General features: G+C 38.0%; 6 protein-coding genes across 7 annotated transcripts in view; 5 read left to right on the top strand and 1 right to left on the bottom strand.

Annotated features, from left to right (window-relative positions):
- Positions 1–6,831, top strand: part of LOC108205757 (1-aminocyclopropane-1-carboxylate oxidase homolog 1) — a 16,714-nt gene extending 9,883 nt beyond the window's left edge. The window contains exons 2-3 of the mRNA XM_017375853.2: positions 5,751–6,072; positions 6,147–6,831. Coding sequence (XP_017231342.1) covers positions 5,751–6,072; positions 6,147–6,443 — 619 coding nt within the window. The 3' untranslated portion in view covers positions 6,444–6,831. The remainder of the gene's footprint in view (positions 1–5,750; positions 6,073–6,146) is intronic.
- Positions 6,832–32,796: 25,965 nt separating this feature from the next.
- LOC108205238 (autophagy-related protein 9) lies at positions 32,797–38,996 on the top strand. Its single transcript, XM_017375114.2, has 10 exons — positions 32,797–33,151; positions 34,117–34,759; positions 34,969–35,289; positions 35,515–35,737; positions 36,114–36,293; positions 36,385–36,591; positions 37,340–37,417; positions 37,500–37,570; positions 37,702–37,812; positions 37,942–38,996. Exons 2-10 carry the CDS (start codon positions 34,185–34,187, stop codon positions 38,900–38,902), a joined length of 2,727 nt encoding a protein of 908 aa, XP_017230603.1. The 5' UTR covers positions 32,797–33,151; positions 34,117–34,184; the 3' UTR covers positions 38,903–38,996.
- A 1,270-nt stretch (positions 38,997–40,266) lies between these two features.
- Positions 40,267–42,217, top strand: LOC108199188 (hyoscyamine 6-dioxygenase). The gene is made up of 4 exons (XM_017366927.2): positions 40,267–40,618; positions 40,693–40,931; positions 41,204–41,519; positions 41,598–42,217. Exons 1-4 carry the CDS (start codon positions 40,406–40,408, stop codon positions 41,829–41,831), a joined length of 1,002 nt encoding a protein of 333 aa, XP_017222416.1. The 5' UTR covers positions 40,267–40,405; the 3' UTR covers positions 41,832–42,217.
- Positions 42,218–43,433: 1,216 nt separating this feature from the next.
- LOC108198177 (hyoscyamine 6-dioxygenase-like) lies at positions 43,434–45,014 on the top strand. Its single transcript, XM_017365948.2, has 4 exons — positions 43,434–43,723; positions 43,812–44,062; positions 44,162–44,477; positions 44,556–45,014. The coding sequence occupies exons 1-4, from the start codon at positions 43,514–43,516 to the stop codon at positions 44,808–44,810; spliced, it is 1,032 nt and encodes a 343-aa protein (XP_017221437.1). The 5' UTR covers positions 43,434–43,513; the 3' UTR covers positions 44,811–45,014.
- A 645-nt stretch (positions 45,015–45,659) lies between these two features.
- LOC108195054 (hyoscyamine 6-dioxygenase-like) lies at positions 45,660–47,671 on the top strand. 2 transcript variants are annotated; one of them, XM_017361991.2, is made up of 4 exons: positions 45,660–46,012; positions 46,251–46,507; positions 46,594–46,909; positions 47,213–47,671. In XM_017361991.2, exons 1-4 carry the CDS (start codon positions 45,803–45,805, stop codon positions 47,465–47,467), a joined length of 1,038 nt encoding a protein of 345 aa, XP_017217480.1. In that variant the 5' UTR covers positions 45,660–45,802; the 3' UTR covers positions 47,468–47,671. The 2 variants fall into 2 exon arrangements, with proteins under 2 accessions (XP_017217480.1, XP_063947656.1); XM_064091586.1 differs by having other exon boundaries at positions 45,766–46,012; positions 46,594–46,931; positions 47,213–47,356.
- A 662-nt stretch (positions 47,672–48,333) lies between these two features.
- On the bottom strand, positions 48,334–49,694 carry LOC108193677 (uncharacterized). Its single transcript, XM_017360441.2, has 2 exons — positions 49,427–49,694; positions 48,334–48,767 (listed from the first exon to the last, which is right to left on the bottom strand). The coding sequence occupies exons 1-2, from the start codon at positions 49,567–49,569 to the stop codon at positions 48,443–48,445; spliced, it is 468 nt and encodes a 155-aa protein (XP_017215930.1). The 5' UTR covers positions 49,570–49,694; the 3' UTR covers positions 48,334–48,442.
- Positions 49,695–71,577: the final 21,883 nt, after the last annotated feature.

Genomic DNA, 71,577 nt, shown 5'->3' with positions numbered 1-71,577 from the left:
CGCTTTGTGGGGGATAGATCTCATTGGAGAGCTTCCAAAAGCCAAAGGAGGAGTCAGGTATGCAGTAGTGGCAGTTGATTACTTTACAAAATGGGCCGAGGCCGCGCCTCTAGCAACCATTACTGCTAAGAAGATAACAAGTTTTGTATTCAATTCAATCGTGTGCAGATTTGGTATCCCATACAAACTAATATCTGACAATGGGAAACAATTCGACAGCAAAGAGTTGAAGAAATTGTGTGATGACCTGAATATAAGGAGAAACTTTGCAGCTGTGTACCATCCACAAAGCAATGGACAGACTGAAGCAATCAACAAGATCATTAAACACACGCTGAAGGCCAAGTTGGAAGAAAAGAAAGGTGATTGGCCGGAGGAGCTTCCAATGGTACTATGGTCATACAACACTACGCCAAGGACAACCACTGGGGAGTCGCCGTTCATGTTAACCTATGGCTGTGAAGCAATGATTCCGGTTGAGGTCGGAGCAGGTTCCTTCAGGAGAGACCACTTCCAAGAAGAGGACAATGTTGTTAACCAGAGGCTACATCTAGATATGCTGGAGGAAGTCAGAAGGGAGTCGCAAGTTAGGTTGGCAGCATACCAACAAAGGACAGCCCGATTCTACAACAGTCGAGTTAAGCCTAGACCATTCAAGGTGGGAGACTTAGTGTTGCGCAGGATGATGCCAGGAATGAAAGTGCCAGGTCATGGAGTGTTCGGGGCAAATTGGGAAGGACCCTACCGCATTCGGGCTGAGATCTTTGGAGGAGCATACTACTTGGAAGACATGCAAGGAGAGCCCATCTCTAAGGCATGGAATGCTGAGCACTTAAAGAAATATTATCAATAGAAGCAACCTGTAATTGTTGAGAACAATAGAAGATGGAATGTGTTTGCTGATCTACTGATGAAATGATGATACTAGTATAGTTTGCTTTATTCTGCCATTTACACACATACGGCGCGCCTCATTTTAAGGCGCGCCCCCTGTTATCAACTTGGTTCCTTATTATTTTCAAATAAAAAGAGTTAAAAAGACAAGTCCACAGGAAAATTGAAGCACCAGACAAAACATATGGCGCGCCATATCCTAATAAAGTAAAAGGAAGTTAAGTATTAAAGAAAAGCTTGCAGGAAGAAGGGGCCAGTAGAACAATCATCGCCAATCGAATAAACTGCCATTTCAAGGTCACAGGCGTATCAAGATTTGGCGCGCCAGATCATACGGCGCGCCATATTCAATAACACAGTATGACAGGGATGATTTCTATGTAATTAAAAGCAGAGAACAAGTAAGCGAGCAGTTACTTAAAAGAAAATGCTCAACAGAGGAAGATAAATAACTAAAGACTCAGTAAAGGAAGGGGCGTGCCCCAATATCAAACAAAATAAGTTGCATAAGTTATACCAAATTAAAACAACTTGCAGGGTTACAGGGTCCCGCGCCCGAATGATTATCCGCAAACAAAGCAAGTGCATATAGAAAATACTTTAAACTTGATCAGCATCCTGAGAAGAATCTAAATTCCCAGGCTGGGAGGAGGGAATGGTTGGGATCTCTTGAGGGGTCTCACCTTCAGTAAGTTGAGGAACAGGAATTGTTTCAGTAACATTGGGCGAGCCTTCAGCCACTTGGCGCGCCACATCCTGAGGAGATGATTGTTCCAGGAAGGCATTAGCAGAAATAGCGGCAACTTCCAGTTCAATTTCCAACCTCTTTTCCTCAATTGCCTTGGCTTCCTCGACTCTAAATTCTGCCACCCAATTCCTGGTGGCTGGAATGAACTTACCCCAGTCATAATCAGGGTCCACAGCAAGAAAGCCAGCTACAAAACTTCGGAATCCAGCTGCAAAGGATGATCTTTCTGTCTCGCCTAGTCGCTCCTGGAGATCTTCCACTTGCTTCTCCAATTTAACAACTTTCTCACTAGCTGCTGTAAGTTCTTGAGATGTGTGGTTTAGGTCAGTTCGTAGGTTGGTAGCATCTGTTCTCAACCTGGAAATGTCTTTCTCGGCCCTCAACTTGAACTTTTCTAGCTCAGACTTTTCCCCTTCAGCATTGGTGAGTTGGGTTTTTAACTTATCATTCTCCTCTTTAGAAGCATTTAGGCTCGCCTGAAGCTTCTCTGTGTCAGAAGGGTTGCACGTTAGATGAAAAAATAATTCACCTGCGGCGCGCCTACAAGCTTCTGCCGCCTGATCACCAGTTCGCTGTTGCCAATTGTTAAAGCGGCCAGGACCAAGATAAACATCTGCCATCTTGGCGAACCAGTCACCCGCCGCCGTAACTGGAGCTTCATAGGGAAAAACAGAGGAAGACTCCGTCATTTTCAGCCTCTTAGTTGAATCCTGGTCAGTAGTCTTAGGCTTGCGTTTTTCCAACTCCTGCTTTTTTGGGGGCGACCGTTTTGAGATAGGTTGGCTTATTGATGCTTTCTGAGAAATTTTAGAACTAGACGCGCCAGCAGTTTGGGCGCGCCCCTTGTTTACGCCAAAGCCACTTGGAAGAGACATGTCTGAAATAAAAAAGACAGAAGAAAGATCATCAGTAAAACCGGCATAAGCACATTTGTTGCAGTATAGTAGTAGTCATAAAATTAACGTGAATAGCAGATATACAAGTCATCAATACATAGTACATTGCCAAACATAAAGGAAAAATGAAGTTGGAAAAAGGAGTAGGATTACCATAATCAGGCGCGCCCTGATCATCTGAGGCTTCATCATAAGGAGCTTCCTCGTCCTCAAAAGCAGGTTCTTCAACCTCTGTTGCCTTCCTCTTAATAGGGCGACCCCCATAGAAATCCTGAAACGAACATATAGACCCCACAGCCTCACTAAGAAAACCGTATTCCTTCAGGCGATCGGTAGTGACAAGATGATTAATAATCTTTGACTCATAAGGAAGGTTGGAGATATTATCAGCTCGCCTTTGGGCGCGCCCAGATAAGACAAGTTGTTTTCTCTCAACTAGAGTAAAATACACATCATAAATAAATAAGGCGCGCCAAGATTAAAGTAAAGGAGAAGAAGGCAAAGGATAGTAGTAAAGGCAACTTACTGGGAGACAAATTGAACTGCGTTCTAACCCTATCATACTCAGGCCAAGTATAGAAGAAAGGTTCCTTCCACTTCTTTTCATTGCTGGTTTTGCCCTCAGACCAGCCAGTAGAATTATGAGATCTCCTCACTACCAGGTAAAAATAACCAATACTGGACGCGCCTAATCTAAAGAAATAACTTAGGTCCAGCATGGTGGGAGAGCGTTGGTTGACATCCCGATATAGCATATATAAGGCAATGGCAAGTTTCCAGCCGTTTGGGGAAAGCTGGATGGGAGCAATATCAAACCATTCCAAAATAGATCTGAAGTAGGGGTGTAAAGGAAAGCCTATTCCTAATCTCACCAGTTTTGGTGTAAGCACCATTCTTGGAATCCGCAAACGAGGATTATAGTCAAAAATATGAGGGCGCATCTCAGGATGAGGGCGCGCCCACAAGCAGCCTAAGTCATAGTACTTTAAGCACCACCTAATTTCAGCATTGGAGGCTGTTGAAGATAAGCCGACACAGGCCAATTTCCCAGCTCTTTTCCGTCGTTTAGCCTTAGCCGCTTCTGGAATCTCATGCTCTTCATCCCAGTCAAAGTCCAACTCTCGATCAGATATTTGGGGATGGATATAAGGGTTGGGAGAAGGTTGAGGAGAAACTGGGCGCGCCTCAATATCTTCATCCTCGTCATTCAGAGAATGATAGAAATTTTCAGCCTGAGCCTCTGCGTCGGCTTCCGCAGAGTCCTCATCAGAACTTTCCTCCTCCACATCAGATTCGTTTTCAGGTTCGTCAACAGTTCGCTTTCGAGAAGGAACACCTCGAAGATCCCCTTCGTCCTGGTTTAAAAGTTCTTCTATATCAATAGGATCGTTCTCAGGGAGTTCAGGAGACGAGGCTTCACTCTCCGCCATAAGTATTACAGGTGTGGGAAGCGATCTCAAAGGAATAGGAGAAAGAATACCCGGCGCGCCCAGATCCGCCAGCTGCAAAAGAAAAAGAAAGGAGCAAGTTGTAACAACTGGGCGCGCCAAGATGAAAATAAAATAGATGAAGAAGAATGTATAGAGTAAATAGAATAACATAAGAAACCTGTGTAGAAAAGAAAAAGGGAAGGGAAGATTCAAAGGAACAGAAAAGCTACAGTCATAACAATATGAACGAGTACTCTGCCTTCATGAAAGGGGGAGCGGCGACAAAAGCAAATATAAGGCGCGCCTCAAAACAGGACGCGCCATATGAAAATAAGGAAGGGGGGATTTAACAGAACTACAAGGCGCAATTACAACCCTATGGGATGCATCCACAAAGGAACGAGGAATTACATATCGCAACTACACAACGCGCCTAATCTACGACGGGCAATCTAAGCATTACAAACATAATTTCAAAAATCAAAAGATATCAAAACAAGGTCAAAATCGAATACATATATATATATACACGGTAAAGTTCTTGAAGAACAACGGAGCAAATGAAAAGTCACATGCTTAGATCTGACAAAATACTCGGTAAAATGACAAAAAGAAGGAAGGAATGTGTACCTTAAGCTGAGGAGAGTAATGGGCTGGCTTCAGAATTGAAAACGGAGCAGTAACGTGTCCTGGCGAGCTTAAATGAAGAAACGGCGGCGAGAAGTTTTTCTGGAGTAAAATAGAGAGAGATGAAAATGAAGAAGTGAAAAAGAAACCCGTATTTATACTCGGGTGAAAAGGGGAATAAAAAATAATAATAAATCAAAAATAGCAGAAAATAGTGGAAAACAGCTGTTTACATTAGGGCTTCAACGGTCGGCAACACAAGGCGCGCCCAATCTAGTTGCGCCCAGATTTGTTAGGAGACGTACAGAAGTAAAGTGAAGAAGAGTTAAATAGGAAGAGGAAAGATGTTCACAGAAGACAGAAAGATCTCGCCAACATTTTCAATGCTACCAAGATCTGGGGGGTAGTTGTTATATACGAAATTATCAAGATCAATTAAATGGGCCGAGCCCACAGAAGAAAGATTATTTGGACCAGGAAAGTCAAGATTAATCCAGCCTCACGGTGACCCTGTCAAAAGATAGGGCGCGCCCTATCTTTAGGCGCGCCCACTTGCTGAGGAAAGTTCATTTTTATCATAATTCCGAAGGGCAGTGAGGGGTACTTTGTGTTTAGGGGGACGCTCTTGAACATGAGTAGATCTCATTGTTACATCGAGAAGACCCTACCTTGTAGTCTGGGGAGTTGTCCTCCTTGGGAGGTAGAGGATAGAGAAGAAGACACCCTGGGAGGTCCTATCTCTGTAGTCTGGCGGGTTGTCCCTGTCGGGGAGTAGGAGAGTGCCCTTGCATTTGGGGTAAGCCTAAAGGGCTAGGCCTCATCGTATTGGGCCCCTTCCGGGAGGAAGATTCTAGAAGGGGAGGCCCAGCCCACGTGGGTCTCTTAGGAGAAAGAACTACGTAACGGCTTGATCCCCTATAAATAGGGGTACGTAGGCAGATTGTAGGCATCGATCATTCTTGAGAGCTATTCCAGTTAGCAATCTTGAACCCTTTGCTTACAATTGCAGCCACCCCATAACAAACAACCAACCATCTCCTACATTCTCGCCAACAGAAATCTTGATCCACGCCGCGAACCTCATCTTTGTTAACCTACCAGTTTTCTCCGTTAACAGAGTGCTTTGTTCCAAGTTTAAGTTGTACACTTGTGCAGGGAAGCAATAGGCAACTATATGAAGAGCTTGATTAAACTAAAGGATACACTATCTCAGCTGCTTTCAGAAGCACTGGGGATCAGAAGTGACTTCCTTGCAAGTATTGATTGCATGGAAACTGCATCTCTTGTGTGCCACTATTATCCATTCTGCCCAGAACCCGACTTGACTCTAGGCGCAACCAAGCACTCAGACCCATCTTTCCTTACCATCCTTCTTCAAGATAGTATCGGAGGCCTCCAAGTCCTTCATGATACTCAGTGGATCGACGTGCATCCTATAAACGGAGCACTAATAGCTAACATTGGAGATTTGATGCAGGTACGACGAGTTTTGTGTCAACTTATCAGTTCAGATTTAAGTACTGAGGACTAATCTTCTTCCTGCATGTGTAGCTAATTAGCAATGGCAAGTTTAAAAGTGTCGAACACAGAGTGCTAGCTGGAAGAGCTGGTCCCAGAATATCAGCAGCGTGTTTCTTCTACCCAGGTACTGCCAGTTATTGTAGACCATACCGGCCAATTCAGGAGTTACTATCCGAAAAGAATCCACCTATATACAGAGAAACGAGCCACAAGGAGTATCATGCTTACTACAAATCCAAAGGACTTGATGGTTCGTCAGCTCTTCCTCACTTCGAGCTGCAGCAAAGTGATGACTTGTCATTATCTGAAAATCAAACTACGTTATAACTTTAATTACTAAGTCATTATATCGATATCATATGAATACCTCAGCTGTTCCTCTCCACATAGCTACTAGGTCTATCGTACCAGTTTCAGATAGATCCATCTGTCCTTCCTCGCTTTAAGCTGCAAAAATGTCTCAACTCACCGAGTACTAGAGTATTACTATCAGACAGACCTAAAAATGATCTTGTTGGATGTATTGTTCCTATTTGGTCAAATACCTAGGATAAAACTCTTATGTTCCTATCATCGCGCTATTTCTGAACAAGTTCCTGGATAAACATTATAATCCCGGTCTCTGTGTTCGATGTACCAGGACCATTATGTAAAGTATCTTGTTCAAATTGTTATGTATCAGAAGTATTCAATGAATCTAATCCTGTAAAATGAATTCTTGCGAGTCTCGGAAGCAGTACTGATACAATTAAGTTGCAGAAAGTGGAAAGGATAGAGCAAATGATTGGTCCACCATAGCATCAAAGAAACGTAATTTTGGTTCAGATCAAGATCAATTTACAGTGAAATCGAATACAATATTTATAACCTAATGCAATAAACAGTTTTCAAGCCAAGCAAAACATACCATTCATGAGCTTGAAAAAAATATTGGACTGATCCGATTGAGTTTGGAGCTTCACAATTTTTGGTCGAACCTAAAAGTGTTTGGCTTGAACTTTATAGTTAAATGTGCCGGTGCCAGAATTTTAATCGGCTAGCCTTGAGTAGATTACCTCCTACCTATTAGTCATTAGTCATGCATAAATCACCAAATCATTATAAAGTATTTCTCAGGCTAAGTTAAGTCCTATAACAGACTAGAAAGAACAAAAACAAAAACAAATCAGCAACTTCATGTCATATCCACTTGTAGCAGCGGCATAGTGGTGGCAAACCACTTCATATCTATACACATCTCTTAGAGATGAGCTGGCTAACACATGGAAAGCTAATCAACACAAATTCTCAACCGAACTCCACAATTAATCACAAATCAAACGTATTTTAAAATCTGAATCCAGTACGGACCTTTACCAACAAAATTGTGATCTTTACCAAGCTACTGAAACAACTTTTCTTCTACATAGTAATGGCAGAGTATCCATTGCAGCACCTAAACGTCAATCTTCGGTTGCAATATCTGCATAAGTGACCATAATATATCCATCCGGTGAACATTCCTATTGTTTACTCCCTGCAAATAGTACATCATGTATACTTATCAGTCAATAAAAGAAAAGAGCACAAACTTTTTTTAGACACATAATTATGTATATCAAGTATCATAATATTTCAACAATAGTAGAAGAATACCTCAGCAACGAAACATACCATATTTTTCCACCACAGGCTTCTGCAGAACCTTTTATAATTGTCATACCCAAGCCCCTGATTGCCTTCGCAATCTCGAAAAACTACCTCTTCCAGCATTTGCCCACTCAAGTTGATATTCTCTATCATTATAGGAAAAACTCTCAAGTGACTTTCTACTTCCATTGCCCAGCTTGAGCCCTGCTCATTTTAGAGGATGCATGTACACCAGTTTCCTTGTCAATCAACTGCAAAAGAATAAGCAAGTAAATACTCTGTTCTCTCTTTTACAAAGGACGAGGTAATCATGAAAGAAAATGGTTTTACAAACTGTGTGCTTGCATATTAATTGAATGATTGTGAGCATTGCCGAGAAATGGTGGTCAATAAGTGTATACACATGAATAAAGACAAGATGAGTCTAGAAATTACTTACTTACATTGATTCAGCACATTTCTGTAGCTTACAGCATGCTTGGTGGTACACTGCAAAAAGAGCGTGTGCTTAATAGTTCGCTCCAGAAGAGAATCAATACTGCGCTGTATTCATCATACATATTAGCACATCGTATAAACAATAAACAAAAACTATATGACAGGTAAATGGCTTAATACAAGTTCACGGTGCTTCTTAATGCGATCTTGGATTAATTGCCTGTCCCTTGGCCTAGGCCTGCAATTTTCTCCAGGTCTAGCCCTCTTTTTGTTCATCTTTGTAAGCTCTTGAGGCCTCTCTAACTGTTCGCTACATGCACTAGGACTAGCCGATGAGATTCCTTTTGATGACTTGTCACCATATACCTCAGAGAAGGCCAAGCAATCTTCAACAAGTGAAGATCGATCATATGAATAATTTGTCAATAGTCAATAGTGACTCTGCTGTACCCAACTTGAAATTTTCAAATTTAACTTCTGAAACACTTTGGCAAACATTGGCCCATGAAAATACTTGTAAAGCCCATCCTAGTTTAGGTTTTTGCTTCTGTCCCTGAGCAGAAGCAAGTTTAAGCTAAACCAGGATCATCTTCTATTAGTTGCTGTACACTTTCCCAGAGCTCAATTGTTATACTGTACTTGGAAATTCATAACCTGTTTACTTGGCCAAAAATTTATGTCAATTCTAATCTACACAGTTATAATCCAATAGAATACATCTTTAGGATATAAAAGCTACATCGCTAGGTCTTAATCATCTATTTTCTTAATCTGATTTCAGGCAGGATAATAGGATAGCTTGGATCCGTACCAGCTAGCATAAAAAAACATCGAAAATGGAAGTGTACCACAATTCTATTTTTACTTCCACGATTGAAATACTGCATAATTAAAGGTGGGTGGTGTTTGGCTTAGCTTATAAGTAACTTATAAGTTGAAAAATGTATGTTATAACTAGAAAATGTATGAAATTTTCAACTTATAAGGAGCTTCTTTACAAGCTCCACCAATTCAAAAATTCAGCCCGAAAAGTTGACCTCAACTACAAAACGCCTATGTCCTATTTTTACTTTAAACCGCCTTCCATATTTTTTGAAAGTTACTCGAATCGCAGGCTTCATACAACAAGTATGCTCGTCGCGTCAAGAAATTTCTCAATCTTTAACAGTTTTAGGAAACATAAACTTCAACCGAGCTAAATGCGAATAAACTTAGCAAAAATAAATAAATCTTCTAGCATAAAATATTAGCAGAAAATATGAATAATTAAATAACACCGAAAGACATGCATGCATATATCTAGCAAACTGAAACTACTTGCTGTTCAAGGAGCTTGATGGAGCTTTTGAGTTTGAGCCAGGAGATTCAATAGGCTTCGAAAAATAATTCATCATCTGCAGAGGAAATGGGTCGGGTCGAGGGATTTCGGGTATGGAGTTTTTGGCAAAACTCACGGACTTGTTTGAATGAGAGAGCAACACCTCGATTTTGGAGGCGGGTATTTCTCGGAGCTCCATGGACTCTTAGCGGAGCTTTAATGGGTTGATCCAGCGGTGAGAATTTAAAGTTTGAGGGTCATTTGGGCAAGAAGTTATTTTCGGAGAAAAAGGAATAGATTTCTGAAATAAAATCTCAAATTTTTGTTGAATAACAAATAAACAACATCTTATTAATATTTATATTTAAAATCAATATATAGGGTATATATATATATATTTTTAAAAAATAAATTCTCAAATTTCGAAAAAATACTTACCCACGCATGCTCTTAATTTGAACTGATTTTTAGATGAATCCGCACGGACTACACGAGGTATGTGTGTTTTTTTGGCGCTAATACTGGACGGAAGCCGGTTGGATTCAACCTTAAATTCAAATATTACCTTTTAGTTTTTAATAAATACTCTAATAACTAGCTTCGCATTTGTACGTGTGGGTCACTTGGGTGTGCTCTAGATTATAGATATTTATATTTTATTATATTTATATTCATTGTTGTATTAAATCATATGAATGACTTGTGCTTTCTATAAATTTAAATTTATAACGATATAAAACTATTACACTATGATCAAATATTACACTATGATTCAAAATTTGAATTTCAACCTGGAAGATCTACGACGAGGAGGGGTGATCGGAGGGGTTGGGAAGAGAAAAAACTAACAGACTTCATCTGGGCACATAAAGTTTGGGTTAACAGGGAAATACTGGAAAAGTTAAACTGGGGTGATCAAGGTGCAATAAATGAAGCTTTGGAACAAATACATTGGAGAAGTATTGAAGAAATGTCGGCAAAGAATCAAGAGAAGGGCGTGAACAAGGAATCCAAAGGAAAGGTCGAGGAAAATTTGACTTATAGTGAAGCCCTCAGGGGTCAGCAATGGAGAAAGGATATGGGTCAGCAGAGCAGGATGAATAATGACAAGGAAAATGAATGGACAGAAGTTACATATAAGAAGAAGTTTAAGAGTAAGCAGGATACAAAAGTCACGGAGTATGCAACTATATTTGTTCATAACATCCCAGATGAAACAAGTGGGAAAGATATGTGGAATCTATTTCAAACTTGTGGGGAAATAGTTGATATTGTTTTGCCAAGAAAGAGGGATGCCAAAGGTAAAAGATATGGATTTATCAAGACAATAAGTGAGTTAGAAGCGGGAGCAATAATTAACAATGCCAAGATGTGTAAGGGCTTGGGGAGAAGGTTAAGTATGACAATCAACAAAGGAGATCATATTAAGAATAGTCGAGAATGGAGCGGCATAAAAGTAACTAAGGAGGTGAAGAAGGACAGGATGGACTCGGAAAAAGAGCAGTCGGATTTCGGGAAAAGATTATTTGAGTTTACAGAAATGGAAGTTGATGTGGAGGTGGAGCAAGCCTTAAGGAAATGTAAGATAGGTTTCACCTGGTTTGATGAATCTGTTGAAGCTTTACAGGGAAAGCTAGATGATATAGGGCTCAACAATTTCAAAGTCAACTCGCTCTCGAAAAGAAAGTTTCTCATCAGAAAAAATAAAGAAGATAACTGGAAGGCTTTGGAGGAAACTGATCTATCAGTTTGGTTCTGCAAGATCAGAAATTATGAAGAATGTGATGATGTTATAACTAGAACAGCTTGGTTGGAATGTAAGGGGTTGCCCATGCCGGGCTGGAGAGAAGAAAATCTTAAAGCTTTTACTGCTCATATGGGACAGTGGATAAGTTGGACGTATCAGAGTGATAATTTGCTTGATTTCTTCAATCCAATTATATGTATTGATACTCAGATCGCAGAACCTATTCAAGAAAAACTAATGGTTCTGTACAAGGGAAAACAAATTAAGATTATGTTCACAGAAGTTGCTGATCAAGCTTATCTAAAGGATAAAGTGTGTCCAATGGAGTTTTCTAATGAAAACCTCTCCCAGGGAAGCTATGAAGAAGGTTGCAGTAAATATAAAGGTGGTAATCAGAAGGATGCTAGCAATGTTTGTAATGATAAGGAGAGTGAGAGAGTGCAATCGATTAGTGATGTTATAAAGGGCAAGGAGATGGTAGTTTGTAAAAGCAGAGGAAGTAAGAAGTTGGGTGGGAGGTATGGAGGAGTAGGGCAGGTCAATAATAGGGTTACCAAGGGTAAGGAATTAGTACTCAGAAAATCTAGTGTGAGCATGAAGCAAAGAAGGAAGCCTGCAAGGTGTGCAGGGAGTGAAAGTAGTGTTAAACTGCCTTCTTCTGGTTTGGAAGAACATGGGGTAGATATTAAAGAACCTTCAGAATCTGCAAGGTCTGAGGTTTACTCACCAGCACAAAACTCCAGCTCAAAGTCTTCGTTATGCCTAGACATTAACAAAAAACTTAGAGTTAAGAGTCGCAGAGGCAGACCAAGGATTGTAAGACAAAACACAAAGAATCCTTTCGACATAGGAGTGAAATTCAAGCATAAGAATGGTAGAAAGAAAGGTAGAAAGGGTATGGCAAAATGGAAGAATGTTAATGACAAGGAGCAGTGCCTACAAGTAGTACATGCAAACCTTGAAGGTAGCTCGGTTAAGGAAGCTCTGGAGATTCTTAATAGTGCTGAAGCTATGGGATTAGTTGCTAGTAATAATAGGGAGGAAGTCCTTCAAGCTATAGTCATGAGGTTGGATAAAGGGGAGTTATAGAAAGGGTAATAAGTATAGTTTGGGTTGTTAGTTAAATGTTTCAGAATGAATGTTTTAAAAGTGTTGTCTTGGAATATCAGAGGTATAAATAACGACATAGCTATTAAGAATTTGAAGGATTTAGTGAAAGAACAAGGAGCGGATATTGTGTGCATTCAGGAAACAAAAAGTAGTCATGCGAATCGTACTTATTCGCAAAAATTTCTGGATTGTGGGATGTTCCATTCTGTTCTACAACCCTCAGTGGGATTGTCTGGGGGTTTGGTAACTTTCTGGAAGATAGGTTTTTTGAAATGTGTGGCATTGGCGCAGTCAAGATATTGGATTTGGACTACCCTGTGGCTGCAAGATGGAGGGATCAGAGTACATATTATCAATGTCTATAGTCCGCAGTTGATAGACCAAAAAAGGCAGCTTTGGTTGGATCTCAGTAACATCATTAGCTGCATTGGAGATGAGGCAGTATGCATTCTTGGGGATTTTAATTGTATAAGAGATCCAGCCGACAAATTGAACTGTGATTATAGTGCTAAGGAAATCCTGGAATTTAATGAGTTTGTTACAGGATGTAACTTGATGGAAATCAGTCTGAATAACACAAGATTTACATGGATAGGGGGTGGAGGGAAGAAAAGTAAACTGGATAGATTTTTTCTCAATGATAGATGGCTGCAGAGTAATGATTGGAATGCAAAATCGATGTGTAGGAAACATTCAGACCACAAACCTATCTTGTTATTTGCAGAAGGAAATGTTTGGAAACATAGGCCTTTTAAAATCTTCAATTGCTACCTGGAAGATGCTTTGAGAGAAGAGGTTAAGGATGCGGTAGGAAGCAACAGGACTTGGGAGGATCTTAACATTCAGAAGTCCTTGAAAGAGATTAAGTTGATAATAAAGGACAGGATAGCAATCAGGTCAAACAACATTGAAGGAGACATAAAGAGTTTGGAAGAGAAATTGGCTCAGTTGGATAATATGACAAGGGGAGAGGAAGATGTGAAGATAGTCAGGCAAGCCTTGATAATGTTGTATGCTAGGAGGGAATCTATGATCAGGCAGAAGTCAAGAATGGACTGGCTACAATTGGGAGATGGCAACACTCGCTTCTTTCACCAAGTAGTCCAGAAAAGAAAGTGCAGAAATCAAATTAGGAAAATTTACTGGAATAGTGGCTGGTTGCACAAGCCAGAAGAGATCAAAGAAGCTTTTTTTAAATACTATTCAGATTTTTTCAAGGAAACCAACAAACCTCTGTTCAATCTGGGTACACTTCCTTTACCATCTCTCTCAGAACAGGATAAGAAAACTTTGATTAGTCCTTTCTCAAAAGTGGAAATTTTGGCGGCTATAAAGTCAATGGCTGATGATAAAGCTCCAGGTCCTGACGGTTTTAATATAAGGAGTATAAAATTCTTATGGCCTTACATTGGTGAGAAGATTATTTTATTCATGAATAGCTTTCATTCGAACATGGTGATCCCTCCAGGGCTTAATTCATCCTTTATTTCATTAATTCCCAAAGTTCTGGAGCCTAGCCAGATAAGAGATTATAGGCCAATTAGTCTAATAAACACTACCATAAAGATCTTGACAAAAACCTTAGCATCAAGGCTAGCAGGTTATATGGGAAATTTAATAGGTGATGCTCAGTCAGGGTTTGTAAAGGGGAGGCAGGCCTCTGAGAGTATTTTGGTGATCAAGGAGGTGGTACATTCAATGCAGAAGAACAAGTGTAAAGGTATGATACTAAAATTGGATTTTGAGAAGGCATTTGATACAGTAAATTGGCATTTCCTCATTCAGACCTTGGAAGCTATGAATTTTGATCAGAGGTGGTGCTTATGGATTAAATCAATTTTGACAACTTCAAAGATTTCTGTATTAGTTAATGGTTCTCCAACTTCAGAGTTTCACCCCCAGAGAGGACTTAGACAGGGTGATCCTCTTTCACCCTTGTTATTTAATATTGTGGGGGAAGTATTAAACAACATGTTGACCACTGCCTCTTGCAAGGGTCTATTCAAAGGGGTAGTGTTGGGGTCTAGGGCTAAGCAGCTAACACATTTGCAATTTGCAGATGATACAGTGATCTTCACAGATTCTAGCATAGAGTCCATTAAAGGTGTTAAAACAGTCTTACAAAATTTCCAGCTACTCTCAGGCTTGAAGATAAATTTTGAGAAAAGTATTATATATTCTTCAAGGAATGCAGTGGAGGTTTTAGAGGAGGCTGCTGGATTGTTAAAATGTAGAAGAGGTAGCTGGCCAATGCAATACTTAGGACTGCCTATTGGTATTTCTTCAAAGAAGCAGGTGTTTTGGTTACCACTCATCAACAAAATGAAACAAAAGTTGGCAGGATGGAAGGTGGATTGTTTAAATATGGCTGGAAGATTAGTTTTGGTTCAAGCAGTGATGGATAGTCTGCCAGTGTATTGGCAAAATTTGCATAAAATGCCTGCCATAGTTATAAATCAGCTTGAGAAGATAAGAAGAGATTTTATGTGGGCTCATGGTGATAACTTTCAAGGCAGCAAGAAGACACTGCATCTAATTTCCTGGTGGAGAATTTGTAGTCCAAAAGTTCAAGGGGGGCTAGGTCTGGTTCCTGTCAAAATAAGAAACTTGTCATTGCTTGGTAAATGGGCCTACAAGTGGTCTAAGGACAGACATAGGTCATGGAACAAGTGGGTTCGGAGTAAGTATGATTGCTCAGTTCATGGGAGTTTGCTAGATGATCTAGACAATAAACAACTTTCAGACACAATGCAGGGTATAAAAAGTGCTGCAGAGGATCCAATGTTCAAGCAAATGTTAGCAGGAAATAAATTCATTTGGAAAGTTGGTTGTGGACTTCAGGTTATGTTTTGGGAGGATGCTTGGAGTGAAGGAGTACCATTGAAAAACAAATTCAAGAAATTATACTCCTTATCCACACTCAAACTGGTTTCTATACCAGAATTCCTACAGCACTGGTGTACTAACTCTCAAGAGAGTCTGTGGACAAGAGCTTTGAGGTCATGGGAATTGGATGAGGTAAAGTCCCTTGAAATAATAATTAATGGAGTGATTCTTACAAAGGAGTCGGATACATTGATTTGGTTTCCTTCTCAAGATCAATTCTCAGTTAAAAAAGCTACAGAAATTTTAAGGCCAGAAGGACAGGATGTTAGATGGAAGTTTATCTGGAAATTAAAAATTCCACAGAAGATAAAAAATTTTTTATGGAAGACTCATTTAAGCATCCTGCCAACAAAGGATATCCTTGTTGCTAGAGGGGTAAAATTAGTTGGAGCTACTTATTGTCCAATCTGTGAGCTTAAGGAAGAAACTTCTCAGCATTTGTTAGTAGAATGTAGGACTGCAATGAAATTGTGGGGGGAAGTTCTGAAGTGGTGGGGTCTGCCGGCTGACAGATTTCAATACACAGAGCTTATTTTGAGATGGAAGTTCATGCAAAATGGATATTCTAAGAAATTGGAGTATGCATGGAAAACAGTAGTTAGTGCTACTTTATGGTCCTTATGGCTCTGCAGAAATCAAGCCATTTTTAGAAAACAAAAATTTGATTTTGACACATTGTTTTCAATGGTCCAGCAATTTTCAAAGGATTGGTGTATAGCTTTTGGCTCCATCACTCAAGATTCAGTTATATGGTGGCTGTCAAATCCAGTTGGCTCCGTAACTAATTCAGAAAAACAGCAGTTGGAGCGTTTGAGGTCGACTAATGCAGAATTTATTGGATTCATAGATGGTTCCCAGAAAATGACTAACTCAATAAGTCTAGCAGGGATTGGAGGCATAGTCATGGACAAGAAGGAAAATGTATTCTTCACCTTCTCAGGCCCAGTTAGTGCATCAAGCCCAAGTGATTCGGAGTGGAAGGCCCTCAGATTTCTAATTTTTTCTTTTGCCGGTTCTAAATGGGGTTCAAAATCTATTCGAATTTATTCGGATAGTATAAACTTGGTTAACAATTTTCTGCAGCTTCAGGTGGCAACTAATAATTACTCAGACCCTAGTCTACACAAATTGGTCTCTTCCATGCAGGTTTCTATAAAGTTTATACCAAGAGAGCTCAATACTCGTGCAGATCTTTTAGCCAAAAGAGGCGCCAGGAGGCCTGACATGGCACTTTTTTGGAGATAAGAGTGGAATGATAGTCTGGGAAATGAAAATGCGGCTCTGGAATCTAACTCTTTCTCCTGGACTGTTGCTTGTGCAGCAGATAAAGTTCACTTTTCACAGGCACTCACTCGGGTTTGTAAAAACTGTAATCATCATGGGGCACAAATCCAGTATATATAGAGGCATCAGGGTTTGTGAACTCAGCAGTCACATTTTCACTCCTTCTCAGTGCTACTTCTATTACTTTTCTTTTCAAAATTTAAGCATGAATGAGGCGGAGGCAGTGGATGCTAATGTTCGTTGGATCATGCCTCGACATGGTAAAGTGAAGATTAACGTGCATGGGTGTTTCTTTGAGAATCCACTACCTAATGGAAACAGGTCTGGAATAGGGTTGGTAGTGAGAAATGGAAGGGGTAAGATCCTAATGATGATTGCTGGTTCTCTGGAGTTCGTTCATAGACGACTCAACGAGTACCAGGCTCTGCTCGAAGGCTGCAAGTGTGCGTTCCTGGAAGACTGGAAATACTTTGATCTGGAATGTGATCATTTGGACTCCTTTTGGGAGTGGAAGAACTCAACACTGGAAGGAGTTCACCCAGAGCATGCCCCCATTGTGCAACAGCTGAACCAGAGGCAGGCTGACAGGAACTTTGTAATGGAGGTAAAACTCTGTGATCCTACAGCAAACGCTCTAGCCATTTATCTTGCTCAGTATGGTGCTGAAAACTTCAAAAACTTGGTCATTATGGAACAACCCTTCGGCCGTGTTCGTGAGCTGTGGAGTTTGGACATGGGGCTCGGCCCGGTGGAGCCACGTTTTGTGGCTATTCATGAAAGGGATCTTCACCCTGTTGTGGATAATGAAGTGGATGTTCCAGTTGTGAAGGATGGACCTCATGCAGAAGCTGCCCAGAATGGTGATGATGAAGAGATGGTGGAGATTATCGAGATAGCTGATGACTAGGTTGAAGGCATGCATGCTACATGGGCCATTTTCCCCTTACTGTGGGTTTCCCTAGGTCTGGCATATGTATTGGTCTGGTTTTAGTTTTATGGAGCTTCAGGTTTGAAGTCTGGGTGCAAGGCCTTTGTGTGGGCTTTGTGGACTCGTTTGGTTTGTAATTTACCCCTATAATATATTTTGCTGCTTTTCAAAAAAAACTATTTATTATATATTCTATACTTTATTCTCCTAATTTGAATATATTATTTATTGTTTATCTTTATAAGTCATTGATGAATATATATTTGATTGGATGGTATCGGAAAGAAATCATGTATTATTGTTAGGTTATGAGTTTTTGAAAGTGAAGGGAAGAAGGGTATAAGATGGTGGTATGGATATCATTATCAATATTGTTTCTCAGAAAGAATATTAATAATAAAAATATTTATATGTAGAAATAAATACTACTAATAATAATATATTTAACAATAATATTTTATATAATAAATAATTTAATTTAATCAATAACATAGTAATATTTAAAATTAAACATTTTCATTCTAACACTCAACCAACTACGTGATAAAAAAATAATACCTTAATCCTGTAACCTTCATTCCACAATACCAAACGACCCCTTATATTATATTATATTTGTTGTGAGAGGAATTGATACAACACCCCCAGAACCGTATAGCACAATTATAGGGATATCTATTGCAACTACGAAAATCACGGCTAGCTCTTAGGGGCTACCGTTGACATAAACTAACAAAACAAATGAGAAACAAGTGTGTTTAAGGGCTGAGCTTGCAAAGAACCAAACAACGAGGCCGGAATTATGGAATTCCGTCCTGCAATTGCCCGGGAATATCTGTCACAAAGGTTACACGTGCCTCTCTTTAGAGTGTAGAACTCGTGAAAATGATTCTCGTCCCTTTGCAAGGTGCCTACATACCCTATATTTATAGGGATCAAGCCCATGTAGTTCTTGATTTAGGACTCTGAAGAGATAAGCTCTTATCCCCTCTAGTTTGAGATAAAACAGCCTTCTTTCAGTAGTTATCCAGAGGTATCCCACTCCAAGTAGGTCACTTGAAGCCTTCATCTTCAATAGATATCCGAATATATGTGAATTATCTCCTCCGATTATAATTATCTTCATAATAGATGTATTTATCCCTTAATTCGTAGATAAATAATAGCTGATACACTCCCAATATGTCTCCAATTCGTCCTCCTAGAAACAAGGAAGAAGAGTCCTGCTTGGAGTCTGCCTGCCATTCTGCCCAGGCGGCGGAAGTCCTGCCAGCGGCATCCCCTAGCTGCAGCTCCATAACTGCAAGCCAGGATGCACTTAGCGGTAACCCCTAGCAGCGGTAACCCCTAAAGCGCCTTCAGGTGCAACCCCATTATGATGGCAGCCTTCAATGTGCCTCCAATGCAAGTCCATACACCTTCTTGTACATCTTCAACGATCCACCCAGCCATGGCGAAGCCCATTATTCTTAACCAAATGATTCCAATAAGCCCAAGCGAAGCCCAAATAATATGATGGGCTATAAAATAAGTCCAGGGAGATTTTATGGCACAACAACTACCCCCCGGTTCCTTGAAGTATTAAATACGAGAGGAACCTAAGAACGGTAACCCTCAATCATCCAGCTGCAAGCCCTTAAATTATGTCAGAAATTAGTCGTACATTATTTCTAAGCTTACGTGGGCGTAGCCCAGTGTAAGAAACAAGAAATAACTCAGACGTAATTCCCACACATAATTATAAAACCAATTATATTAATTCGGTACAACCATCACAGGCCTTGAATATTTATCCCGAAATTATAAAAATTATTTTCCAAAAATACGTCCAAGCTTCCACAATTTTCAGCTCCATCTTTCCAGTTTCCCGCGTGTGTCATGTCAGCTTATGATAAGGCTGATCCCAATTATCTAGGGGTTTAATTTGAATTCAAATTAATTTAAAACCCAACTGAACTCCTAATAATGTGGCTAGTTATAGAGTTCCAGCTAAACTCTCCCTCTTCACCTGCCTAGCTTCTCCTCGGGAAGCCGTGCATCATCAAGGCTATCTTCACGCCTTTCCAATCCAATCGTGCCACCTGGCGCGTGTGTCTCCCACTTACCACTACTATAAATTCATGCCTCTGAAGCCTTGTTTTACTTTTTACTTTTAACTCTCACATCTTTCCTCTTACACTTCTCTCACACTCGAAGCACTCCAGACGCTAGTTTACTCCTTCCGGCGACCCTTCGGCTTTTCTCCAACTTCCAACCAAAGGTATGTTTCTTGACCTCCGGCTTTCCTTTTCGTTATATTCATCCATGTTTGTGGCTAAATGCTTGTATGACCCATGCCTGTCTGCCTCTTTTTCTCTTGATTGTTCACCTCGGTATGCGTGCACACATCCACATTTGCCTTGCTTGATGTTATTATGCCCGATTGAACTGCTAATTTGCTCTGCATGCCAGTTATAGTTGAACATGTACACTCATCCTTTAAATATACACACACCACTGGTTTTAATTGACCTCAATTAGGCCCTGATTGTTTCCCAACTGGGTTATCGCCCTTGGTGTTGTCGCATTGCTTTGAGGCCATGATCGTAACCCTAGATTATAAACCCTAGGTTCCCAATCGCCTCCAGGGGGGAACCCCTCTTTCACAATCGAACCCCTCTTTTTGTGCCCTTGATCTGCTGTGAATGTATTGTTTGTGTGATTTGCTTGCTATACTTGTTTAGCTGGTATCTTAGGATTGTGATTGGGCGTTGATTGTTGTGGTTGAAATTAGGGTTAGGATTAGGCTTCCCGCTCCGGGTCCCTTGTTGGGCTTCCCGAAGAAGATGAACCGTCCTCCGTGGCCTGTGCTACTTCCTGTGAGGGATGTAGTCCTCTTACACTTCAGGGCTCTTACTGAAGCCTTTTCATTCCTCCTTCACACCCGTAGGGCTCCACCCTTGCAGCCCAGTCTTCCGCAAACCCCTTCTCCTTCTCCCCTTTTTGTCTTTCTTTCTCTCGACCTCTCCTCGTCTTGCTGTGTCCTTTCGTTAACCCATCCTTTCCTATTGTAGATGTCTCAAGGATCCATGTCCTCACACTCTTCTCAGTCTGCCACCAGCAAGGCTCCCGTTGTTGCGGTCGACACGGGATCCTCCTTTAGCCAGGACCTCCAACCTGCCAGACCCAGCTTAGGGGTTAGCTCCAGAACCCGCTCCAGGCGCAATTTGGTGGTGAAGGAGCTCAACTGGACCACCTCTGAGTCCAGTAAGGAGGATGGGACCTCGGGCCTCCCGCTGGACCCCGCTGCTGAAGCCCTCGAGGGGAGCCCCGAGGAGGCTGAGCAGGAGGCTGAGGCTTCCGTGGAGGTGATCGAGCCTCCAGCTGTAGTCCTGGCCTGCGAGCATATGGACTCCATCATGACTCCTGTCCGGCTACAGTCCCTATTGGAGTCCTGCAACCCTGGCTGCACCTTGGGGATCCCGAAGCCAGGAGAGAGGTGTCACCGCTTTGACACCCTCAAGCCAGGCACTGGCTACCCCAAAGCCGTGCTTTCCGCCCAGTTCTTCAGGTTGGGTTTGTCTCTCCCCCTCCATCCTTTCATCCTGGAGGTCTTGGACTTCTATGAGGTCTCCCCCATGCAGCTCACCCCCAACTCCTACCGCATGGCGGTCTGCCTCTACATCCTCTATGACATCCACCATGGGGTGAGGATGTCTGCCTTGGAGTTGGGCTGGTTCTTCCAGCTGAAACTTACCGGCAGGACCCCAGGGTTCTTCTACCTCACTGCCTGGAACACCCACCACAAGAAGGGCATCAAGGGTAACCGCCAGTCGATGTCGGACTGGCAGAAGCTCTTCCTTTACTGCTATGACTGCCCAGTCTACAGGAAGGACTTCAATCTCTCCCCCAGTAAGCCAGCTTTTCCTTAATCCATTGTCTAGTTTAGCCCTTTAGGGTTCCCGTTTAGTTTCCTTATGCTTGTATTTGTTGTAGACATGCCAGTGCAGACTCCTCTGGCGGGAGAGTCCCTTGAGAGGGCCAAGCATGTGTTGGGGCTATCCACCGGGCTAGGTGATGGCTCCAGCCTGCTTACTCCAGAGAATCTGGAGAGGCTCGGTTTTTCCACTATGGTGGTAGATGCATCCCCCGTTGACGAGGGGGGTGCAGATGTGGAGGCGACGGGAAGCCCAGGTTTCCTCTTAGCTTGCACCTTTGAACTTATTTTCCTTATATGGTATTCGCTTTATAAATTTCCTTCCTGCATGATTTATGATTTTCATGCCATCTGCTAGGCTTGCATCTCCCCATATTTCCGTATATGTTTGCATATTATCTAATTGTTTCTCTTTGTTTCTTTCCGCAGATATGGCGGCCAACATTCCCAAATTCATCAAGCGCTCCACTAAATATGAGGATCTGTTCGGGGAAGCCTCCGATTCTCAGGCTCCCCTCTCTGCCAAGCCTCTCCCCCAGCTTCCTTCTCCCTCTTTAGAGCAGAAGAAGGCCTCCTCCGGGGGTCGCAAGCGGGACCCCTCCAAGACTGCTGAGGCGGGGTCTTCTGCTGAAGGCCGTACAAGTAAGAAGCCCAGGTTAACCCTGGCCCGCAGCTCTCCCGCTTCCTCCTCTTCTCAAAAGACTCAGCTCTTTCAGCGAATGCTCTCCGACCAGGTCCCCGAGGCTACCGTTCGGGAGTGGGACAGGCTTTCAATAGCCGAGGCCACCCGTGACAAGGTGGTGGCCAACGCTAAGAGCCTGTTCCTCGATCTGAAGATGGGGGAGCACGTCGCTGACACAGCCCGGGTCAATGAGAAGATGAGGGCGGATTTGAAGCAGGCTAAGGCGGACCTGGCTTCCGCTGTCAAAGACAGAGATCTTGTGCGGAAGGCCAACCAGGAGCTGAAGGAGGCTGAAGCCAAAGTCCGCGAGGAGAGGAGGAAGGAGGACGCCGTGAGGCGTTCCTTGGAGGAGGAGACAGACGGCCTGGGGAAGATGGTGAAGAGGTTGGAGGGCCAGGTGAAGGAGCTGCAGGAGGCCGCCGTTGCTGCAAAGGCGACGAGGAAGGAGCGGGAGGCCGCCGTTTTTGAGGCCGGAGTTGCCGCAGGGGTCAAGGACTGCGTGAAATCGGCCTACCGCTTCTTCCCCGACAACGACTGGGCCAAGTTGGGGCCTGATGCTGCGGTAGCCCTGGAGGAGGCGAAGGCCGAAGATGCTTCTGGCCAGGAGAAGGTTCCAACGACTTCCCAAGGTTTCTCCGGGGATGGTATTGAAAAGAGGGGTGTGGCTGAAGACGAGCCGAAGCCCGTGGAGCTGATCTCTGCGGGAACTGAGGTGACGCCCCCGGAAGGGGTTCCAGCTACAACCCTAGCGACCACTCAGGCTCCGCAAGACATCCTCCCTGCCGACGAGAAGGGCTCCTCCTCTCCTGCTTCCTGATCTTCCCTCCTCTTTGTTAATCAAACTTTTATTTTTTTTTTGTTAATCCTGAACTTGTGCGTGGCGCTTGTCGTCACGAATTTGGTATTTTTGGATGAGGGTGCGGGCACCTCGGAATGCCCCGCAAGACATTTTGTTGTTTCAAGGGACCTCCCCCTGTTGGTGCGGGGAGGAATTTTCCTTTGAATTTTATTATTCTCTTTATAATAGCTGCTTTTGCTCCTTCATTTGCTTTGTATAAATCTTTTGTATTCCCTTGGATATTATTGTGTTGGTCGCCTAACTCTTCCATGCAGGTAGAAAGAACGAATATAGGGGATAGCCCTTGTAAGCATTGTTTGCTTTCTGGGGGGTTATGACCCTTGGGACCTTGTTCGTCAAGGTCGTTTCCTTCTTTGTGAATGTATGTTGATGTATACGTTTGTGTTAACTCCCCAATAGCGTATGTAAAAGCACTTAGTCTTTCCTTGTAATAATCCATTTAAGCACAGTTGAATCTGATCTCACATGTGTGAGAATCTAGGGACACCATTGGACGTAAGCCCTAAAATGACCCCTAGGTGTAAGCCTTTAGAGTAGTCTCCAAGTATGAGTTCTGAGATAATTCCACGAAGTGAGCTTTCTAGTAATCCCACCGAGTTAGTCTTGTGAGCCTGGATAGGCTTTAAACTCGAAAGCCTCGATAAGCCTTCGGCCTTGAAAGCCTCGACGGGCTTTATACCTTGAAGGGCTACCGTAAGCCCAAGACCATGAAAGCTTGAAAAGCTTTAGCCTTGAAAGCCTTGATAGGCTTGAAACCTTGAAAGCTTGAAAAGCTTTAGCCTTGAAAGCCTTGATAGGCTTGAAACCTTGAAAGCTTGAAAAGCTTTAGCCTTGAAAGCCTTGATAGGCTTGAAACCTTGAAAGCTTGAAAAGCTTTAGCCTTGAAAGCCTTGATAGGCTTGAAACCTTGAAAGCTTTAAAAGCTTTAGCCTTGAAAGCCTTGATAGGCTTGAAACCTTGAAAGCTTGAAAAGCTTTAGCCTTGAAAGCCTTGATAGGCTTGAAACCTTGAAAGCTTGAAAAGCTTTGGCCTTGAAAGCCTTGATAGGCTTGAAACCTTGAAAGCTTGAAAAGCTTTGGCCTTGAAAGCCTTGATAGGCTTGAAACCTTGAAAGCTTGAAAAGCTTTGGCCTTGAAAGCCTTGATAGGCTTGAAACCTTGAAAGCTTGAAAAGCATAGGCTTGAAACCTTGAAAGCTTGAAAAGCTTTGGCCTTGAAAGCCTTGATAGGCTTGAAACCTTGAAAGCTTGAAAAGCTTTAGCCTTGAAAGCCTTGATAGGCTTGAAACCTTGAAAGCTTGAAAAGCTTTAGCCTTGAAAGCCTTGATAGGCTTGAAACCTTGAAAGCTTGAAAAGCTTTGGCCTTGAAAGCCTTGATAGGCTTGAAACCTTGAAAGCTTGAAAAGCTTTGGCCTTGAAAGCCTTGATAGGCCTGAAACCTTGAAAGCTTGAAAAGCTTTAGCCTTGAAAGCCTTGATAGGCTTGAAACCTTGAAAGCTTGAAAAGCTTTAGCCTTGAAAGCCTTGATAGGCTTGAAACCCTGAAAGCTTGAAAAGCCTTCTTTCCCACCGGTGCAGCCAAGTTATCAAATTGTGTTCACAAGTTTTAGTGTTCTTAGATTCCCAAATTTATTATAATTTTGAGCCAAATGAATAATGTTAATGATACGCCTACTACCCCCCGAGTTCTTTAGCATAATTTTAATTATGGTGGAGAACTAGATGCAATCGAAGCCTTAAATAATTTTTAAAGCATACATGAAGTATTCAATCAACAATCATGGTAAGCAAGCATACACAACATTTTCATAACGGAAAGCTGCGAAATTTTATTGAATCGCATGGTAAAAATTGACATAGCATAATATTGGGGGGTGCGACGACACTACCCCCCGAGCGTCCTAGCAAGTAAAGCAAATAGTAGCCTGATAATTCTCCTAAAAGCATAGCAATTACAACTAATAAATTGCCTTTATTTCCTGACCCTTAAGCCGAAGCCTACAGAAATACTACCCGGGTGAAGCTACTGGTAATACCTCTTTAAGTGTTGGGCATTCCATGCCCGTGGTATGAGTCTTCCATCCATGTCTGTGAGGTGATAGGTACCTTCCCAAAGCACTGTTTTGATGATATATGGGCCTTCCCACTTCGCACCGAAGGCTCCATGAGCGGGAATCCTCATGTTAGGCATCATTTTTCTGAGAACTAGGTCTCCCGTTTTGAGGGGTCGAGCCCTTACTTTCTTATCAAAATATTTACGGGTCCTCTGTTGATATGCAGCAAGTTTCAACTGAGCCGTATCTCGTACTTCTTCAATCAGATCTAAATAGAGCCTGTGGTTGACTTCATTATTCTCAGGGTCGTAGTTATCCCTTCGAAAAGATCCTGCTCCAACTTCTACGGGAACCATGGCTTCACACCCGTATGTTAGGGTGAACGGGGTTTCACCGGTGGTAGACCTTGGAGTGGTATTGTAAGACCACAACACCATGGGAAGTTCTTCTGGCCAGCATCCCTTTTTCTCTTCGAGTTTGGCTTTCAGGGTGTGCTTAATAATTTTGTTTACGGCCTCCGTTTGACCGTTGCTCTGAGGGTGGCACACCGCGGAGAAGCCTTTCTTTATGCCTAGGTTTTCACAGAATTCCATCATTTCATTGCTGTCAAACTGTTTCCCATTGTCTGATATGAGCTTGTAGGGAACCCCGTATCGACAGACGATCGCGCGACAAACGAAGTCTACCAACTTCCTTGCAGTGATGGAAGCTAGGGGTTCAGCTTCAGCCCATTTAGTAAAGTAATCTACAGCCACGACTGCATATTTCACCCCTCCTTTCCCTTTTGGTAATTCACCAATCAGATCTATACCCCAAACAGCAAACGGCCAGGGGCTTGTCAGGGTCTTCAGGGGTACCGCGGGGCTCTTGTTTGTATTAGAGAACCTTTGGCAACTGTCACAGGCCCTGGCGAAGGCATGAGCATCCTTGTGGAGGGTAGGCCAGTAGTAGCCTTGACGGAGGATTTTGTGAGCGAGGGAGGCACCCCCCGAGTGATTCCCACAGATTCCTTCATGCACCTCGCGCATAATGTATTCACATCTTACCCCTGCAACACACCTGAGGAGGGGCCGGTTGAATCCCCTTTTGTAAAGGATTCCATCATAAATTACATACTGGGCTGCCTTGTACCTCAATTTCCTGGCCTCATCCTTGTCTGTAGGCAGGGTTCCGTTGGCTATGTATTCATGGATTGGGGTTGTCCAGAGGTTAGTCTCATCAGCTTCAACATCCATGACTTCAATTTTGGGGATGCTAGGCTGATACTGGATCTCGAGGGGGATCACCCCGAGCATGTGTGCATCCCTCTGAGAGCCTAATTTGGCTAAGGCATCGGCATCCGCATTCTCAGACCTTGGTATTTGCTCTAGCTTGATTTTCCTGAACTTTCCAATTAGTTCCTGGGCATACCGCATATAGAGATCGGTGCGGGGACCCCTAGCTTGAAAGCCTCCTCGGATGTGCCAGACTACCAGCATAGAATCACTGTAAACATTCATGTTTTCCACTCTCATTTCCAAGGCCAGCTTCAGGCCAGCTATTAGGGCTTCATACTCCGCGTCGTTGTTAGTGGCATTGAAGTCGAAATGAATGGAGCTTTGCAGCTTATGGCCTTCCGGACTGGCTAAGACAATGTCAGCCCCGGCCCCATTTCCATTTACAGCCCCATCGACGTACAGGTTCCACCAAGGGGAACAATTCTCAGGTATGGCTACTGGAGACTGGGATTCAGCTATGCATTCTGTCCCTTCGACTTCAAAAGTGGGTGGAAATTCCAAGATGAAGTCAGCTAGTGCTTGCCCCTTTATTGCGGTTCTAGGCTTGTACTCTATGTCAAACTGGCCCAACTCGACTGCCCACTTCATGATTCTTCCCGAGGCTTCTGGCTTGTGCAAGACCTGTCTGAGAGGGAAGGATGTTCGTACTTCAATCTTGTGAGCCTGAAAGTAAGGCCTTAATTTGCGGGAAGCCAAAATTAGTGCATAGGCTAACTTTTCCATGTTTGAGTAGCGGGTTTCAGCATCAAGTAATCTCTTGCTCACATAGTATACTGGCTGTTGGGCTTGCTCTTCCTCCTTGATCAGGACGGCGCTAATTGAGAACTCGGAAACCCCTAGGTAAAGGATCAAGGCTTCACCCTCCGTTGGTTTGGCCAACAGTGGCGGGCTTCCAAGTTGCTCCTTCAGCTTCAGGAAAGCAGCCTCACATTCTGTTGTCCATTCAAATTTTTGCCCCTTTTTTATGGCTGCAAAAAATTCTCTACATTTGTCTGAGGATTTTGAGATGAACCGGTTTAGGGCGGCAACCCGGCCTGTAAGGCATTGCACCTCCTTTATATTCCTAGGCGACCTCATTTCAATTAAGGCCTTGATCTTCGCAGGGTTAGCTTCGATTCCCCTGTGATTGACAATGAAGCCCAAGAACTTGCCGGATTCAACCCCGAATACGCATTTTTGGGGATTCAACTTCATCCTGTAATCCCTCAGTATGTCGAACATCTCTGATAAGTGTGTAACATGATCGTAAGCTTCCTTTGATTTTACTAACATGTCATCTACATACACTTCCATAGTTCTTCCAATCTGATCTTTAAACATCTTATTGACCAGCCTCTGATATGTAGCCCCAGCATTTAGTAACCCAAACGGCATGCCTATATAGCAATAAAGCCCCCTGTCGGTGATGAAGGAGGTGTGTTCCTGATCTGGCTCGAACATGGGGATCTGATTGTAGCCCGAGTAGGCGTCCATGAAGCTTAACAGTGCATGCCCCGCAGTGGAATCCACCAATTGGTCAATTCGAGGGAGCGGGAAGCTGTCCTTAGGGCAAGCCTTGTTCAGATCAGTAAAGTCTATGCAAGTTCTCCACTTTCCGTTAGGTTTTTTCACCAACACTGGGTTTGCTAGCCACGTAGGGTAAAAAGCTTCTTTCACTAGGCCTGCCTTCAATAGTCGGTCTACCTCTTCTTGAAGAGCGGTAGCCCTTTCCCCACTAATTGGTCTTCTCTTCTGTCTGACTCCCTTCCTGTCTGGGTCAATATTGAGGTGGTGGCACATGACTTCTGGATGAATCCCGATCATATCCGAATGGTTCCAAGCGAAGACGTCCAGATTATTCTTTAAGAATGCGGTCAGGGTTTCCCTTAGGTCCGGCCCCAACTGTTCCCCAATTTTTAGTTCTTTAGTGGGGTCGGACTCATCCACCAAGATGGACAGGGTATCCCCAGCCGCTCCAGTCTTCACCTGGGTTTCCGGCATCCTTGGGTCGAGGTCGATCTCAACGGTAACCTCTTTGTTGCCACCCTCATGGGGTTGCGTACCCAGGATTTCATGAATGGGAAGCCGTGTTCGGTTTCCGAGTTGATAGGTTACCATAGCACTATTGAAGTCACAAGGTGCCTCGCACTCCTTTTCTTGCTCTTCATTTCGGGGCAGTTTTTGACCATCCCCTTCAAAGTCACTGTCAGTAACATCTTCCACAATCCCTTCTACCAGGGTTTCAGCTGTATCAATATTTTTCATTGGGAGTGTATCTGCGGGTGCAAGCCCTTCATGCACGGCATGCGAGGCTTCTAGATAAGGATCTTCCCCCGGATGTTGCACGATAATCACCATGTTGCAGGTTGCTTTCACAAACTTTATTAAAACCCTTCCCTGAGCCTTGGTCTCAGGTTCCTCTTCTATATCCACTTGCTTGTAACAGCTCTCCGGGATGTCTTCATCCATTTGCTGGGCTTCTTTACAGGCTTTTACTGCGGACCTCAAGGCCTTGCTATAACATTCCCGGGAGTCAGCCTGACATCCTCGTACACATCCTACCCCATTGGGGGTTGGGAACTTCATGGATAGGTGGTATATTGAGGTTACAATCCGCATGTCCCTTAAAATAGGTCTGCCCAGGATCCCGTTATAGGAGATGTCTTCGTTCACTACCATGAACTCTGCAACCTGAGTGACAGCTCGGGGTTCCACTCCAAGGGTGATCGGGAGTCTTACCCTTCCAACAATCTGGACAGCATTCCCCGTGAAACCATACAACTCATTATAGCAAGCCATCATATCCTTATCCGCCATTTTCATTCTTTGATACGCATTGTAGGCCAAGATATTGACAGAGCTTCCGTTATCGACGAGGAGCCTGTGTACATTGACATTTCCGATCACGGCTGTTACCACCAGGGCATCGCTATGAGGATGGTGTACCGCGCGTGCATCCCCCTCAGTGAAGGTAATGTCCATAGTCTCCCCTTTGAACATTTTGGGAGGCCTTTCAGACAGATGGCACACATTGGTTAAGGGCGGCCCTCGGGCTTCCCGTACATATCTCTTCATAGCACTGCGTCCCTGGCCTCCCACAAAGGGCCCTCCGATGATCATTCGTACACTACCAGCACGGGTGTTACGGTTGGCTTCCTGGTTATTTGCCCTTTCAGCTTTCTTTTCCTTATATTTCTTAGCCTCTTGGGCTACAAACTCCGTCAGATATCCTGTTCTGATAAGATCCTCTATGTGGTCCTTAAGATGAATACATTCCGCCGTGTCATGTCCGTTCAAATCGTGGAAAGCACAATATTTTCCCTGATCTTTCTTTCCAGGGGGTCCACTTCGAAAGGGCTTCCGGAAGAGTCTCGCCTTGTCTCCGACCTCAAAAATGTGATCTATAGAGGCCGTTAGTGGCGTGTATTCGTGGTACCTCGCTTCTCTTGTCTTCCTCACTGTCAACCTTGACTTGTCGAAGCCCTGCGTGCTGGTTGTGTTCACTGTAATGGGCGAGGTTTTGCCATCCCGACTCGAGGGCTTTTCACCAGCAGGCCTTGCGTAGGGATTCCTCTTGTAGGTGTTCCTCCTATCTGGGCTGTAAGACCTATCCCTCTTGTTTTTCCAGCTGCTACGGCTTTCAGACTTTGACTCCTTCTTCAACTTGGCCAGGGATTCCTCTATCACCTTATGGGGTTCAGCCCTAGCAAAGAAGTCAGCTAGGGTCTCAGGTTCCCGCCCTTGCAACTCCTTCCAAAAGTCTGTTCCAGGCCTTACCCCCGCTATCAAGAAGTTCTTCAGGGTTTCCTTCGAAGTTGGCCTAACCCGGGGTACCTCTGCGTTGAAGCGCTTAAAATACTCCCTCAATGTCTCATGTTCCTTTTGCTTAATATTGGCCAGAGTGTTGGCAGGTGGGGCGTATGTGACGGAAGCCCTGAATTGTCCCACAAACAGTTCGCACATTTTCCTCCAAGAGCTGATGGAATCAGCGGGAAGCCTCTTGAACCAGTGATGAGCGTCATCCCTGAGGGTTGCAGCCAACAAGCGACATTTTGTGAGGTCCGGAATCTGGTAGACCTCCATCTCAGTGTCAAACCGGCTAAGATACTCCACGGGATCCGTGGTTCCGTTAAATCGCAGGTCGCCAACCCCCCTGTAGATGCGAGGTAGGGGTGACTCCCTAACCTTCTTAGTAAAGGGTGACTTTACGGTAAGCTCGGCTTTCGACTTCTTGTCGGCTTTCACCTTCTTTAGGGCTTCCAGCAGTTCTTCCATCTTGCATTTATTATCCCCATCATCAAGTGCCACCTCATAGTCATCATCCAGGGGCTGGTCTTTCTTCTTGCTCACTTCATTATCATTGTGCGACCCTGAGCTTTCTTCATCGTCATGAATGGAGATAACCTTTGACGGCCTTTGGTTTTTATCCTTCGACCGAGCTTCAGACCCGGGCTTCTCATGTCGCTGACTGGGAGGAGCCCTATGTTGCGAGCCTTCAGGTCCATCCCCGTTAGGGGCCTTGTTGCCAAGCCTGTGCCGCAAGTCTTGCTCGGTCAGTTTCCTCCCAAGGCGGTCGAACACACTAGCAGCCTGTGAGTGCTCTATATCATCCATTTCGGGGTTAGCTTCTTTTTCAGGGTTGCCACCTTCCTTCCTGCCGCCTTCTACCTCAAAATCTAGCTTGGTGGGAGTCACCTTGCTAGCCTTTTTCGACCTTGCTGACTTTCTTTTCAAGGAGGCAATCCTCCTACTCATTCTCTTCATTTTTGCCTTCATCTCCTCGCGGGTTAGTTCTCCGCTTGGAACATCACTTTCATCCTGCGTAGCGCCTTCCGGCGTCTTGGGGTTTTCAGTGTTTTCGGGAATTTCTGACATCTCTCCTCTCTAAGATCAGTAATGCCCTCCTTCTAGCGCCAAAAAGTGTTGTGAGAGGAATTGATACAACACCCCCAGAACCGTATAGCACAATTATAGGGATATCTATTGCAACTACGAAAATCACGGCTAGCTCTTAGGGGCTACCGTTGACATAAACTAACAAAACAAATGAGAAACAAGTGTGTTTAAGGGCTGAGCTTGCAAAGAACCAAACAACGAGGCCGGAATTATGGAATTCCGTCCTGCAATTGCCCGGGAATATCTGTCACAAAGGTTACACGTGCCTCTCTTTAGAGTGTAGAACTCGTGAAAATGATTCTCGTCCCTTTGCAAGGTGCCTACATACCCTATATTTATAGGGATCAAGCCCATGTAGTTCTTGATTTAGGACTCTGAAGAGATAAGCTCTTATCCCCTCTAGTTTGAGATAAAACAGCCTTCTTTCAGTAGTTATCCAGAGGTATCCCACTCCAAGTAGGTCACTTGAAGCCTTCATCTTCAATAGATATCCGAATATATGTGAATTATCTCCTCCGATTATAATTATCTTCATAATAGATGTATTTATCCCTTAATTCGTAGATAAATAATAGCTGATACACTCCCAATATGTCTCCAATTCGTCCTCCTAGAAACAAGGAAGAAGAGTCCTGCTTGGAGTCTGCCTGCCATTCTGCCCAGGCGGCGGAAGTCCTGCCAGCGGCATCCCCTAGCTGCAGCTCCATAACTGCAAGCCAGGATGCACTTAGCGGTAACCCCTAGCAGCGGTAACCCCTAAAGCGCCTTCAGGTGCAACCCCATTATGATGGCAGCCTTCAATGTGCCTCCAATGCAAGTCCATACACCTTCTTGTACATCTTCAACGATCCACCCAGCCATGGCGAAGCCCATTATTCTTAACCAAATGATTCCAATAAGCCCAAGCGAAGCCCAAATAATATGATGGGCTATAAAATAAGTCCAGGGAGATTTTATGGCACAACAATATTTTACTTCACAATTTTTTTATATTTTTATTTTTGAAATGTCAATTCCAAATTTTTATATTTCAAAATTAAAAAATTAAAAAATTTATAAATGAAAATCCACTTTACTTACAATTTTCTTCCATTATACTCCATGCAAGTCTGCGATTTTATGCATTAAATATTTAATAAACACATTATTTATTCACTTTTCTTATTCTCCATCTATTACTTATAAATTTCTCATAGCGGGGCATATAATTTGTAATCTTGACTAACCCTCTAACTATTTGTCTTAAATCTTAAAAAATTTTAACTATCACATATAATATTTAAAAAATTATATATAATTGTCTAAAGTTCTATCCACATCGATAAAATATTTAATTTTAATTTTATATAATAATAATTTAAAATATATAATTATATAGTATTATTGAAAATTGACATGTACCAATATTTGCAATAATTAAAATAATACTTGATAAATCTTGACAGAATTAATAATACTAATCCTAAACTCGTACGAAACGCCGAAACCTATCTATAGTTTAAAATTTATTATTTATATTTAATTTTATTTATTTAGTTTGGTGGATGACATAATTTTTGTCCCGAGCAATTATATATTAATGAATTAAAATTTAATTAAATTATATTAATTTTTAAAAAGCAAAAATAAAATATTTTAAAATAATCAAAAATATGTGCTCAACCCAGAAGTACTCTTTTCATATACACAAACACACCTATTCAGAGAAGAACTCGTAGATTCCCATCTTCACATCTTTCTCTTCCTTTTAAATACTCCAAACTAGTAGCTCCTCAATACATAAACACCTACAAGATTTTTATAATCACAATAGATACACGCATATATAATCAATTTCTCCCACGCAATCAAATACCCAAAAACCCTTCTTTCTTGTTATTTTTTAATCAAAAAATTCCATCTATTTACCAAACAACACAAGAATTACTAGATTATCATCTTATAGTGATTTTTTGATCTGGGTTGTTGAAAAAGGTGCTAAATTTGGTCTTTCTTCTGCTGGGTTTTAGTCTGTCTGGCCTCCAATGGGTTTCTGGTGAGTTTGCTATTTATAGCCTTGATTTTGTGTACATACATGTGTTTATATGTGTTAGATGTACGTGGGTTTTTAAGATATTGTTAAAGTTTTGATTTTTAAGCAGAGAAAATAATGTGGAATCCTTGTATGGTGTTTGTTTGTTTGTGTATTAGTGTATGGATATGTCTTTGGATGAATAGACTCATCCTTGCAAATATTACAAAGTTTTTTTTTAAAAAAAATTGAAAATTATTGATTTATACAGCTGCTTATGTTTGTGATTGCATAAAGATGCAATCTTTGCCTATAATTAGTACACTGACTGTGGAATAAGGCTTACTTCATTCTTTATTCTGGTAAAGGGTTCTTTTTTATAGGTTTTTGTAGCTCAATTAGTACCTTGTTCTTCTTGCAATTAATTGATTCTGAAAATTTCCCTGTTGTCGTGCTTAAAAGTTAAATATGGTTTGTTTACCCTTAGTGGCGGTTCACTATTCTCTCAGCCCTTAAGAACTATTCAGGAGTCTATTTATTTTGGATAAATATGTGTATGCTGCATGACCCCTCAAATAAATACAAATAGCAATCGTAACTTACATGAGACTTCTTCATAGAAGAGTGGTAAAGTATTAATACTACTTTTCTTGTACACTGAATTAGTTGTGGTTGCAAAATGCGGCAGTGAGAAAGAATTAAGCTGCAATTTGCAATTTGAAATTGAAATCCCTAAGTAATTCAAGAAGTTTTTTGCACTTTGCAGCAAACATTTATAGATATATAATATATAATGCCATTGCTTCCATTTCTTTATCTGCTTTGGGTAGTTTTAACTTGAATGTGTATGAATGTTGTTCTAGAGTCTTGGTAATTTTGCTACCCTATGCTTCTTTAGAGTTCATTCTCTAAATCTCATTATATATGTTTCTTTACTTGCCGACTTTTATTTCATGATATTCAAAGTTAACATTTTTTCTGCTTCTCAGCATTTTGCAGTAACCATATCATCTTGGGGAATGGATTGGTTGTACTTGTCTACTGTTAGTTCATTTAAATGATGTTAAGTAGACAAAACGGTGCTAATGCACTTGATATTCTGAGAAGGAAATTGCGTGGGGAATCATCATTAAGAACAAGCTTGCTTGATGACAGTCACGAAATTGAATTGTCCGATTATCATAGAGCACCCAGTTCTGGCAGTGAAAGTCCTTCGGGGCTTCTTAATGGCGATAGTTTGAGTGTGGAACCCATAGCTGATCTGGATTTGTTCTTTGAGAGGCTTTATAGCTACTATTGTGAGAAAGGTCTTCTGTGCATAGTAATAAAGTGGATAGTTGAACTTCTGAGTTTGGGTTTTACAATATGTTTCTCTTGCTTTTTCTTGTTATACGTTGATTGGAATGGTCTTCGCAATGCCAAGTGTGGAATGGTCGCAGTTGAATCTGGAATAAAACCTTGTGACCTGGTGAAGGAAGCTTTCCACGAACATCCATTAATACCATTTACGCTTTCTAAAGCTATTATTGTTGGGTATCTGGGAATCTTCTCCATATACTGGATAATCTGTTTTCTACGTTTTTTTGCACAACTGAAGGAAATTCTGAAAATTCGTCAATTTTACTACAACAGGTACTGATTTTTTTTGATTCTTTTGCACTTATTTTGTTATTTCAAAGTATTTAGTAGCTTGAAACAATTTATATATTTTAGGGCAGTGGTGATTTTCTCTAATATATGTTGGTCATTCCTAGCAACCTTATATTTGGTTGCATATTGATTACTTAGTGGGGAAAACCAAATGACGGATTCATTATAATGATTTCCTACTACTTGTGCAGTCTCTGTATTACAGACAATGAGATGCAAACCATGCAATGGGCGTCTGTTCTTGAAAAAGTTGTTCAGTTGCAGAACTCGCGACAATTATGTGTAGTCAAGGACCTATCTGCTCATGATATTGTAATGCGATTGATGAGGAAGGATAACTACTTGATTGGAATGCTCAACAAAGGAGTGCTTTCCTTTCCAGTATCCAAGTGGGTTCCAGGAGCTGGTCCAATTGTGAAATCTGGTCCAATGGGTACGCAACAACGTATTATATTGACAAAAATCCTGGAATGGACCCTAAAGTGGTGCATATTACAGAGCATGTTTGACAGGTGTGTTGTATTCTCCCTTCCATGTGGGCTGACATATTTTGTATATAACTATCAAAGTGATTCTATTACAATACTCTCCCTGTTATAGAGAACTCTAGTAGGACTATGTGTGAGTGTTTTAACACGTATATCACGCATGAAGCCAATTCACAGCATTCATAATAAATTACCTTCCCCCATTTGCTGTGTTCGCTTACGTGTTCTCTATATGGATTTTATTTGCAGAAACTTCTGTGTTAGGAGGGATTTCATTTCCGATCCTAAAACATTGAAGAAAAGGCTGTTCATAGTCGGTGTCACAGTGCTAGTTCTTTCCCCCTTTATTGTCATATTCATGCTGGTGTATCTCTTCCTGAAGCATGCAGAACAGTTCTATAATCATCCCAGTACCGCATCGTCTCGAAGATGGTCAAATCTTTCAAAGTGGATATTAAGGGAATTCAATGAGGTTAGTTTTTGCCAATAAGACTATAGATATATGGATCTGCTTAAATATGTGGCTTTTTACTTTCTGTGCGTGTGTTAAAGAGAGTGAGTGCCTGCGTGGACATATTTGGCCGAGTAAAAGAGTAGTAGGAGTATTTTCTACCATATGTGTTTAATCCTCTTTTAACTGTTTGACAACTAAAAATGAGGTTTTAGGAGGTTCTTATCGACTTTTATATTAAGTAATAGTTCAAATCAAGAACGACGCAAGCAGATCTTGACTAGATTGAAAACCTTATTTCTGCACTGCTATTTGAGCTTTGAAATATAAATATATTTAATTGTTTTGCATATCTTGAGTAGATCTGAATCGATAATTTGCTTTATTTTCATTACAGGTTGACCATTTGTTCAAACACCGGATAAATGGTAGTGTAGTACATGCTTCTGAATATCTAAAGCAGTTTCCTTCTCCTGTATTATCGATCATTGCCAAGTTTATATCATTTGTTTCTGGTGGATTTGCTGCTATATTGATCATCATTGCGTTTCTGGAAGAGTCTCTATTGGAAGGCCATGTAATGCATTCTATACAAGATCATTTTGTTTTCTTTAGATCTATATTTACCTTGAGATCTTATATTAAGGTATTTCTAATGGTCATTTCAGATTTTTGGTCGCAATTTATTCTGGTATGCTGCTGTGTTTGGAACCATAACAGCCATAAGCCGGGCTGCAGTATCAGATGATCATCTTGTCCTTGACCCACATGGTGCTATGTCTTTAGTTGTCCAGCATACACATTATATGCCAAAGAGATGGCGCGGCAAAGAGAATTCCAATGATGTCAGGGTCGAGTTTGAGACTTTATTTCAGGTAAGTTATGCTGAAAGTGGTGTTTTGGAATATAAAGCCATATATCTGCTTAATTTATTGAATTATATATTATGAAATTTAAAATTTCAGTGATCAAGTCTGATTGGTTGATAACTTGGTGCTTGCATATAATTACTAAAATTAGTTTTTCCAGTCACATAACTTTCGCCCGCCTGCACATACACATATACTGTTCTGGATGTCTGACCTTAAGAACATCGGTCTGATCTGTGAATACATGTCTTCACACAAAATAAATGGGCAAGAGAATACAACTTTATGCATAACTTAAGTGGTAGATTTTGTGGGATTTGAAGCTTCTGATTTTTTTTTCAATCATTTTCTGTTAAAGTTGGGTGCGTAGGTAGTTATATTACTGGGGTTTGTATTCATGTCTTATGCGAGTATAGTATATTTGTGGTGGGGCATATGTTAACAGCAATAGCTTACGTGAGCTTTAGCTTCTGTCGTTGTCCTGATCTAGTAGTAAGTGTACTGAGGTAAGTACATAAGTATGACATAATAGCTGAGATCACATCATTGAGCTGCACCTCTCCCGTCCTGTCTTCTAGCTCTTCCCGTACCTTGTATTGTCCTTCTATGTTCTTTAAGTCTCTCTGTTCTTCCATATGTGAAATTTAGCCCAACTCGTAAGCTCTAACTGAGGCCTGACAGAGAGCCTTAATGACTAATCTTGTTGAGGTAGAATTGTGTATTGACTCGCATTAATGAGCTTTTTTTGATGCAGTATACTGGAATGATGTTACTGGAGGAGATGGCTTCCATTTTTTTAACTCCTTATCTGCTTATATTTATTGTACCGGAGGTAAATATTTTACATCTAATATAATTTGTCTGTTGCACCATTGAATTTATATATTAACTTTAAAGCTGTTTTCCCATTGCAGAGAGTTGATGACATTCTGCAGTTTATTGATGATTTTACAGTGGATGTTGAAGGTGTTGGTCATGTATGCAGGTAATTTTGAGGACTTCTCATATGCTTTATTCCAAGCAATTTCCTACTCGGCTCAGAATTTTTCACCACCTTCTTAGAGATTTTACCTACCTATATGTGTTTGTAATGCTTCTAATCTCATTATGTTGCAGCTTTAGTGCCTTTGACTTTCAAAACCATGGAAATATCAGGTATGCTTCACCATACAATTCAGCTCGAGTGCAAAGGAGCTCCCAGGGAAAATTGGAGAAATCATTCTTGAGGTAAAGTTATTGGCGCCAGTATCTATCTATTTATATATCAAAATATTACACCTCTAAATTCTATCACTTACACTTATCTGGCAAAAATGTAATATCTAATTTTATTAAATCTCTTTAATATGCATGTAGCTTTCAGAGTAGCTATCCTTCATGGGAGCCTAATAGTCAAGGAAAGCAACTTATCTCTACACTAAAAGCTTTCAGGGAACAAAAGTTGCGAGTCCAGGAACGAATTCATCCATATTTGCCCCCTAGAATGCAGCAATGGAGTCCAGAGACACGAGTCCATGGTGATTTGAACAATGTTTTTACAAGAGAAGCGTTTCACAATATTCAGGAAAGGGGTTATCAGTTAGGTTCTGTGTGGTTATTTAATTCTGAACTAAAGAATTATTTAAATATTCTTGAGTGGTACTATACATCTGGACCCCATCTGGCAAACGAGGCTGAAAGAGGCTCTCCATCAAGATCATCTAATGTTGCTGAAAGCACAAGATTCTTCTGGATGCCACCCGACGTTAGACATAATGAAGCAACAGATGAGGAAAACTGGGGGCAATTTTTTGACAATGACAGATCACAAAGTCCTTTGGAAGCTTCCACTGCAGCTCCTCTCTTCCATGGAAGTGTACTACACCACGACGACTCTGTCAACACAGCAGAACACCCCAGTAGTAAAAGTCATTGGTGGGCTAGAAGTGATGCACAAGGCAACAACCGACATACAAGCTTCTTAGAACCTCCGGCCTTCTACCGCAACACAGATACTTTTCATAATAACGCGCAGACTAGCTTCCTGGAACTTCCAACCTTTCATCGCAACACAAATGCTTATTATGATAACAACCCGCAGACTAGCTTCTTGGAACCTCCAACTTTCGACAGCAACCCAGATACTTTTGATGATAATATGTTTGGTAGCAGCATAGTACAGGAAGACCAAGACCGCTCTGGCTCGATGAGGAGCTCTAATAGGTCCCATTCAATTTACATTGGCGACATAGATGAAGGGCAATTTAATCTCCCATTTGATGATATTTATAGTAGACATTCTACTAGTCCTGAATTAGATCCCTCAAACCTTCTGTGAATAATTGCCGTTCTCAATCTAGCTTTAGGAAAGCGTTTCCTCTTCTTGTACATGGTTTTTAATTATGCAACTCCGATAGCTTTTCTTTGCTCAACGGAATCCAACATTCTTTCTTGTATATAGTTAACTACTCAGGGGACTCCGGGAGTGCACTCTACTTCTGTTGATGATGTAAAATAACTAATCCAAAAATTAATGGGTAAAATGGCTAATTCATAACGAAGCTGCTTAAAAACTTGCAGTTTGGTCATGGAGTTGAAAAAGCTTACAGTCAACTAATGAAGTATTAAAAAACTTGCATATCAGTAATTGACGTTAACTCTGTTAAAAACTCAACGGAAATAAGCTCTTTCAAAAACATCACTGGACGAAGAACAATACTGCAAATACATCATTCCAAACATAATAATCATCCTCCCCCCTGCAGTTACAATAGTAAAGGGATTATCATCCCAACTTCAGTTACAGTCACAAAAAACTAGCATATTGTTGATAGAGGAAACCAAGTTTGCAGTGTCCAAAAAGCACCATATTCCCCACTATCAAATTACAAGTAATAAACACATAATATATACGAATTTAGGGTTTATAGACACATAATATACATACGAATAAAGAGGGTTTACTGAATCAAGAAGAGAATTTGAGAGGAAACTTACTCCATTATGCACAAAACTGAGAAATCGTCGCCGGTGAGTTCAGTTGAGTTCGCTCGCTCGCTCGCTTTCCGCTCAAAAACTCAATCGCCACTGCTATAGTGTAATAAAGTGTTTTAAGTTTTATTTTGTATTTATATTAGATGTAATTAGGCTTGGGTCGGGTCGGTGTAAGCTTGGGTCGGGTCGGGTACACGGGTTTTTAACGGAGACGTTAGAAGTCAAAGCCACTTTAACGTTTGTGTAAGTTTCCACCAGCACGATCGTTCGATTGAAAGTTATTTAAAACAAAGTTATGTGTTTGAAAGTTTTTTTAACTCCATGACCAAACTGCAAGTTTTTAAGCAGCTTTGTTATGAATTAGCCATTTTACCCAAAAATTAATTACTTTAGTTTAACTGAATACATGTTGCCCTGTTGGTTTTTTCATGGTTTCAGTACATTTTTTTTCAATTATGTTGATGTAGTAGTGCAGGTCTTGTTCTTGATTGAGCTTTCATCTTGAGTTGAATGGAATAATTATGCTACCCAATCACAGATTATTACATATATAATAGGATGGTCAACTTTTGCTGATCGAGATTAGTATACACAAATACTGGTTGTTATTCAAGAGTTAGTTAAGTTGTATATTTTAAATACTAGTGGTAGTTGTTATCTAAGAGTTAAAATTGTATAAAGTTCATAGTTTCTTTGGAGTTCATATATGTTCTACAAGTAAAATACAGTTTAAAATATTGGAAAACATATTATTCAATTTGGAAGACATAAATGGACTCCAGGACTTCAATAAAATGATGTACTCTGCGTTTTTTAAGCTGGAGACTGGAGATTTGAACAGGGGAGAATGGAGATGGACAGTACTGCTGCAGCTAATTATGCTTCAAACTGGTTTAATGTTCAAAATGTGCCTAAAAGTTATGTGTTTCCGGAGGAAGTTAGACCTGGGGAACTCCCTCCGGTATGCCACACGCTCCCAGTCATCGACATCACAAAATCTGTACAGGCAGATACAGTTCAACATATCATGAAAGCTAGTAGAGAATTCGGATTCTTCCAGGTTAACTTTTTTACTTTCAACTTATAAGTCATTTACTTCGTGTGTTAAATTTGGTGGACTCAAATTATTTTCAGGTGATTAATCATGGAGTCCCAGCTGAAATACTACTTGACACAGCTAAAGTGTTGAGGGATTTCTTTGAGATGCCTGAGAAAGAAAGTAGCGATTCCGGTGGCAAGCGTAATTGGGTGTACGGTGGCAGCACTAGCTTCACCAGAAATGGATTCGATTTATGGAGAGAAAATCTAAAACACCCTTGTTATCCTTTGAAGGACTGCATGGAACATTGGCCAGAAAAGCCAACCGGATATAGGTAATATAATACTGCCTTTTAGAACTCTACTTTCATTACCACGTCTCCAGTCCTGAGGTTCACAGGCCCTAGTCAAAATCGGTTTATGACTTGTGAGGTACTTTGCATTTTCTACAAATTTATATATAGTTGATTCTGAAATTTCGGAATCCTAAACTTTTGGTGGCCTTAGTTCAGCTAAGAATAATAATTGTACACACCTGAAGACATTTCACATGTCATTGAACTAGTTTGTGGATGAATTGTTAGTAATACATGTACATGAATCTCAGGGAAGTTGTTTCAACATATGTGACAGAAGTGAATAAGTTGGGTAATACTATTCTTCAGCTGATTTCCAGAGGCTTGGGACTTGAAGTGGGCTACTTTGATGGAATTAGCGGAGTTGAGATACTGTCAGCCAATAATTATCCGCCATGTCCTGATCCGAGTCTGACATTGGGAGTTCTCAAACACCATGACCCTAGCCTCATTACCATTCTTTACCAAGGGAATGTTCCTGGCCTTCAAGTCCTGAAAGACGGGGTCTGGATCAGTGTTGGGGCGATTCCAAATGCATTTGTTGTTAATATTGGAAACCAGTTAGAGGTGATCAACATTGCAGCTTCTATTAGTGAATAGCTCTGTAGTAATATTGAGTTGAATTAATTTAATTTGTGGGTGCAGATTATCAGTAACGGGATAGTAAGAAGTGCTTTGCATCGAGCTGTTACAAACTCGAGTGAAGCCAGGCTTAGTATTGCAGCTTTTATCAACCCTTCTCCAAATTTCATTGTGGAACCTGCACAAGCTTTGGTCACTGAACTCAGTCCAGCTCAGTACAAGCCAACCTTGTACAAAGAGTTTGTGAATGGCACCAATGCTTTTGGTCCTCATACGAAGGCTATGCAGAGGGCATGACGCGATTTAATAAGCCATACATGATAGATGTTGTTAATCCCATGGTTTCTGCACTTTTTTTTATAAGGTCATACCAGTCAGATAAGGATTAATTACCCATGGATTAGCTTAGCTAGATCACTGCATTTAAAAAATATAAATTAATTATGTTTTTGAAAAGAACTAGCTAGCTCATGAACAGGTCCAGAATACCTACCGCAGGGGTACAACGTACAAGAGCTCAACCACCGCACCAACACTTTATTGGAGACAGTACAAATCTTGCTTCGGTCGAGTACTTGTAATCAAAAATGGCGACAGTACAAATCTTGCTCCGATCGAGTTCTTGTAACCAAAAACAATACTACTATAAGGCTGGAAGTTAATCAAAGTCCAAACATTATCGTTTTGCAACTAAAAGCTAATCAAATCCCAACATTAACATTTTGCGGGACCAATATCCAAAAAACAAATATTTACTGGTACAAAATGTAGAATAGAATATGGAAGAGATGGCTTATGAGTATATACAGTATGAGCCATGTGACAAATAGCTAACAATTGAAATTCGTAAATTTTTTAATTCAGTCCCCAACCTTTGCCTGCATTATAAAAATGTCTAGGTAAACATAATAGTCATCGTTACATAACTAAACAGATTTTAAATTAGATGGGTCCATCTTGAGAAAGAAATTGCAGTACTAAAAAAGCATGTTAAACATCAATGAGGATATAAATATTGGCAAATGGACAAAGCAATGACATTATTAATAAGCATAGCCTTAGAGCTCAGAGCGTCTAAATTTGATTTATAATGATTATTTTTGTATTATAAATGATTTATAACTTAATAAATATATAATCATAGTAATAAATTTGATATTAGTTATTTGAGTGGTGAAATTAAGTTTCATTAAAAAATATTAGTAAAACAAAAAGTGGTTTGAAAAATACATCCCATCAACTTGTGATTTTAAACTTTAGTTAACTTATGATTTATTTCTGAGAAGTAAGCTGGGTCATAACATCCGGTTCAAACACTCATGGATATTCCAGGTCCTGACGGGCTTTTAAGAATCAAAGAAGAATTAACGATCTATTGAAATCCCAGTTTCAATACTGCAAGTTACTCATTGTAACAACTACAAATCTTTGTGTCTGAGAGAGCGTGCATAAGTCGCTGCTAATTAACGAAAGATATTACCAATCGGCGAAGATCATCCTTAGGATTTAGTAAATAATTAATCGCTAATCATCAAAAATCCAAGAAAAAAATATATTGGTCCCCTATGACTGAAGAGTGTTTTACTATAAACATAGCAGTCATTCTCACTAATTAAACAATAATACAACTTGCCATTTAATAAACAAGTTAGAGCCTGTTTGGCTGATTTTAAAATTCTTATCGTGGTGATAAGCTGAAAGTTTAAAATATTTGTTTGAGTAATTTATGGGTAATTAAATATTTAATAATAAAAATAGAATTGATTTATGAATAACTTATGACTTATGGCTTTAAGTCAGTTTTTGACTTATTTTTGATTTTAAGTCAGATTTGTGACTTATTACACAAACATATATTTTTCAGATTAAAGTCAAACAATTTTAAGCCTGACTTAGAGCCTAGACAAACAGACTCTTAATCACGTAGTATGATAGCATGATCATCAAGTAAGAGCCTGCTATTGTTCTGAAGTGATCTTATGTCTCAGTCAGAGTTGCTGGTTTCGAGCTGGTGCAAAAATGCCAAGTCCCTGCCTGCAGATTATATAATGCCACCTGAGAAAAGAGTCACTGATTTTACGGTTTCTAAAGAAATTCCAGTTCTTGATTTAGAACACGAAGCTGGCCCTGGTAGATCAGCTCTGATCCAGCAGATTATCAAGGCAAGCCAGGAGTTTGGGCTATTTCAGGTACTTTTAAATATCATGCAAGTCTGCAACTATAATTCTTCACCGATATGAAATTAATTTACGTCGTTATTTATAAAATTCCAAACAGGTGATTAATCATGGAGTATCAGACGAGTTGATGCATGAGACAATGAGTCTCTACGAGGAATTCTTTAACTTGCCAGTTGATGATCAAGAAAAATTATTTTCGGATGATTTTTTTAGTAGTGTTAGGCTGTACACAAGTGGCTATAATTATGCTAATGAGGATTTTCATCTTTGGAAAGATACTCTGAAACACCTTACTCACCCTCTAGAGGATGTTGTTCAAGGTTGGCCTGATAAGCCATCGCGATACAGGTGATCCAATATAAAGGCATTTTGCAATTCGTTTTCTTTCTACGTGCATTATTTGATATGAATGGTGTATTACTCTGTTTTCTACTGGATTATCTTCAGAGAAGTGATGACGAAATATTCAGTGGAAGTGAATAAGATGACCACCAGGATTCTGGACCTCATCTGTGAAGGACTTGGGCTTGAAGAAGGGTTTTTCAGAGGCGAAATGACCAAAGGTATAGGAATGGTGATCAACAATTATCCACCATGTCCGGAACCAGATTTGGCCATGGGAATACATCCGCACTGTGATCCTTATATCTTAACCATAATTCAGCAACAAGTCTATGGGCTTCAGATAAAGAAAAAGGAGCAATGGATAGGTGTGGAACCAATCCCGAATGCATTCGTTATCATGATACCTTACCAACTACAGGTGAGTTAGGTTGATTGTTTTCTGAAATGAAATCTTTAATTTTTTTCTAAACTTTTTCAGTTCTGTGATATTACATAGGTCATCAGTAATGACAAGCTAAGAAGTTGTGAGCACCGGGGAGTGACAAATTCAAGTACTGCTCGGATATCAATTGTCACCTTCTGTGGTCCTTCTAAAGATTGTGAAATTGGACCTGCAAAAGAGCATGTTAGTGCTTCCAATCCACCACGTTTCAAGAAGTATAAATACTTGGATTTTCAGATCAACTATCTACATCAGTTATCCAAGAAGAACCTCTGCAATGAAACAGCACTAGGGCCTTATCTCCTCTAGGTCTTTGTTTATCAAAAATTCAATACATCAACAGACTTGTGTTGTGTGTGTGTCTGTGTCTTTGTTTTCAAGTCTCTAAGCTAAAGCTTAATTACTGCTAGAGAAGTCTGCTGATTTGATGTATCTACATATCTGCATGTTGTAACATATATTTACAGTTTGTAATCCAACATGAAATGAAGTGTTCTCTTCATTAGAATGTAATGCTTGTCATCTGATTTCTTATCAATAATTATGGTCCATTTGAGAACCTGGATTTCATTTGAAATTCTTAATTTCAACAAATAGCCTATTTGAGAATATGGATTTGGACTTCATTTGAAATCCAAGACATTCAAATATTAGTATAAACTTGAGAATTTGACATGACCACGTTTGAAGAATTACCTAATTATGAAGAATTTCTGTCCACTTTAAATAGTCCTTCAAAATACAGCTTAAAAAAGGCTGGATTACCTAATTATGAACACAAAATTACTGCTAAACTAAGAATTTCACCAGCTTAGTCCAAGGAATGATGTTGCTGGGCAGTTCTTGATCAGATAAACAGTTTATATGCCTGTCCGATTAGCAAGCTAGTCCGGGAACATCTTGGTTCATGATTGAACTGGTGCAAATAGAGTTTTTTTAATCAGTGATTAGATACACTGCAAGTTAATCAAGACTAACGACAACGTCTTAGAGGACCATTAGCTAAATAACAAACATGTAATTGTACAATCATAAGATCATAATCTTTGAGAGATATTGTATTTAACTCTGCAATTGACATTCCAATTTTTTTATATCGGTCCCCCACGGTTGCAATGTATTTAGCTAGACATAGCAGTCATTATGACATGCTAAACAATTTTAATAACAAATCATTATCATAGTACAATTATTATCAACAAAATCTCCGGAGAAAATAATTTTTTATTTGAGCAAGTTGCAGGATATCAGTAATCCTATAAAGAGCAATAATACAACTAAGGTCCTTATTCTGAATTACTATGGCTCAATCGGATTTGCTAGTTTCAAGCTGGTGCAAAAATGTCAAGTCCTTACCTGCAGATTATATAATGCCACCAGAGAAAAGAACTACTGATTTTTCGGTGTCCAAAGACATTCCTGTTCTTGATTTAGGACAAGAAGCTGGCCGTGGTAGATCAGCTTTAATCCAACAAATTATCAAGGCGGGTGAGGAGTTCGGGGCCTTCCAGGTGTGTAATGCTATATATGTATGCAAAATCTATCATGCTGCAGCCTGCATGCCAATTAAATATTCTCCTAACAGCTTCATCATCTTTGGTAATACGCGAGTTGTATAAGTTGAAACCAACTATTATTGGTGACTGGAATCCCTTAAAGACATTCCTGGCTTAGGAACAGATAGATCCAGTAATTATTCTTTGTTGTTAATTTATTTGTCCTGATATGGTTGAACAAATTTTTAAACAGGTGATTAACCATGGCGTATCAGACGACTTGATGCATGAAGCAATGAGGGTGTATGAGGAATTCTTCAGCTTGCCAGTCGATGATCATGAAAGCCTACTGTCAGATGATTTTTACAAGAGTGTTAGGCTCTACACGAGTGGCTATAATTATGCTAACGAGGATCATCACCTGTGGAAAGACACTCTGAAACACCCTGCTTGCGCACATCCACAAGATGAGGTTGTTCAAGGTTGGCCTGATAAGCCAGAAAGATACAGGTGATCCAATTCTGAGATCATTTTATTTTTTGCTTAAGTTGGTACTAAAAGTTTAATATGTTCTTCTCTATTAAATTTGATTTCAGAGAGATTATCACAAAATATTCAGTCGAAGTGAGGAAAATGAGCGTTAGGATCTTAGACCTGATCTGCGAAGGACTTGGCCTTGAAGAGGGCTTTTTCAGAGGTGAGCTAAGCCAAGGAATCGGCATGGTGATCAACAATTATCCACCATGTCCAGAACCAAGTTTGGCCATGGGCATACATGCACATTGTGACCCTTATACCTTAACCGTGATTCAGCAACAAGTCTACGGGCTTCAGATCAAGAAAAGCGGCAAATGGATTGGTGTCGACCCCCTTCCTAATGCATTTGTTATCATGATCCCTTACCAACTGCAGGTTGCACACAAAAAATGTTATGGTCTGTTTGTGAACCTGGATTTCATCTCTAATTGTGAATTTGAAAAAATAACCAGTTTGGGAATATGGACATTCAAATATTAGTATTAACCCGAAAATTTGAAATGACAACTCAAATCCTGTCATTTAAAATGAAATCCACGTTTCAAAACGCCCTCTTACATTGATCATTTTGTCGTCATAAGATATTTAAGTGCTCTACTTAAAATCAAAAAGAAAAAGAGTGCTCTTCTATTATTTTCCAACATTTAAGAGCTAAAGGTTTTGGTTTCTGGAATGCAGATCATCAGTAATGGTAAGCTGAGCAGCTGCGAGCATCGCGGAGTGACCAATACAAGCGAAGCTCGGATATCGGTTGTCACATTCTGTGGTCCGTCTAAGGAAAGTGTCATCGGGCCTGCAAAAGAGCATGTCAGTGCTTCCAATCCACCGCAATTCAAAACATACAAGTACCTGGATTTTCAGATGAATTATCTATATCACTTGTCCAAGAAGAACCTTTGCAATGAAACAGCACTGGGGCCTTACCTGCTCTAGGCTAAATTCAAGTACTCTCATATCATGCTCAGTTCAATATTGCACTGTGTGTTTGTGTGTGTGTGACACAGTCTGTCTACTCTGTACAGATTTAATCTATATGCAATTGTGCATTCTACAAGTTGTAATGTATCATGTACTGTTCATCGTTTTGTAATCAAACTTGGCCTTGAATTCGAATTATTAGCAAATTGATTTTGATCATGATTTTACATATAGTTAAATGAAATTTTAAATCAGTTGTTTTTAAAAACATCTATGAAAACTGGCGGAAAAAAAAAAAAAAAACCATCTATGAAATTAAATGAACGTATTCTTATATTCTATAAGTCTACTTGACTCAATTCGAATCAAATGATGCTAATTTTTTAGTCGATCATGTCTTCAAATCGGGTCAGATCAAAATTTTCTATTTGTCCTCTTTAAGAAACTATTTTATTTGATTATCTTTGGGATAGTTTATTTAAATATATAAATTTTAAAAATAATTACTTATTTTTATAAACGAATAATATTAAATATATTATAATATAAATTGAAGATTATTACAGTTTGTAACCCTTAACTTTAGCTATGAGTACCCATACTTTGAAAAGTGACGTTAAACACTCCAAAATTCATAATATATTGCCGTTTATAATCTTTATGTTAAAAATTTTTGTTAAAATAAATATAAGATGCTAATTCAAGATATTTCCATACTTGCATAATATATAATTTTTGATTTTTATTAAAAAATTATCTAATAATTCGATTTTTTTAATCTAAAATAATTCCTACTCGAGATTGCAAACAAGGTGATTGGTTCTAGATTAGGTAAAAAAAGCTGTACCCCACCAGCACACAGACAAGCACATGCCCACCACTCAAACAAAAACACTAGTTCCAATAAACAAACGGTCAAAATACAACTGCCAATTTCAAACACTAATCATATCTTATCCTTAAAAATTACAGTATCACAATGTAATTTAGTTAATTACATGCTTCATTAGCCTCATGAAACAACTGGGCTTGTCTGGCGGCAGCTTCTTTAGATACCAATCCTTGAATAACCAATGTCTTTATTTCCCATGCTGTGTAGGGATATTCTTTTCTTGCATACGAGTTCAGTAGTGCTGCCGTTGACTGTTTGACCAACCGAGCGAACTCGTTCTCTACGTCGTCGTTTCGCTCCGTTGCTTCGAGTAATGTGAGGTCGTATCTGTACCGTTCATATGCTCTGGAGCCAAACACGTTGGATACCGTTGATTCTTCTGGGACCATTCTTGGCCATGACTCGCTCCGGCTGCTCCAGTACCTGGCTCAACGAGTTGACTCAGTACCGAGTTATGACTCGGAATTTAAAACTCGTTCTAAATAGATAGATAAGGTTATTATTTGGCTACCAAAAGTGAAAAATGGATGGTTTTATTCTAAATGCATAAACATGGCCCCACTACACTAGATTCTGACTGAGTCACATGAGCGAGTTAAAAAGACTCGGTAAGTCGGTATCGATTAGAACTTCATCCATTCACAAATATAATGAGAAGAATACTAAATGATTGTCAAGGAACCAGTTACTCTAAAACCTCAAGGTGTTAGAGAATGGCTCTTTCCAGGATCTTATATTCTAACATTCCCCCTCACTCGAGAGCCCATTTATGGGTCGAAGAGTGGATCACGGGCGCTCATCTTTGGAGCATTAATTTGTCATTCGTGCCACTATAAATTGTGAGAATATTGGGGGTAGCAGGGATCGAACCTGAGTCCTCTGCCAACCTGGCTCTGATACCATGTCAAGTAACCAGTTACTCTAAAACCTCAAGGTGTTAGAGAATGGCCCTTTCCAGGATCTTATATTCTAACAATGATGAGCATTATTATGAAGCCTACTGAGTTAACTCGGTGAGTTACGCAGTAAATAAATAAAACAATGAGTGATAGAGTATGAAAAAGAAAGAGATGAGAGCTTACTGGGGACTGCATTTTCCTCTGGTTCTAGTGTAAATAAATCCAGGCTTTATCTTGCGCGAAGTTGATGATGCCTCAGAAGAAAGAATAAGAAGAACAAGAACGAGTAGACTCAGTTGTATAAAAGAAGAAAGAGAAGCTTCCATGGTTGCTCTCAATTCTATTACCCACTTAGATGTACATTATTGATTTTTCAGACACGAGGCTTCGCGTATCAGAGTTGGTAACAAGGCATGTTCTGTTTCAGATCTCTCTCCCGGACCTTATTTAAGCTTCGAGTTGATGTGTTTATTAATTTTAATTTTAAATCACAATTTATATTTATAAGCTCCAAGATCTACAAAAATTCATAAAATATTGGAGTATTAAAGTACATAATGAGATAAAATATAATATAGTGATTTCAATTTTATTTTTTTATCATATTTTTAAAAATAATATTATACATTTCAAATTTTGTTCCCAAATTTTTCAAAATGATGTAATATATATAACTAATTTTAATTCTATTGATTAGATATATGATTAATTTTAATTTAATTAAAGAAACCATCTCTGAGCACAATCGGATACTCCAAGTGTTAGGCTCATCCTCCGTGTTCGAATATGACTCATCTCCAAGAGTATTAGAAATTTATAACATATATTTGTAACAAGTGTTGTAAAAAGCGGAAATTGAACTTAGTCGGTAAAAACATCGTCTAGTGATTAATCAGAGAGATTAATCTAATCATTAATCGAAAGCAATTTGTAAGTCTAAATGTAAAGACAACCCTATCTGTTACATAGGGATGATAACTCAACAATAGAACAGGACAAGTAAATAACACTACGCCTGCACCGGAATTGGAAGATACGAAGACAAAGGTTGAAGAAGCCATCTACAGTCTTGAAGGAATAAGTTCACTGGAAGAAGTTCATTAATATGTTCATGCCTCAGTGAAGAATAAAGATTGAAGTATTCAAGATTGTGGAAGCAATGAAGATGTTGTCCAAGTACTCGAAAGATTTCAGTGCAACCCCTGAAGCAAGATATTTCTATATATCTTGGTTGGTTATTTATAATCAACAAACTGAAGCATAAACTAACCCGGAACCGACTGATCAATGTTTGCTGACAAAGAAGGTACAATGTTTGACTTCAGTGTTAGTCGCTTGTGAACCAGACCAGTGCACTAAGCGTCAGCACGTACGGAGCTTTGCAAAGTATTTATCGATCGAAGAATTGATCCAGTCATATCAAGTCATTTGTTCCAAAGCCAAGCCAAGCCAAATGCCAGCTATGCCAAAGTCTACTGCTCAAATGCCATATGTCAAAGCTTCCACAGAAAGCCATATCAGGAAGTGACATTTTATATATGTGTACACTTATATATTTGTATATGTACAAATATAATTATATATGTATATGTGTATATTTAATTAAATATAATATATATAATATATATGTATATATGTTTTTAAACATATGTATATGTATATTTATATGTATATATATTTAAATAAATATATATGTATATAATATATGAATTTATACTTTACATAAACACTTATATATTTAAGTGTATATATATATATATATTATATTATGTGCATAAATATATGTATATATTTATATCTATAAGTAATTATATATATATATCCCTATATATATTTATATTTATATTTACATATAATTTTATGTATATTATATATATTTAAATATATGAGAATATATTTAAATATATGTATATATATATATTACTATATGTTTATATAAATGTTATTTATATACATTTATATATATATATCTTTATTTATACATATATTTATATAATATTATGAATATAATATAATATAAATATATATTATGGTGCAAATATGTCTAAGTCACAAAGCTTACTACAGGTGCACTAGGCGCAAGGTTTGACCAAGAGTCAAAGCGCAAACTTTGACTCAGGTCAACCTCAGCTAAAGATGCACAATTCTGTCTAAGTACTTTGTACAGGGAAGGCATCAAATGTGTTGAAGCGCAAACTTTGACCAAGTCAAAGTTTGCGCCTCGACATCCCTCTCCACTTAGAAATTTTCTAAGTGCTCACAGCTACACTGAGTATAAGCTTTATGGCGCAAACTTTGACCCCAAGTCAAAGATGGCGCTACGTACATTGGAGATTCTAAAGCGCAAGTTTCATCCTGTGTCTAAGGCAAAACACAGTGGTACACTGTATTAGCGCAAGGTTTGACTCAACTGGCGCCAAGTTTGACTTGTCCAAAGCGCAACTTTGATTACTTGAAATTTCTCCAAGTACTGGAAGAACAATGGCAACAGTGAAGACATGTTAAGGCGCAACAATTGACTGGCGCAATGTTTGACTTTCTATATATACATATATATATGTTCAAAGCGCAACTTTGTTATATATATATGTGTGTATATAGAACTTGCGCCACTTTCTGCATTCAATGGAGTTAGATTTATTTTGATAAATCGAATCCGTCCAGGACGAACTCAAGTCGTCCAGGACGAACTCGTTAACCATGGTTAGTTTATGAAAAGCCTATAAATATGTGAATTGTGTTCTCACAATTAATACATCATCCTTCGGGATGGATGGCCAAGTGCTTTGCACAAACTCTCTCAAATATACACACACCCTAGCCTAGTTTTGTACCATAAATATATGTAGTGGATAGGGCTTGTAATATTTAGAGGAGTGGTCATTGTAGCCAACCTTCGGGTTTGGATTTGTAGCACCTTCGAGGTATTTATCAATATACAGATATACCTTGGAAAATATTGTGTGTTGGTTTAATATTTTCATATCCTCAGAAACCGACCCAATAAATATCCGGAACACGAAACCCATTACAGAACTGCAATTTGTTTATCCGCAAGATTCGAAAGAATTTTAAATTGTAGTGAGTATCGTATTCAACCCCCCCTTCTACGATACTTTGGACCTAACAATTGGTATCAGAGCGAGGTTGATTGATATACAAATCAGGATCCTTATCGTACGGAAAATCAAGAACCTAGCTTTTGATATTTGATTAGGCGAAATGTTCTTCCGGTTTGTGTTGCTGAATTTGTCCGTAGGCCAAAACAAGGATTATCTGTTGTATACTGAACTTTGGACCAGGACTTATAAATTTATATTTTAAATTTTAATAAGTTTATTTTATAAATTTGATTTAATTTATTTTAAACTTATTAATTGAGTTTATTATGAATTAATTAAATTTATTTTATGATCTTAATTAAATTTATTTTATAAACTTTATCAAATTCATTTAATAAATTTGTTCAAATTTATTTTAGACTTGTAAAGTTTACTCTTAGACTTTATTAAGTTTATCATAAATTTTATAAATTTATCATTTAAATTTTTATAGTTTATGATTTAAATTTAAGTTAAAATATAAAATATAAATTTAAGAGGATTTAACTGATTATGGATATAAGTTCAAGTTCAACGGTTCAATTTAGTTTGTTCTGGAAGCTATGATTTAATTGGAGACGAGACACTTGAATATTTTCAAAAATTAAATTTATTTAATAAATTTTAATATATTTACTAAATGAATTTGAAATAAATTTGTTCTAAACTTATTCAGTTTATTATGAATTTATTTGAATTTATTTTTTAAATATAATTAAATTTACTTTATAAATTTAACTAAGTTTATTTTATACTTTATTTTCTTTCATCTTTTAAAACTTAATTTTAAAATTTATTTTCTTTATAATTTAAACTTAGTTTAAATAATCAAGTGTCCCGTAACCTTTTTAAATTATTCTACTCCAAGACAAATCAGATTGACATTTAGTTGAGGCAGATCAGGCTGACAGATTACAAGACAAACACCGGACTTTCAAATACCAGATTCTCAGAACCGGTAATGGAAGTACATTGATGACCCAATCCAATTGATTACTCAAAGGATTATTAGAAGCAGTTTTCTATGTTTGACAAAGTTGATTGTGATTCGAAGAAGATTCTATTGAAGACTAATTTGGTACTACTAAAAGTGGATTTTGAAGAAGGTACTTCAGGCCTTGATCTGAGTAATTACTCCGACTTGATTATCAGATCACCAGATCAGGATGGGAATTTGCTACATCTACAATGAAGCATCTTTCCAGGGCTCGGAATGTCAACTTTGAATGGCACCACTAGTAGTAGGAAAAGAGAAGTTTTTGCAGAAGAATCTTCAAGGGATTTCAATCTAACTCAGTGATTCAGGGATATACAATTACACAGTGAATTGTATCAATGCTAAATCCATCCAGAATCAACTGAACCAAAGACAGAGAACTGTGGAGGTTTAAGGATATAATTATCGAGTTACTACCGCACCAAATCAGTTTCGTGCATTTATGTCAAAACCTTAGGATTGAACAGAAGAGTTTGTAACTGCTGAATTTGAGGAAGCTCAAGTCGACGAAAGTTAACACTTTTGAAGAATGTGAGGACAGAACTTCAAGGATTAGCATAACACTGTCTGAGAGGTTTAGTCATGTCAGATTCAGATGGAATCCATTGGTTTCAAGTGGAGACTCTTCGGGGTTTAGTTCGACAGGTTGTTTGAAAACTGAGTTGGTAAGTACACACAATATTGATTGGTATCTTTAGCAAAGAAGGGTTGCTATATATATTGAAGCCTCGACAAACAAGGACGATATGATTTGTCTGGAATTCAAGTGGATGTTTTGAAAGAAGCATCATAACAAGTTCTAATGCTACATAAGGAAAGGTGTGAGATGGATCAGTTGCTGATGAGAAGGATGATTATGGTTATCTGGCTATCCTAGCATTCTCTGAAGATGACTCAACTCGCACATCTCAGGTACGAATTCTTTCTAACTATGCAATACATATTTCTTTATATTCAAAGCATGTTATAAATCTCTGAGTAGAATTGTTTAACACACAAGCACAAGCATGATAGCATCACAATAGATAATGTTAAACTAGTATGCTAGATGACTATTCTGGTAACTAGGATTGATGATAATCTTGTGCATGTGTCTTTAGCAGATTCTTAACATGTGTATGAATATTTATGATTTGATTATTTGCAATGGTGAGATTAGAAGCTTTCCTTTGGAACACGACTCTTAGTTTTATGGGTTATGATCCTAGCATATATAACTTTGTTAAAACACTTAGTTTCAAATTCCCTAGTACAACTAGATTTGCTTATGTTATCTTAATTGTTTGTTAAGGATTTTATTTTGTTCTATGATGGAATATCTACCCTGTGTCAGTAGAACTTTTAGAACTTCATGTTAGATCTAAAACTGACTTAGGTAATAGAGATAGTATAATTCCATATAACAACAGATTGGAATCAAATCCTTATGCTCTTGGAAGATTATTGAATATCTGTAATTCTGCTTTCTACCTGTTACACTTGTGTTAATTGGTTTAAGTAGAGAGTACTGAATCTTCTGAATTGCATAACTGCCTGTCTTGCTATTGTCTTATCTTTGATTGTTTGCCATGTGTATTCAACATCATGTCTGCTTATTTTCATGTCATGAATGCATGTCTTTGTACTTGCATTGATTTTAGAAAAGCATGTTTGAGAATCACATTAGGGCAATGTCTAAATAAGAAGTAGCATGTTAAGGTTGCTTCTGTTGTTACCATTGTTAAAGAAAAATCTCTAATCCATCCGGACCCAGTTATGATTGGGAACCATAGAACACTTTCCATTTGTTTTGCAGGTTACATATGATCCATATGATTTTTGGTGCACTCTGTTTGCTGAGTAGCTGAAATCATATGATTCACCAAAAGTACCCTGTTAGCAAATGTGATCATGTGAGCAGTTCTGTCAATAATCTTTGAAAGATGACAACAAAGATTCTCTTGCGGGACATGCATGTTTTCCTGGAATGTCATCATGGAAGTATATCTTTCTTGGAAGAGTCAAAGCACACAAATTCTGAGTATCAGACTATTCTCTGACAAAGGACATTATGTCAGTTCATGGAATAGTGCTTTATCTCAAATCAAGAAAGATGTGAATCTGCTCGTAGCTAATATGGAACTTCAACTGAAGATGAAGTGAGCTATTTTCGATAGTAAAGCTTCATCGGATGAGTGTTAGCTATGGAACATGAAGCTCTCACACTTGTATGTCAAAACAAGGAGCTCTTTTTATTCGTAAGAAGAAAATTGGTGAGAGGACTACCTCATCTGGGATTCTATATGGATGAAGCTTATGAGGTATGTCAATAGGGAAGTCGAAGGAGCATCACAAAGAAGCAAAGATATGATCAACATTACTGAGCCGCTTCAGATGATACATATGAATTTCTACGGATCAGTTAATGTTATATCTACAACAAGCCAGATATCTTTTTGTGATGATCATTGACTACTCTAGATTCTTTCGTGTTGTTCGTATGTGTTCAAAGGACAAGACGTCACATATGAAGGTTGATCAAGATGAACCCTGATCATTAATAAATCCAGAAAGACACCATTCTTTCCAGTAGCCAATCAGAAGCAAACACTATCTCTTGGTATGTGTTTGGAGGAAAATGCCTCTTTGCAAGTCTTGCATTTGAAGCTCAAAGAATATTTTCCTCGGCTACTCAATGGAGTCTACAGTCTACAGGGTGATTGTGATTAATCAACAGAAGGTGATTGTAAGTCTGGACAGGACATTGAACGACACTTTGCTCCAAGCTGTTAAAGGTGATATCATTGGTATTATGATGATTCAAATCCAAGCAGAATCTCTTTGCAAGGATAAGGATTGTTAAGAAAATCCCAGTAACAGCTTAGGGAGAGCATTTGGTGGATCCACTAGTCAAACTCAACACCACATTGAAGATGAACAGGACATATCAAGAACGTGTCTGCTTAGACAAAGGGTTTGGAATCAATATCATTCTCGGGTTCTAGTTCTTAAATGTTCCTAATGGTGAAGTGAAGACTAGGAGAGCTATGGTGAAAGGATGTTATTTCTTTGGGTTTCAATCTGAAGTGAAACTTGGGGAAGATTCAAAAGCTCTTAATGGGATCCAGATTGAGTGATTGCACAGCAAGATGATCTCAGTCAGTTTGAAAGCAGATTATGCGGAGTCTGATACCCTGACCTAATGACAATTCAGTACTTAGTATTTGTCGGGTATTTAGATTCCAACTGGATGTTTTTGGCTCTGTTACGAGGGACAAGCCAATTTGGTTGCTTAGAGTTATTACAAAGGAGAAGGTTATGAAGATGATGGAAATAGAATCTTCAAGTTCAGGACTCTACAACTTAGGGGACTCAACGACCTTCATGATTTAACTAAAGCACCATTGACGAGACTCGGGTTCAGGATATTACAGTGAGCTAGAAGATGAAGATTCATACAATATTTCAAGGACTTTGCAGTTGCAGATCCAACGGAATTTGTATACCTATTTCTTCACCAGCTCTCTATGAGTTGCTATCCAATACCTGATGATCGTCACAGACATGGTATGACTTCTGACTAGCATATTATTTTAATATCTGTTTGCTAGAGTCATATTTGGTATCCAAATTATTACCTCTCATGATACAAGGCACACACAATACAACTATCTGTGCTGTAATACCATGATTATATTATATGTGGACTAACGTCACTTGTGCAAGATAATTGCTAAGTGAATGCAGATTAGTGATATGATGAATTTGTTGGAAAGTTGCAATTCTTTATGGTCTACTAGTTAGCCTAAAGAATGATGGCAATAAGAGGAATTCAAGGATCTTTTGAATATGCGCATTTTGGAAGATTCTAGACCTGCCAAGACTTAAGCCAACAACCACTGAACTTGATCAGTACAAGAAAGGTACATCAACTGAAATGTCAAGTCTCAGAGGCATTCAACTCATCACTTTACTCAACTGCAAGTGGATCACATACTATATTTTCTATAAGGTACTACTTCTTTCATGAGCATGTCTATCGTATTTCTTGAATGAATTCATGAGTATTAAATTGTCTATACATATGAATTGTGAATTTATTTAAAATCCAGTACCTCGTGCTTTTTGCTATTCTATGTGATTGCCATGTTTATTGCTTTGCATGCTTAGATGGTGATTATATGTTTTAGCATGAGTGTTTGTTATTTCAATTATTTAAATTGTGTTGCATGACAATTAAGTGACTTATTTGTTCATGATTTAAATGATTAGAGATGACATGAAGTATGACTTAATTATGTTATTTTTCTTGATCTATACCTCTTTAACAATTGGTATCTAGTAGAGAAACTTTGTCATAATCTAGTCGTGACATATCTGTATTTGTGAACATACTTAGGATTATTTTCTAGGTTGAATTCATTTTTATAGGTATAAAATCTGAAGCATGACTTATTTGTTTCTAGACTTGTGACTTGTATCAGTAATTGGTATGTGGTTAGAATCTAGTTAGAATTTAGTCATGATATACTAGTATTTGTGGAGTTACCTAGATTCTCTCTAGGCTGAATCCATTTATATTAGTGTATATACTTGAAGCATAACTATTTGTGTTGGATATTTGATGATTTATTAATTGATATTTCATTTCATGTCTAACTGCATATAGTTGTGATACTTTTAGTGTTAGTGATATTTTTGCATGCTAATATGTAGATCACTAATATTAATTGTTAATATTTTTCTGCGAGGAGTTGTGTGAATTCACTTGTGTTTAATGATTACATGTATAGGACTTGTGAACTTTTCTTCAACTTTCCCTCGGGCTTGCGAATATCTTTGTATGATTGTCATGATTATAGTTGTTATATGCTCATCTGATAATCATATGATATTGCGTAGGTAATTATTATTTTATCTTAGTTAAATTGTGATCCATGACAATTATATGCTTATTTGTTTCATGATTGACTTTGATAGAATAATAGAAGCATGATTAATTCATTTTTGAAATATTTAATTGGTATCTATTTTTGATGCTTTATTAATGTTTTATTTGTGAATTGATTGTGATGTATTGGCACTGGTGAAATATTGTTGCATATTTCTTAAAACCACTAGTGCTAATATATTTTAGGTGTTTAATATTCTGAGTACGAGGGAGACAACCATAATCTTTATTCTGTCTCATATTTATGTTCTGGAGTGGTGAGTTTCTTTAAAGAAATTTTCTTATCAATTGATTTCAACAATTGGTATCCACTACTCTATTTCATAAATATATCTTAGAATATTTTGCATCTATACATATAGCGTAATAGGACGAGACATTGATTATCTTGTATTTTTGTACTTGGTGATCTTTGTCACTTGCAGCGTCTGTTTTGACGATGTGCTAGTATGAGGCCTTTTCACTAATTAGTGTGGCGAGTGCTTTATACACTGTAGCGCATAAATTTTCTTGTTTCCTTTTTAAAATTGTAGTGAGAAACAGGAGTCTGTGTCTTTTTCAAAGACAAGTTCATTTAAACCTTTTATGCATAGATTCAGACTCTCGTACTCAAACCAGTTTTTAATGGAAAACTTTAATTCTTTCATCGGTTGTGATTGTCATTCTTTATGAAAATCATTTTACACTCACAACTGGTTCATTTTTCTCAAAAGATAAAATGCAATGCTTTCATTCAAAATCATAGACTTTCCAAAGTGCATTTATATCTATTTCTGTTCTTCGGAACTTCATCAGCCTCTTGGCTTTCCTAGATAGTCATAAGGTTGAAAACCAACAATCTTTATCCCAGACTATAAAACCAAATTCAGAACACATCCCAACTTTCCCCATGGAGTAATAAGGAACTTATTAGACTAGAGGTCAATGAGGGAGAAACTGTACTCGTTGCAGCAAATAAGGATGTGAGGGATAGTGTACCCACAGCTCTACCTCTCAAGGAGAAAAGGTGTTTTCAAACTTGAGGTAACTGTTGCTCATCTGTATTCTCCCAAAAGAATATAGAGCTGAAAAGGCAATCAAACAGTCTCTGGAATCATTCTCTCAACAGGATGAGTCCATTGAAATTCGCTCATCAGCCAGAGCATCTTGTATTGAGTCAAGCACATCATCAGTAATCACTCTGATGAAGAGCCTAAACAGAAAATTTTATGGACACAATACAAGAGAGTGCACAGTAAGGTTAAAGTTTTGTTCCAGAAGCAACTTCTTCATTTACCATTTTACGGTAGATAAGATGGTTGATGCCTTTACAGGTGTAAGGAGGAAACGAGGATCTCAATTGCCAAAACTTCAGGATTCTCGTCTCCCTCCCCAGATAAGAACAGATCTGGATCCAATCGGAATGGATTTCCTATTTATAGGAGATCGGCAACTCTCTGACTATGAGTCAGTTTATTGATGAGTCAGTTGAGGATTGGGGATTTACGAAACCCCATTGCACCGCCAGTGACCTCTCTTGAAGGGGCTATGGTGATTTTCTCATGCAGGTACAGAAGACCATACTTTGAGTGCTGAGAGAAACACTATGAGCCAAACACTGAGAGCTAAACACTTGGTGCGATTCTGAGAAGAACCAGTGAGATATCAGAATGAGAAATCTGTGAGCATGAGTGAGTGCAAACACATAGGAAATTGAGAAGAGTGAAACACTTGTGAGGTACATATTATAATATTTAGTATCGAAAACTCACATGTTGTTGAAAGAATTGACGGAAGCAACTACGGTTCATTCCATTTCACGGTGTGAACTTGTGGTTGATGATTCTCTTGAATCAAGTGTCTTCACAGACATTGAGGAGGACTTAGGCCTTTGCCATAATTAAGCCTTTGTCTAACCTCCCAGAGCAAACAACTCTGGATCCTTAATTGGATAAGCCACTTAGTGGTTGGCAACTTGTGGACCATGATTCGGATTTATCTGATGAGTCTATAGGGACTGGGAATTACGAACTCCCATTGCACCACCGGTGACCCCCTTTAAGGGTGGCTAAGGTGATTTTCTTGCAGGTACTCAGTATTTTGGAAGCTCAGTATTTGTGTGGAGGGATACACTTACAGAACTCGTGAGTGACACCCTTACCCAAAAACCGAGAGAAAATTGAGTGTTGAGTGATACACCTGCAGAACATTTTAGTGAGACACCCACTAATTACCAAATTTATACCTACAGACATAGTGGATGTTGTTACTGGAATGTCAGTTTTTATTCCTTACTTTTCCGTTTGGAACCTATTCTTTCAGCATAGGCACCAACCCAATCAAAGTAAACCCTTCTTCTGAACTCTTTCTTCGACCCCAGCTTTAGCGTTGTTTAGTTCTCTACGGGGATATTATCTTTTGGTACAGGATGTATTGGACACGTTCCTTGACCATATTTGATACCACATATCCTCGGAGGATTCCACAACTAAGGGGGAGAATATATTTAGGGGGAGAATATATGAAAGGGGGAAGAAAAAGTAAGTTAGCTTTCTTCTGCTGTCTACAACTAAGGGGGATTAAACTACTCTTTAGCTGTGTACTACTGAGGGGGAGATTCTTCTTTCAACTAAGGAGGAGGATTGATCTTTCATCTAAGGGGAGACAACTACTTATCACTAAGGGGAACCTGATCAAGGTAACGGGAGGAGAAGTATAAGGTGATACATTTATTCTTCAGTAAATGGTAGACATGAACTCATTCATTACCACTGAAGAATTCAATGAAGCTGCTGATTGTTCTTTGCATAATGGAATGTTTTGAATTCTGTTCAAGACAGACTATCAGGATTATCTGGCAGGTAAGCAAGAACCAGAGAAATAAAGGTGATATGCACATTTGTTATTTCTATTCATGAAATCTGGAAATGTATTATATGATCCAGAAACTTTGTAGCATTATTTACTAGTCCAGGACTTTACTTTTTCTAGTGTTAGTTGAGTTATCCTCCAGAGGATTTGCTTGTTATGATTAACAAACAAATAGGGGGAGATTGTAAGTCTAAATGTAAAGACAACCCTATCTGTTACATAGGGATGATAACTCAACAATAGAACAGGACAAGTAAATAACACTACGCCTGCACCGGAATTGGAAGATACGAAGACAAAGGTTGAAGAAGCCATCTACAGTCTTGAAGGAATAAGTTCACTGGAAGAAGTTCATTAATATGTTCATGCCTCAGTGAAGAATAAAGATTGAAGTATTCAAGATTGTGGAAGCAATGAAGATGTTGTCCAAGTACTCGAAAGATTTCAGTGCAACCCCTGAAGCAAGATATTTCTATATATCTTGGTTGGTTATTTATAATCAACAAACTGAAGCATAAACTAACCCGGAACCGACTGATCAATGTTTGCTGACAAAGAAGGTACAATGTTTGACTTCAGTGTTAGTCGCTTGTGAACCAGACCAGTGCACTAAGCGTCAGCACGTACGGAGCTTTGCAAAGTATTTATCGATCGAAGAATTGATCCAGTCATATCAAGTCATTTGTTCCAAAGCCAAGCCAAGCCAAATGCCAGCTATGCCAAAGTCTACTGCTCAAATGCCATATGTCAAAGCTTCCACAGAAAGCCATATCAGGAAGTGACATTTTATATATGTGTACACTTATATATTTGTATATGTACAAATATAATTATATATGTATATGTGTATATTTAATTAAATATAATATATATAATATATATGTATATATGTTTTTAAACATATGTATATGTATATTTATATGTATATATATTTAAATAAATATATATGTATATAATATATGAATTTATACTTTACATAAACACTTATATATTTAAGTGTATATATATATATATATTATATTATGTGCATAAATATATGTATATATTTATATCTATAAGTAATTATATATATATATCCCTATATATATTTATATTTATATTTACATATAATTTTATGTATATTATATATATTTAAATATATGAGAATATATTTAAATATATGTATATATATATATTACTATATGTTTATATAAATGTTATTTATATACATTTATATATATATATCTTTATTTATACATATATTTATATAATATTATGAATATAATATAATATAAATATATATTATGGTGCAAATATGTCTAAGTCACAAAGCTTACTACAGGTGCACTAGGCGCAAGGTTTGACCAAGAGTCAAAGCGCAAACTTTGACTCAGGTCAACCTCAGCTAAAGATGCACAATTCTGTCTAAGTACTTTGTACAGGGAAGGCATCAAATGTGTTGAAGCGCAAACTTTGACCAAGTCAAAGTTTGCGCCTCGACATCCCTCTCCACTTAGAAATTTTCTAAGTGCTCACAGCTACACTGAGTATAAGCTTTATGGCGCAAACTTTGACCCCAAGTCAAAGATGGCGCTACGTACATTGGAGATTCTAAAGCGCAAGTTTCATCCTGTGTCTAAGGCAAAACACAGTGGTACACTGTATTAGCGCAAGGTTTGACTCAACTGGCGCCAAGTTTGACTTGTCCAAAGCGCAACTTTGATTACTTGAAATTTCTCCAAGTACTGGAAGAACAATGGCAACAGTGAAGACATGTTAAGGCGCAACAATTGACTGGCGCAATGTTTGACTTTCTATATATACATATATATATGTTCAAAGCGCAACTTTGTTATATATATATGTGTGTATATAGAACTTGCGCCACTTTCTGCATTCAATGGAGTTAGATTTATTTTGATAAATCGAATCCGTCCAGGACGAACTCAAGTCGTCCAGGACGAACTCGTTAACCATGGTTAGTTTATGAAAAGCCTATAAATATGTGAATTGTGTTCTCACAATTAATACATCATCCTTCGGGATGGATGGCCAAGTGCTTTGCACAAACTCTCTCAAATATACACACACCCTAGCCTAGTTTTGTACCATAAATATATGTAGTGGATAGGGCTTGTAATATTTAGAGGAGTGGTCATTGTAGCCAACCTTCGGGTTTGGATTTGTAGCACCTTCGAGGTATTTATCAATATACAGATATACCTTGGAAAATATTGTGTGTTGGTTTAATATTTTCATATCCTCAGAAACCGACCCAATAAATATCCGGAACACGAAACCCATTACAGAACTGCAATTTGTTTATCCGCAAGATTCGAAAGAATCTTAAATTGTAGTGAGTATCGTATTCAACCCCCCCTTCTACGATACTTTGGACCTAACACAATTTAATATCATTATTTTAATTAGATAAATATAAATATATATATATATATATATATATATATATATATATATATATATATATATATATATATAGGGGGAGGTTCAAAAGAGACGGAGCCTTAGCGAGAGACATGAGAGACGTGATTTCCATCCGTTGGATTATTCTTGATCTTGTGATCAAATAAAATATACTCCATACTGTATAAATACAATAAAATCTGTAAAGGGCAGTAGATGGAACGGTTTAAACAAAAAAAAATTATACGTATCTTTAAGTGTATCAAAAGCAGATTTATTACAGAAGTTTCTTTTAATACGGAGATAATGAAAATAATTTACTCTCCTTAATTTATTCTCATGTCCAAATTATAATATTTCCATTCTGTTCGCTAGTTGTCAATGAAATTGGGATAAGCTTTACAGGTTTCTTTTCATAAGTAGATCATTAATGAAATTTATATCTCATGATTTAATGCTGAGCTGCTATTAATATTTCCTTACATATATTCAAAACGTATCTTTTTGTAAAGATTTTATTGATGAAGCAAATCTTTACAAAGAACAGAATTGAATTCAGGGTGTATATCTCGACCACCCATACGATCAGCTATTGAACAGCTATATCTCGCTAAATAGTGAGCTACTCTGATCACAGATCCTCTTACAAACATTAACTCTATGTTTTGACTTCTCAACTCAGAATGATTCTGCACTTCTCGATCACCTTACCTAGATATGAAAAGCTAGAAAAGGAGCTCCGAACTAGTTGCACAACCTGTAAACAATCTGTCTCCAGAACTACATTGCTCCAGCTTTTATTCTTGATCCAACTGAGAGCTTCACTAATTCCAAAGGCTTCTGCAAACTCTGGTGCCACTCGACCATAAGAACACTTGGAGACAGCTTCGATGAGATTACCATTGTGATTCCGGATGACAAAAGCGAAGCTGAAACGATTTGGGCCTTCAAAAAGAGCTGCGTCGGTGTTAATCTTAACACTATTTAGCGGAGGTGGGCACCACTGTTCCTGATCATCTTCTGGAGTCATAAAACTAAGAAAACAATCATAGTTCTTATCTTGAGCAGATTTTCCATTGGTTAAGAATAGAGGTTGCCGAGTTCACTAGTTCTGAAAGGCTGGAACTTCGTTGCTTCCATATCACATCATTCCGATTCTTCCACAGCGGCCAACATAAAATGATAAAAATTTGAATCTCCTTTTGCTGTCACTGTTCAAACAGATGTTGTAACCAATCTGCAAAGGAATTAAATTGACCTTGAATTAGAATTAGACACTTACGTATTAAAGGTCATGGTGAGGAATAGAAACAGGCTTGTTCATACTATTGGACCTAATCGTTCTCTCTTCTAATTTTAATGTTTTTAGTGTTCTCTTAAGAATTCTATAGTTAGCCAAACAAAATGCATGTCTAAATCTAGGAGAACGTTTTAAAGAACATTTTATTCTTTGTTCCAATAATTTATATTAAAGTTTTATCATATTCACGTGTACATTAATACATATATAGCTGGTTTACAATCCCATGATTTATGCTTTCTATTTAATGATTTTCGAATTTAAATTTTCTTTACCAATTTCCTTTTTTATGTTTTTCTGTAGTACGATTTGCTTACTACAAACGAGCTCATTTTCATTCTTTCAAGATTCACTTCAGATTCTTACCTCTAAAGCAAATGTTGTAGTTCAACAAACAAAGAAACAACAGCTAATAGAATCTTTATTTCAAAATAATAAAATATTGAATCTTATAAATATTGAATCTTACACCAGAACACTTAAATGAATCCATGATAAGATAAGTGAAAATATAAACAAATATGAAAAATGTATAAAATTGAAAATTAATAATATTTACTCAAAAAAATTACATTAAATTTTATATTAAAAAATTATATATTATGCACAATTAAACTTAAATATTAAGAGCAAAAAATAGTTGTTAGGTCACTTATTAAAACCATAGTATTTTTGAGAACACGTTAATGAATCTCCATATTAATCAAAGTAATAAATATCTATTAGTAAATTTTAGAAAATTATAATCATGTATTTTTATTATATGGCTACATAAGACCTTAAAGAATCTCTACAAAAGAACATATTGAATTAATATCTGAAAATTTTAAATTAGAATATTGAATAGTTTATAAAGATGTCGGAAACTTGGCACGCAGGAAACTTAATAAAATATTTTTTTTAAAATTTACCATCAAAAATTAAATAAAACATATTGAAATAATTTAAAATAACTATACCTTATCATCTAACTTTTAACAAAACAAGATATTTGTTCGTGTATTATTATCATGTGTCTAAGGAACACCTTAAAGAATATTGTGAAAATAAGTTAATAATTTATTATTAAAATTTATAAATTAACCGTTGAAATATACTATAACTGTAAAAAAAGAATGAATTTTTCTTCTTTAAATAATAAATATAATAGATTTTGCGGATATTAAAAGTAGAAATTTATTGATATTATTATAATTTTAATTTTTATATTTTAATATTAAAATATAATTAATCTTATCACTTTCACGAACACATTACGGAATCTCCATATAAATTAAAACGTTAAATCCCTAATGCAATTTTTTTCTAATCTCCATTCACCTTTCCAAAAAGTCCATATAAATTTTCTCATATTTTTAATAATAACAAATTTATGAGAGATTAATTTAAATATCTATTGAAATATTTTTTTTAATTTAATAACGTAGATATCTAAAAAAAATTAAAAAATTTATCTACTTTTAACGGATGATAAAGAGACATTATTGATTTTATATGTATTTGAAAATTGTTAAAAATAGGAATTCAACTTAAAATAAACGGAAATGTGTAATTCTTAACATTCCATTCACGAACACCTAAAGAATCTTCTTATTTAGATTTTTTTAAATGTTTTACTAATTGAAATTAAATAATTCTTAATTATCAGTATATATATTATAATCTGTAGAACCATAGTTAATTTCTCACTAATATATATTATATTAAAATTAAATTCAACCTATATATTATAGAACTTAAAATAGAATAATTATATTCAATAATGAAATAGTTGAAATATGATACCCGTGAAACAGCTAGTATATTTTCAATATATTAAGTTAACAATTACTAAAATTTATGTTTAAGGATTTTAACATACAATTTTTTGAAAATTTCATATTTCAACTATTTTTCAAGAAAATATTATTATGCAAAAATTATTGAAAGAGATATATAATGCGAATAAAACACTTTACATAATCTCATTTAAAAAATAAAATACATAACAAAATCAGAAATTTAAAATATGATGATAATTTAATATATGGTTTCTATAAATTTTGGAAATATTTTTTATATTATTCTATTTGTGATTCCCTTAATTATTCTCTAATTAGAAATTTATTATTTATGACAAATATTTTTTTACATAATTTATGTTTTCTTAAAGTGTTTTTGATTCTTTAATCTCATAGGTATTCCTAGATTCTTCAGTTTTTATTAAGGTGTCCTAATGAAGAATATATTATTAAGTTCTACTAAATAAATAAATAGAAAGTTATTTGGAGGAATAGTGTAATGAATCTTTCAGAGATCAAATTTCTAAAACTACCACACATGATTTGAGTTAGCATAATAGTAATCAAAGTCATGAATTTAAAATAATATAATTTTTGAAATTTTGTGGTTTAGATTAAACATGCAATACTTATATTTCCTGGTCCCATAACAACATCTATAAGAACACCTATTTGAACAACACATATATAAGAATAATACTAGTAGAGGAATAAAATTTGGTTTGAACTCAACATCAACAACAAGTGTTTTGGTGATTCATTGTAAATATCGTTGGGCAAAATTTTTACAGAATTAATTCTGGTAAACCAGTAACATGTATTCTATTTAATAACGACATGGTATTATTACTAGAAATAGAAGAACATCACTCACAGAACGCAAAACCAATTCATCACTATCACTGTCCTCATCAGAACACCAGTCCTCATCAGAACACCCATAGTCATACCAACAAACTACATAATCATAGAGAAAAAACTACCAGTACAAGCACCAGGCTCTAAACTACAAATAAATATTCATGTAGCAGTAAACCAATAGAACAACCCCACATTAAAAAATGAAGCACAACCTCTTTCGTTGACTAAATCAACAAATAAAATCACCAGCCTCATGACACAGACCAGCAACAAATTATTTCAGCCTTCATAAAAGCAGAAAAAACCATCCAAGAAAAAAAAACAAATACTCAGGCATACAAAATGCACATCAGAAATAGAGCAGAACCCCAATGCAAGCCATCATACATTACTGAATAACATCCTGACCTAAGCAAAATAATCTGCCAACTGATGAATTTTAAAGCATCTCCAAAAAATCGAACTGCCAACTGAATTTTAAAGCATCTCCAGAAAATCGAAGACACAACCATAAAAAATTTTCACATCCCCGACAAAACATAGCGGCAAACATAATATTCTCCCAACAGAGAACAAACTCGAAGACATAACAAGGAAAGGCCCAGACCCAATATAGGCAACCAACAATCAACTTCCAAACAACACTAACAATCGACCTCTCATCACTGGACAAAAAATACATAAAAACATAAGATACAGGATTCTTTCCAAGTTTTTCCGAATCTTGACTGGGAGGATTTGGTTCAAAAAACAGATAACAAAAATTTAGAGATCTTGACTGGGAACTCCTTCATCTGGAAACTTAGTATGGAATCAAAACCAGTCGAAGAAACACATCATTTTTGACCATGAGACAGAGAGTTCAAAAATTCCACAAGCAGGTCTAGCCCTAACAATCGATCTCTCTCCTGATCCCCTGGGCACAAACAAACAGAAAAACGTAAGATACACGGTTCTTTGTAGGGTTCTACTCGTAGTTCTTATAATAGCAACACTACACATAATATAGTTTACATCAAAAAACAAGAACAAACCTTTACTCATCCATGACTGAAATATAACACACAACGTATTAGCAATATGGAATAACACAAATCAAATATGTATCCAGAACTAATAGATCATAATAACACGAACCATGAGAAAAGCAAGTGATCCCTTGAAGAATCTCTTCTCCCTATTTTGATTCCAGACAACAAACTGTTCTTGTAAGCATTGTATGAGATACTTGCACCAATTATATTTATTGCAAATATCGAGATCACCCGAAAACTGAGCCATGTTCGTGTTCACGTACGGAGTTGATGAACCCTCCACCAATACATTGCTCAAAAGAATCATAAAGTTCATCTTGAACTGATTATCAGCATCCTTGTTTGAACCAATAAATTTGCAAAGTTCGGCAGGGGTGACTTGATAAAATTGTTTTGTCTTTCCGAACACTTTTGCCCACCTTTTTTTCAGAAAAAGCTATCTTCAACAAATCCAACATCTACCCCGCCCCGCGGAAAACCCATAATTTCATGTACATCTTCCTCCGCTATCCCAATTTTTTTTATTAATCCTTAAAACTGCAGGATTTGGTTCAAAACATGATAAAAAAAATTCACAAAGCTTCATGGCGTACTCGTTTAGTTCGAACCCTAATATAGAACCAAACCCAGTTGAAGAAATCCATGATTTCTGATCATTAGACAGTGACGACAAAACACCAACAAGGATACAAGGTTTAATTCTAACCATCGACTTCTCGTGCCTGAACAAAAAGCATCAAAAGCAAAGAAGATCATTGTTCTTTATACTGCTCTTCAAACAAATCATCTACAAATGTGATTCATAGTTATCAAGAGTAAGAACGAACCTCGAGACAACCATGTTAGAATCAATCGACGTTGACATTAGTACCTTCTCCAACTCTTCACCGCGGTTCTCATGCCTAACACAAAAACATCAAAAAACATAAACGAATTAGGGTTCCTTATAGTGTTCTTTAAAGAAAATCGTGCATAAAGTTTGTTCTGGAGAGGTCAAGAGAGTAAGAAAAAACTTTGATTCATCCATGGTGGGAGCTTCTTCAACCTTTTGTTGCAGTTCCGATTTTGCTTCTGCGTTGTATCTAGTAGCTATATTGTCACCCAAAGATTCCAAATTTACACGATCCCATGATTGATGCACGATAGCAAAGAGAATATCCACCTTCCCTTATAAACCCGTATACGAGTCGTATATGTTGATTTATATCAGTATTATTTATTTTTTATTAGACAAGCGTGCCCCTAGAGCTATTGATCAAGTTGTAGTATGATCAATGGCTGATACTACGTCTCTCTCGTCTCTTGATAAGGTGCGTCTCTCTAGAACTCGACCCATATATATATATATATATATATATATATATATATATATATATATATATATATATATATATATATATATATATATATATATATATATAGAGAGGTTCAAAAGAGACGGATGCTTAGCCAAAGACACGGGAGACGGGCTAATCAACCATTAGATCGATTTTAATCTAGTGGTCAGATTTAATGCAAGTAATTATGGAAATTCATTTAAGTTTTCGTACAGGGGTAGTATGGAGCATAAAACATAGTATTTTCTTTAGAATACGTACGTGTACAAAATCTTTTGTATCTGATCTTTAGAATTACCATTTTTAAGAAAGATTCTAATCTTATTATTGAAGATTTGATTGACGCTGCTCTAATTAACATACTTTAATCATCGCAAAGATTTCTTCATATCCTCCTGGTAAACAATATCACACATCAACAAGGTTTCATGGAGATTCTGATTCAACCGAAGAATTCTTAAATAAATCTGGTTCGTTTTTGTGTTCTTTTCACGTGTCATATTTTTATATAGAACCCTAGTTTGTTACATCGTAAATCATTCTTTTTACTATTCTTTCTTAGGTTTCAGTAGAAACAACACGTTTAAAGGTTCTTGTAGTCCGGAAATTTTGGTTTTTTTAATATACAAGATTTAGGTAAGGATTGGATCTGGGAATACCCTCCGGCGTCGAAATCAGTGGTAGATCAACGCTTCAATAACCTTGATGATGGGTTTTTTCATCTACAAATATTATGGAGATTGTCTTGATCAACTAAGAGGAGTGATAAATCTGGGAATAGCACAACAAATTATTTGTATGCTCTAGGTCAGGACGACCAGATAACAAAAAGCAAGAAACAGACATCCTAAGAAGAACGAGGACTGTATCTGGAAAGTGTGTGTGATAGACTTGTTTATTTCTCCCTAGTGTTCTTATAGAGATTCTAATATTACTAAGAGATTGTATTAAAGTTTTATATATTAAGAGATTGCATTCCAGGTTTACCATATTCACATTAAAGATGTACATTAATGCATACGTTTACAATCCCATGATATATGCATTGTATTTAATGATTTTGAAATTTAAATTTTCTTTACTAGTTTCTTTATTTATGTTTCTGTAGTACGATTTGTTTGCTACAAGTGAGCTCCTTTCCATTCTTTCAAGATTCTCCTCGGATTCTTGCCTCTAAAGCTAATGTCATAATTTAACAAATAAAGAAACAACAGCTCGATATACTTTTTATTCTAAAATAATAAAACTACAATTTTAAATATTGAATCTTACACCGGAACACTAAAATGAATCCATGATATGATAAGTGAAAATATAAACAAATGAAAATTGTATAAAATTGAATATTCAAAATATTTACTCAAAACAATTATATTAAATTTTATTTTAGAATAATTTATATATTATGCACAAACCTAAATATTTTACGAGTAAAAAAATGTTGTTAGATCTCTAATCAAAACCTTAGTATTTTTTAGAACATCCTGGTGAATCTCCATATTAATCAAGTAGCAAATCTCTATTAGTAAATTTTAAAAAAACACAACCACATTTATTCAAAAAAAAAAAACACAACCACATATTTTTATTATATGGCTACGTAACACCTTTAAGAATCTCTACGAAAGAAGATATAGAATTAATATCTAAAAATTTTGAATTTGTATGTAAAATAATTTATAAAGATATCGCACACTTGGCACGCAGAACACTTAATGAATAATGTTTTTAAAAAATTTA

This window comes from Daucus carota, chromosome 1 (assembly GCF_001625215.2).
Source record: "Daucus carota subsp. sativus chromosome 1, DH1 v3.0, whole genome shotgun sequence".
Taxonomy (NCBI): Eukaryota; Viridiplantae; Streptophyta; class Magnoliopsida; order Apiales; family Apiaceae; genus Daucus; species Daucus carota.
Note: the sequence above shows the minus strand (reverse complement) of the source record. Positions and strands in the feature narration are given on the sequence as shown.

Coding starts and splice junctions, on each gene's coding strand:
- LOC108199188 (XM_017366927.2), top strand. CDS start 40,406: ATGGAGATGGACAGTACTGCTGCAGCTAATTATGCTTCAAACTGGTTT. Junction 40,932..41,203: donor GAAAAGCCAACCGGATATAG/GTAATATAATAC, acceptor CATGAATCTCAG/GGAAGTTGTTTCAACATATG. Junction 41,520..41,597: donor ATATTGGAAACCAGTTAGAG/GTGATCAACATT, acceptor TTGTGGGTGCAG/ATTATCAGTAACGGGATAGT.
- LOC108198177 (XM_017365948.2), top strand. CDS start 43,514: ATGTCTCAGTCAGAGTTGCTGGTTTCGAGCTGGTGCAAAAATGCCAAG. Junction 43,724..43,811: donor AGGAGTTTGGGCTATTTCAG/GTACTTTTAAAT, acceptor AATTCCAAACAG/GTGATTAATCATGGAGTATC. Junction 44,063..44,161: donor GATAAGCCATCGCGATACAG/GTGATCCAATAT, acceptor GATTATCTTCAG/AGAAGTGATGACGAAATATT.
- LOC108193677 (XM_017360441.2), bottom strand. CDS start 49,569: ATGGAAGCTTCTCTTTCTTCTTTTATACAACTGAGTCTACTCGTTCTT. Junction 48,768..49,426: donor AGAGGAAAATGCAGTCCCCA/GTAAGCTCTCAT, acceptor TCGTTGAGCCAG/GTACTGGAGCAGCCGGAGCG.
- LOC108195054 (XM_017361991.2), top strand. CDS start 45,803: ATGGCTCAATCGGATTTGCTAGTTTCAAGCTGGTGCAAAAATGTCAAG. Junction 46,013..46,250: donor AGGAGTTCGGGGCCTTCCAG/GTGTGTAATGCT, acceptor ATTTTTAAACAG/GTGATTAACCATGGCGTATC. Junction 46,910..47,212: donor TGATCCCTTACCAACTGCAG/GTTGCACACAAA, acceptor TCTGGAATGCAG/ATCATCAGTAATGGTAAGCT.
- LOC108205238 (XM_017375114.2), top strand. CDS start 34,185: ATGATGTTAAGTAGACAAAACGGTGCTAATGCACTTGATATTCTGAGA. Junction 36,592..37,339: donor AGTTTGAGACTTTATTTCAG/GTAAGTTATGCT, acceptor TTTTTGATGCAG/TATACTGGAATGATGTTACT. Junction 37,571..37,701: donor GGTGTTGGTCATGTATGCAG/GTAATTTTGAGG, acceptor ATTATGTTGCAG/CTTTAGTGCCTTTGACTTTC.